The 72,089-nt window shown below is 41.7% G+C and overlaps 2 protein-coding genes across 2 annotated transcripts; one reads left to right on the forward strand and one right to left on the reverse strand.

Annotated features, from left to right (window-relative positions):
* Window positions 1–11,283: 11,283 nt before the first annotated feature.
* LOC122668646 lies at window positions 11,284–11,790 on the reverse strand. Its single transcript, XM_043865185.1, has one exon. The coding sequence runs from the start codon at window positions 11,788–11,790 to the stop codon at window positions 11,284–11,286; it is 507 nt and encodes a 168-aa protein (XP_043721120.1).
* Window positions 11,791–13,810: 2,020 nt separating this feature from the next.
* LOC122668647 (magnesium transporter MRS2-F-like) lies at window positions 13,811–54,079 on the forward strand. Its single transcript, XM_043865186.1, has 5 exons — window positions 13,811–14,461; window positions 22,074–22,202; window positions 39,468–39,619; window positions 42,283–42,415; window positions 53,685–54,079. The coding sequence occupies exons 1-5, from the start codon at window positions 13,847–13,849 to the stop codon at window positions 53,961–53,963; spliced, it is 1,308 nt and encodes a 435-aa protein (XP_043721121.1). The 5' UTR covers window positions 13,811–13,846; the 3' UTR covers window positions 53,964–54,079.
* Window positions 54,080–72,089: the final 18,010 nt, after the last annotated feature.

Here is a 72,089-nt window from a genome sequence, read left to right on the forward strand (position 1 = left end):
GTCTGGGAAAAGTAGTCACACTCCTGGATAGAGATCTTTTTTTCCAACTCTTTTTTACACTCGAATTAAATAAATTTTTAGAATAAGACAAGGGACAATTGAATGAAGGTTACAACTTAGTTCATCACCTTGGTGACAGACAAGTTATTCCCATAACTAAATATCGTAAGCGATTGAGTTCCCTGTCCAGCTCCGTACACTAGTTCCTCTCTGTCTTATCTATCTCCTCCAACTATAAGGGGTACATAAATCATTTCATAAGAGGGAGGAAAGAGACAGACATAGGGAGGTGGTAGCGTATGCTACCTAGTCTGGCAGCGTTTTTTTCCCCGTAGTGTGACTATAAATTAACAAATTTTGTAGAAAACATGGTGCAAGAATTAATCTCACAATTCAGCTACCAATCTAAAATGTTTCCATTTTTCTATTATGCAGTTGATCATCTGTAAAAAATTTATATCCAGTCAAATGTTTGGTAAATTAATCCTTTTAAGTGATAAGGAGGTAAAAAAATTTTTTTTAATAGATGAGAAGAACAGATTTAATCACTAATGCAAAAGGGAAAGTACATCGCCGTAGGATCCAGAAGCCGAAAAATTCAACTTTCTCACTCCTAGCCTTGATGAATCAGTTTGCAGTTTGCTGGTGACCTTATGAAAACAGTGAAACCACAAGGGAATCACTATAGATATGATCTAGTTCCACCCCTCAGAAAGCAACAGCAAATTCTCTACTTGTTTTTCTATCATATCTTGCTCTATTTTGGAGCATTTCTCCTTTAAGGCAACCCAAGTTTTGACCTCCTTGGGCCTTTTATATGGAAAAAAAACAAGCAAAGTCAATGAGCTCAGACCATTGGATGTCCGAATGTCCTCTCCACCCGAAACTACACCGCATTGCGCCATTAGGGAATTGAAAAGGATTTAAATCCCTTTTATAGAGTGCTAATTTTTTCTAAAATGAAATTCCCTAATTGAAACTAATCACCTTTTGTTACGAGATATTTCTAATGGCATATTCCTAATGGCTTCATTTGGTTGCAAGTATAAGGGCAGGCTGGGAACTGAAATTGAAAGTTATGAATTATGATTTGTGTCATATTTGGTAATAATATATTTTTGGGCAAGAGAACGCTAATGGATCATGTGGTGCCTACACCAGGGCAAGAACCAACGAGAGCACACACAAGGGAATCAATAGGATTGGAATTTTTTATTTCATGGAGGGCAGGGTGGTACTTCTGCGCACTCCTATGTTTGGGCATAGGAGTCACGAGACCAGGTAGCATTCTTTTTCCTCTTTTTTTGAGATTTAATTTTTATTTTCTCTCTTAAAAATCTTAATAATTCTTTTGAAATCAAAGGAAGTTGGGTCATTTACAAAAGATTTGAAAATAACTAGACTCTCTGAGTTTATATTGACTCGGGTAAAAGGACCGATTCTTATTTGACTCAGACAATTCATGACCGAGTTTCGTCATTTTTTACCCTAGCCAAGTGTGCATGACTTTTCACCAGATTTTCCAAAATTTTGACTTGACTCGGGTGACTCGTCCGAATCAAAACCTAATTTTCCAACTATGAGGTGAAGTTACAACTTTTAACCATTCTTTATAACTTTAGATGGCAAAGCTGTGTGTTGACACTGTTTTTTATGTCACTTAAAGTGTGAAAGTAGATGGACATGGTTTAATTGCGCAAAGTTATCCAAGACTATTGGGATGACCTAAATATCTACCATATGGTAAAGATTGATTGTTTACCAAAAAAAAAATGGTAGAGATTGATTGAGGCTTAAATTGTAGACAAGTATATATAAGGTGTCTTGCTTACATGTTGACTTTCAATTCAAATAGAATTCACCAAGTGGCAAAGTAAAATTTGAAAATCAACAAGAGGGTACATGGAATGGATAGCTGAAACATACAAGATTAATCCATGAACATACATGGGTGAAAATATTTGATTGAATTTGGGTCTGCAATGTGATTGACACATGACTAATCCACAAAGTCAGTTTGCCAAAATCAATTGTCCACATGGCTAAAAAAATGATGGACCATCTTGAAAAGATAAGCTATTAATGATCCTATTTATAAATGATATATGCATTTTAAATAGTCTAAAGGTTCATATAAGCTTAACCAACACTATGTATAAAGATCCACCCTTTGTCTTCAAGGTTCAAGCAGGTTCCACCCCCCCCACCCCAAAAAAAAAAAATTACATAGAAGGGCCTCCTTACAAATTGATCGCGCCAATACTCAGATTTGGCCAATTCAAGTAGCTGATAGAGGCTCATATATTTTTTAGAAAAATCCTCAAATTCATCAAGATTGTTCAATTTAATTTTTGTCAAATTAAACTTAATGTCCTCGATAAGTTTGTATGGAGCATGAAAACCACAAAATTCTATTTTTATGATTTTCGTAAATTCGACTAAAATTTTTTCAAAATTAGTCTGCAAAACAATCAGGTTTGTTTTGGCAATTTTGCCTTAGTTAACACTAATGAATGAATAGTTCCTCAGTTCTTATAAATTCCATTGAGGGATCTTTTGAAGGATATGCTCATCAAATGAGGTGCATTCTAAAATATGAAACATGTCAAATTTAATAGGCATGTTCCCCTTGATACATCATGCTCCAGATGTGATTGTCAGATGGAGACGATAAGCCATATATTATTTGACAGTGATTTTGCAAGGGCGGTATGGTTTGGCAGCTCTTTGTCTTAGTACGTTCCTCAAAATCCAAAGTCCCATATTTGGATTCAGGAATGGGATTCTTTGTTTTCCTCTAATAAGAGCATCAGCCAAGATTCTTTCTCCTTTGCCTCCTTCATTTATTGGAGCATTTGGAAGGCCTAGAATGATCTTATTTTCAGCAAGAACAAATGGAGTTCGGAAGAAGTGGTAAAGCATGCGGAATGGTCTTCTTATGAATTTAATAAGGCAAAGACGGAGTCCACATCTTTCTTGTCTTCTCCTACATCCTTCGATGTAGGTTGGGAGCCACCTTCGGCTGGTTTTGTTAAGTTAAATTGCGATGCCATAATGGCTACATTATCCGGGATAATTTTGGTGCAAAAATATTTGTACTTTCAGATTATGTTGTATTCAATTCGGCAGTAGTGGCTGAAACTCTTGCAATCCGTGCGGGACTTCTTCATGCTAAATCAATGAGTTTGGATAACATTGTGGTGGAATCGGATAATTTGGAGGTTATTTCCACTCTTACAAATCCTAGAAGAACCGCTACTCGTCTTAGTATTGACCCAATTATCCAGGACATTATCATTGTAACAGTCTCTTTTCAGTCAGTTTTATTCTCTTGTATTTCCAAGACACGCAATAGTATTGTGGATAGTCTGGCAAAGAAGGCCCTATCAATTTCGTGTAAGACAGATTGACCGCATTTCATTCCTTGGCTTCATAAGCTAGTTGTTCAAGAGGCCTTGTGTAATCTATGAAACTCTAATGAATGAATCTTCTTACTACCAAAAAAAAAATTAATAGCTTATTTTGGTGCTTACAATCCCTCCATACCTTTAAACCGGCCACCCCTTCACAATCTGATTCCTACAAGAAAGGTGGGATTTCCTATCTTATTAGCCCTTTTGAGTGCTCCTTCTTTTCTTGTCCATAATATTACATAGAAGGATTCTTCTACTTGTTTTTTTTTTTTTTTAGTTGAGGATTCTTCTACTTGTTGAAGTATTTTATTCTTTATTCTAGTTTTCATGAGAAGAAAAGTTAGAGAGCCACTTAGAGGGGGGTTTTCCCCCCTAACTGGATTGACTGTTGGATGAGAAACACCCTTATTGGACTAGACATGTGTAGTTTTAGTCCCACCTATATTGTCTGGTCCATCATGTTACAACTTTTATTATTGTATTTTAACAGTTGAACTTAAACTTTTTCTAATATTAACAAAATTGGATTTCAATCAATTTTGAAGTATCTCTATGTTGTCATCCCTAATTGGATTGTAAGTTTATATAACCTTGCAAGCACTTTTAACATGCATCCCTTTTCGCTAATTTAGTTAGAAGTTAGAACTGAAATGAGGTAAACAAAATTAAAATAAAACAAAAATGCAATTTCCTCATTATTACTAAGAATAATTGTGCAAGAATTCAAAAGAATGCTATATATTGCAACTAAATTTTAATGCAGCAGGTTCCTCATGTTGCCATTATGGGAGAAATCTACACTCCACACCAATGGTGTCTTGGAAAAGGTATCATCTATAGGGATCCACATATTCAAAATAGGTGAGAGAAATAATAAAAAATCATGTGAGAGATAAAACTGCACATGGGCAGCGTCAATCTTTTCCCCAAATTTCAATTCACTTCTAAGCCAAAATATCATATAAAATGTTGGGAAGCAGTTTCTGTCCGGGAGTGTAGCCTACACCAGCACTCCCATGTGTCTATCTCTCTCCTCCTTAAAACAAGGGGGCAAAGCTATCTTTTCATATAGGGAGGAGAGAGATAGACTTATGGGAGTGCTGGCATAGGCCACACTCCTGGACAGAGTTCTTTTTCCCTAAAATGTTTTTGTGGCCCAGACTTATCTATTTGTGGGTTGTGTATGTTTATATCATTTTAATTTAATTATACTTTTAACTAAACACCTATATCAAAAGTTTCTTTCATGATTTTTTTTTTTGGATCAAGTTCTCTGTCTGAGAGTATAGCATACACTAGCACTCCCTGAGTCTATCTCTCTCATACCACAATGGGGCAGATATTTCATTTCATAAGGGGAAAAGAGAGTGAGAGACAAGGAGGCACTAGCGTACTACTTTTTTTTTTTGGTGAAAAGCAAACTTATTTATTGATGTGTGCCTCGCTCAAGGCTTCTGAATTACTGAGGGCAGAAAGCCAAGGAGTAGATAGAGGCCAACTTGTCTCGGCCGCACAAGACAAGGCCATCCTGGAGAGGGAGTCAGCAGTCTTGTTAGTCTCCCTCGAAATAAAAGAGAAGTTACAGATCCTAAAGTAGGAAGTTAAGTTCCTGATATCTTGAATGATAGTTAGAACTTCAATAGGAGGGGGCTTCCTACGGTCCTAGATGATATTGATGAGTTGTTGGGAATCCACCTCAGCTTCAATGTTCTCAATCCCTTCTGATATGCCATACAACAAACCAAGCTTAAGAGCCCTGGACTCTCCTTGAATATCAGATGTGACCACCGCAGGGGCAGAAATTGTATCTAGAGGGACTCCTCTATCATTTCTAATGATAGCACCCAAACCTCCCTTAGATCCTTTTACAGCAGCATCAATATTTAGTTTGTAGAAGCCTTGCCGAGGGCATTCCCATTTTTGGCCTTGCTATTGTTTAGGAATGTCATATGAGGGGAATGATGACTCTTCATAGAGCTGACATTCTTGAATTCTTCAAATGAGGACTCCGCCTGATGAATCACATCTCCAAGTGATCGACGATTTCCTTTGAAGACAAGTTCATTCCTAGCCTTCCAGAGCACCCAACAGACAAAGAGCACAAGACCCGTCACTTCCTTAGCATTCTTCTTATCCTCCGAAAACAAGGAGTTCCAACCTCTGATAAATTGGATCAGGCTAGGGCTATTTTGTTGGGGGGGGGAGGGAGAAAGTTTGCAACCGAACCAAATTGCTCTGGCAAAGCTATAATCCAAGAGAGTGTGGTCGATTGATTCAGTGGCTTCCCCACATCTAAGGCAACATGGATCAATGAGAATGTTTCTGCGACTAAGATATTTTCCTATGGCTAAGCCTCTAGCACAAGCCTTCCACATAAAATTCCTTACCTTAGGCAAAGTAAATCCTTACCAGATTTGTTTCCACACTTCTGTCGAGGGAGACTGGGAAGTTGTTGTGGTTGAAGAGGAGGCCTCATACCTCTCTTTGATGTTAGCTTGGTTACATAGGAAATGGTACCCAGATTTTTCCTAATAGATACCATTCTTTACTCCCCCCCACACTCTATGATCAGGCTGAGGGAAGACCCTACGGTTAATCGTCAAAATAGCTTCCATGTCCTCCTTATGAAAACCCTTATCTAGCAGGTCCTTGCGCCACGATCTGGAGGCCAGTTCAATAAGATCAGCCACTAGGTGTAATCCTTGGTGGTCATGCTGTGGGTGCAAGATTTTAAAAGTAGGGCTCGAGGGGATCCAACAATCCTCCCAAATCTTAATGCTTTCTCCAGTGCCCACGATCCATATAAGGTCAGGCATCAACCAGAACCTTTCTTCCTTCAATGATACTTCTCCAGTACCATGAGGGAGAAGCTCCCAACTTTGCTTCTAGGAACTTCGAGTTGGGAAAGTAAATTTGCTTCATAAATTTGCCCCAATGAGAATCAGGTTCTTGCCATAACCACCAAGCTAGCTTGCCTAATAGAGCATGGTTTTGTTTTGTTGATTCCCTGAACCCAAGACCTCCATTTTCTTTTGATCGACATAATCTTTTCTATGAGATCCAACGAATTATCTTCCTGGTTTTGTTTTGTTGATTCCCTGAACCCAAGACCTCCATTTTCTTTTGATCGACATAATCTTTTCTATGAGATCCAACGAATTATCTTCCTATCCTCCTTATCTCCCCAAAAGTAGTGTGTGGTCATCTTCCTCAGGCACTAGCATACTACACTCCCATATAGAGAACATTATCCCTATTTTTTCTTTCATTTTATTTTGCCTATGAAAACTTTAAATTTCACTGTCAGAGCCTAAGTGAGCCATCTAGAAAACCATTCTTTAAGGCCTGTGTGATTTTTGGGAAAAAGGTTCTCTGAATTGATGGGATATGGTACGCTAGCATCTTCGTATCTATCTCTCTCCTCATGTAAAATAACTTTGCTGCCCTCCAATGTAGGATACCATTTTATTGCACCTCATTGATGGTTTCTCTAAGCTACTTGTTCAGAGGACCCTCTCCCATGATTTTTATTTCTCAATTGCTTGTATTCTTTGGAAATAGTTTCAGAAACAAATTGTATTATTTTTAGAGCAGGAATAGAAATTGTTTGATCACCATTGTATACAAATTAAAAAATGGCTTTCACATTCCTATTCAAGAATATATATATATATATATATATATTATATTTCAGGGAAATTAAAGTTGCAGACTTGCGGCAATCATTAAGGAGGGAGAGAGAAAATTGGATTTGGATCCTCTCCAGCGTCGGGGGTTGCTGGGCATCACCCAGTGAGGCCCTCTCTAGCTGACACCTGTGCTGGAGAGGATCCAAGGGCTTCTCTCTCATGTGCTCTCCCAATTTCTCTCTCTCCAATCTTCGACCATTTTGTTTTAAAATTCAAAAACTATCAATTTTATTGTCTTTTTTTTATTCTTTATTAATTATTATTTGTTAAGGAGATAGTATAAAATATGGGATTGAATTTCTGTGTATATTATTGATATAATGGGCAATATATATACAAAAGAATGTGAGGGTCAATCACCCAACAAAGATGGAAAGAACCTAATATATTCCTAAGAATATGTTACAGGATCAATTATCCTAGTCAGGGGGTAGGTATGAAAACTCATATGGTAAGACTCCCCCTCAAGTTGGAGCGTGCAGGTTACAAACGCCCAACTTGGAGCTCAGGTGATGAAATGGTTCCCGGCCTAGTGACTTGGTGAAGAGGTCGGCCAGTTGATCAGAACTAGGAACCTTAGTAGGGCGAATACGGCATTGTTGGAGTTTCTCACGAACCACATGGCAGTCTATTCAATGTGGTTGGTGCGTTCATGAAAAACAGGATTAGAGGCTATATGAATGGTCGCCTGATTGTCACAATATAGAGGTGTGGGGGATGTAGGAGGAATCCCTAAGTCAGTCAACAAGGCAGTCAACCGAGATATCTCAGAAGTTGCAACGGCCATGGCCCGATACTCGGCCTCCGCAGAGGAACGTGACACAATAGTTTGCTTCTTTGTCTTCCATGAAATGGGGCTAGAACCCAGTAGGATGCAGTAGCCAGTCATGGACCAGCGAGTCATAGGACACATGGCCCAATCAGAATCACAGTACCCATAGAGCTAGAGCGAAGTAGCCGAAGAAAAAAATATGCCTTGCCCGGGTGATGCTTTCAAAAAATGGAGCAATCGATGCGCAGCATCCAAATGTGATTGGCGGGGCTGATGCATAAATTAACTCAGAATGTTAACCGTGTGAGCAATCTCAGGGTAGGTGACAGCGAGATAAATTAAGCACCCAATGAGCCGGCGATAAAGTGATGGATCTGGTAATAAATCCCCATTGGAATCTGTGAGACGTAAATTTTGTTCCATAGGCGTGTCCGCGGGTTTGCTCCCCGTGAGGTCATAATCTGACAAGATGTCCAAAACGTATTTCCGCTGAGAAAGATATATTCCTTTGGAGGAGCGGGCAACCTCAATGCCCAAAAAATATTTTAAAGGACAAAGATCTTTGATGCGAAAATTTTGAATAGGAAATCTTTGACTGAGTTGATCAATGTAGTAGAGGTGCTAGTGATGATGATATCATCCACATAAAGCACTATATAAACACATTTGTTATTCCTCCGTAGTATGAATAAAGAATAGTCGGCCTGAGACTGAGAGAACCCAAATTAATTGTATAAGGGCGCCTGAGAACTTGGAAAACCATTGGCGCGATGCCTATTTTAAACCATATAATTAAGGACTTGGTAAGCTTGCAAACAATATTCTCCCCCTTTCGACGATAGCCGGGGGGTGGTGTCATATAGATATCCTCCTCAAAGTCCCCATGTAAGAACGCATTGTGAACATCCATTTGATGTAATGACCAGCCCTGAACAGAAGCCATAGCAATAAGAGTGCGGACAGTCACTAGCTTGGCAACAGGAGCGAAAGTATCATGATAGTCAATACCCTCCACCTGATTGTACCTCTTGGCGACGAGGCGAGCTTTGCAACGCTCTATGGAACCATCAGGGCTGCGCTTGATCTTGAATACCCATTTTGACCCAATCGGTTTTTTTCCTTGGGGTAAAGGCCCAAGAGGCCAGGTATTATTCTCAGATAGGGCTGCAATTTCAGCTTGCATTGCATCACGCCACTGTGGATATTTCATGGCCTCGGCAAAGGTTGCAGGTTCACATGTGCTAGCAAGAGAGGAAAGGAAGGCAACATGTTTTTGGGAGAAACAGTTATACTGTAAATAGTCGCTGAGAGGGTGAGAAGTACCTTGGACCAATGCCGTAGAGGGTAATTACGAAGGAGTAAATGAGACATGATAATCATCGAGATGCTTGGGTGGGACCAGATTGCTTTGGGGGCGAGTAGGGGGTAAAGGAAGGGTGGGAGAGGGTGGTAAAGAAGGGGAATCGGCCAAGGAGGGGTGGGGTGAATCAGATGGAAGTGGGGAAGGGGTACCGAGAATTTTTAAATCATCCATATCAACCTCAGTTGTCACAATGGGGCGAACCAGGAATGTAGGAGAAGAAGCGGTTTAGAAGGGGAATATGCTCTCATGAAAGGTGACGTCACGGGATACCAGAATTTTTTTGGAATCTAGGTCATAAATTCGATAACCCTTTTGGCCAAATGGGTAGCCTAAAAAAACCTCAGGCGATGCTCTTTTATCAAATTTGTGTTGGGCTGCAGTGTTGCGGGCAAAGCAAAGGCAACCAAACACCCGTAGGTGAGAGAAACTGGGTTTTATACCAAACAATAATTCATGAGGCATCTTCCCACGCAACACAGGGGTGGGTAGGCGATTGATAAGGTGTGTAGCGGTGAGCACACAGTCGCCCCAAAACTGTAATGGTAAATGGGCTTGGAAACGTAGTGCCCGGGCAACAGTGAGAAGGTGCCTATGCCTACGTTCCACCACCCCGTTCTGTTGTGGAGTGGAAACGCAACTCAATTGATGGATAACCCCTAATTGTTGAAAAAATTGGTTGATGGGATGATTTAAGAATTCGGTACCTTGGTCGGAGCGAATAATTTTTATTGTGACACCAAATTGTCTTTGAATCATGGCAAAAAAGGCCTGAACCAAAGTTGGAACTTCGATTTTTGTTTGCATAAGGTATAGCCAAGTGCTGCGAGAAAAGTCATCGACAATAGTTAAAAAATATCGTGCTCCAAATAAAGAGGGGGTACGATATGGTCCCCAAACATCCAAATGAATCATATCAAAGCATGCAGTGGTAGAAATAGAGCTATTTGGAAATGGCAGGCGATGCTGCTTAGCAAGAGGACAAATAGCACAGGGGCATTGCTTATTATTATTAAAAAAAATATCCGGATCTAAAAGTTTTAAAGAAGGGAGAACAGAGGAACCCAGGTGACCTAGGCGGCAATGCCATAAATCATTTGAGGATCCAGATGCTGCAACAATCGGGCATGGAGGGGCATCCAAGTAGTAGAGATCGCCATGTCGTTTATCCATCGCAAAAATCCTCTTCAATCGAGGGTCCTGAAAAGCACAAGAAGTGGAAGAAAAATTAACTTCACAAGAAATGGTAGAAGTAATTTTAGGAATCGAAAGTAAATTGAATCGAAAAGTAGGAACATAGAGAACATTTTCAAGAGTTAAATTGGGAGTTAAAATAACAGTACCAATATGGACAACAGGTGTTTGGGTACCATTGGGTAAGGTAATGGGTAATGGAGAAATAGGATTAGAAACACTTGAAAAAAATGATAAGTCAGAGGATATATGATCTGTTGTGCCAGAATCAATTATCCAAGGATTAGAACCAAAAGAGGATGCTAGACAAATGTTACTTGCAAGATTTGCGAGAGGATGAGGATTACCAACATGTAGGAGAGCCAATAGCTGTTCAATCTGGGCAGCAGACAAGGTCGGTGCAGAAGAGCTAGAGGCCACGGCAATCAAAGATGATGGTCGTGCAGGACCACGGGGTGCGGTGGTGGTGGTGGTCTTAGGAGTGGGGCGGCCATTGCGGTTGTCAGGGTAGCCATGCTTTTTAAAACACCGTGCCTCGAAATGACCATCCTTGCCGCAAAAATCACAGTGATAAGCAGGCCTATTGGAACGTGTAGTGGAGCCCTTAGAATAACCTGTAGCCATGGCGGCGTGTTCCACTTGAGAAGATGGGAGGGAATGGATCGACCGTTGGCGTTCTTCTTGCAATAAAAGAGAATATGCCTTGGCAATGGTAGGCAATGGATCCATAAGTAATATTTGGCTGCGAACAGCGGAGTATGATTCATGGAGTCCTTGCAAAAAATCCATTAAGGAATCAGTCTCGATATGGCTCTGGAGAGTGGCGGCAGTGCCACAAGTGCAAGTGGGCATGGCTCAGTATGAGGAAAGCTCATCACGAAGACTCTTCATGTTGGTATAATATGCAGAAATGGAGTCAAGACCCTGATTCAAAGTGGAGATGGACCTGCGGATTTCAAAAATCCGGGGTGCATTATGTTGGGAAAATCGATCATGAAGATCGAGCCAGGCATCACGAGCCGAGTCGATCCATAGTATGCTGTGAGCAATATTAGGAACAATGGAGTGAACAATCCAAGATCTCACCATGCTATTGCAGCGAGTCCATTGCGGGAGATCAGGAGAGTCAGAAGCAGGTTTAGGCAAAGAACCATCGAGGAACTGCAGTTTGTTCTTAGCCTCCAGCGCCATGACCATAGCATGATGCCAGGTCGGAAAATTGTCACCATCAAGGATGGGAGCGATGAGAGGAGTGCCGGGCTGATCCGATGAGTGTAAGAAGTATGGAGAATGAGCGGGTATGGCCGCGGTGGGTGTGGCAAGTATGGCCGTGGAGGTTGAAGATGAATCATCTCCAGGCATGATGAAAAAAAAATGAAAAAAATGAAAAACCATAATCAGTTAGGCTAATACCATGTTAAGGATAAACCCAACAAAGATGGAAAGAACCTAATCTATTCCTAAGAATATGTTACAGGATCAATTATCCTAGTCATGGGGTAGGTATGAAAACTCATATGGTAAGATTATTATTTTCAATCTTCCGTTCTTTTCTTCATCTTAAGTACAATGGAAACCACTTTCAATACCGATCCAGTAAGAGACCGACCATATCATAGCGATATGATATCATACACGATGTATCGCTATGATGATCACGCCATATCGCGGGATCGCAATATAGCACAATCCTACAATATGATGTGATCATCATAGAGATATGGCACAATTTCTTCTATTGATATTGATTTTTTTGCCAAGTATTATTTTCTTCCTCTTCATGCAATCGAATCCACTTTCAATACCGATTTGATATTGACTCATTATTGATTCAATATGAGACCGACCCAGATCATTTCGATATTGGTAAAAGCTCATGATATGGCTTGATCATCGTAGCGATATATCGCCTATGATATTGCAATGATCGGCAAAAAATTGATATCAACATTAGAATTGCGCCATATGGCTATGATGATTACGTTATACCATGGATCACACCATATCACTATTGGATCGTGCCATATCGCAGAATAGCATGATCCTACGATCCGTGATATGACATAATTGTCATAGAGATATATCGTGTATGGTATCATATCGATATCGATACAATATGGGTTGTCCGTATGTGATTGGTAATGAAAGTGGTTTAGATTGTACGAACAAGAAGAAAAGAATGAAAGTTTGAATAAAAATAAAAATAATAAGAATTAATAAAAAATAAATAGACAACAAAATTGATAGATTTTGAATAAAAAATGGTAAATGATTGGAAAGAGAGAGTAATTGGGAGAGCATATGAGAGAAGGCCTTGGATACTCTCCAGCACACGTAACTAGAGAGGACACTCTCACAGTCTCACTCCTCAGCACCCAGTGCTGGAGAGGATCCAAATCAGAGAAAATTTTGGGGGGTAGGAGACAAAATGAGAAAAAATTTTGTGTGGTGGGCTCCTCTGTAATGCGACATGGTGTGTAGCGCATATCCAACGGCCCACAGTGCTTGGGCATGCAGCCCAACACCCTGCTAGTGTGTTGGGCTACGTGCTTGAGCACTACGGGCTGTCGAATGATGCGCTACACACCATGTCAAGCTACAGAGGGCCCAAATCCAAATTTTGTTGCTGCACTTGCAGCAAGAATGTTCCTACTACAACACTGACAGCTAAAGAAATAGGATCTTAAAGGGTATTTACAAAATACAAAAACCTAGGAGGATATTTATGCACCAGGAAGTGAATTATTCCATTTCCTTGACTGCCAGCTTTGTAGCAGGAACATTCGTACAACTGTAGCAGCAAAATGAACCCTAGGGGTTAGCTCAGTTGACAAACGACAAACAACAAAATGACCCTAATTAAATAGAGTGGTCCACCCCAAGGGGTCAGCTCAGTTGGCAAAAGACCAACTCCTCAAATAAGTGGTCATAAGTTCAAACCACCTTAGGGCCTATCTCTATCCCCATCCCCCTGTTCCCCTCCCCCTCCCCCTCCCCCTCTTCCTCTTAAAGGTTTCCAATTCCTAATAGGGGGTTTCCAATTCCGAAAAAAAAATGCAGTGGTCCCCGCCACCTCATGGACCAATCTTGGTTTTCCAAGTTGCGAATTTGCTTAATAGTAACAGGAGAGTTTGGTCAAGATCACTTTCACTTCTACAGTTTTTCTGCAAAGTTTTAAACCTTTGCGCCGCTGGCATCAAACTCAACGCGAAAGAGGACTTTTCATTTCCCGCCCGCCACCCAAAAAACACAGAAAAAAAACAGAAAAAGAAAAGAAAAAGTTGATTCTAGACATCCAAGTACCAAGATTCACAGATGCCTCTCTTAATGCTTTTCACTTTCCCTTTCATATTAACTAGTGTGGAGATCAATCCGAACTATGTTTCAATCCCCCAAACCGTAAAGATTAATCCGAACAATGTCTCCTCAACACCCTATAGCTACTGCACCACCGGTGCCACCACCACCTCCGCCACCGCAGCAGAGGCGAAAAGGTCCCGGAATCAGGGCATGGCTCGTCGTCTCTGTATCTGGAAATTCACATCTTGAAGAGGTTGGGAAGCAGTTGATCATGCGCAGAACTGGGCTTCCAGCTCGTGATCTAAGGATTCTTGATCCTGGGCTTTCGTATCCCTCGACGATTCTTGGTCGAGAGAGGGCGATAGTTGTGAATCTTGAGCATATCAAGGCGATTATAACTGCAACTGAGGTTTGGGTTCCTAATTCCAAGGATCCTTGGGTTGCACCTTTTGTCCGAGATCTTGAATGCCGCGTCTCCAATCTGAATGAAGCGACGGGAAGGGCGACAGAGGAATCGGGATCGCCACAGTTTCATGCTTCTCATCAGTCTTCTCAACGGTTTCGAAGATCCACTTCTGAGAGCCCTGAGGTAGAGATGCTTGAAACGAATGGAACTAGGAGTCCCATGGCTTGTGGGGATGTGCAAATTAAAGGTTCGCCTAAGTTGTTGCCTTTCGAGTTCCGGGTTATTGAAGTTTGCTTTGAGTCTGTTTGCGGGAGCCTTGAAGCTGAGGTTTGTACGGAGCCTTTGTACTAAGTTCTATCTGATTGAGCTGATTATTTACTTAAATTGGTTCTATATTGAGCAGTTTCTTTTAATGTTTAAATATTCATAATTTTTTATTCAAAGTATTGGAATTATTTATATACGTGTGTGGAGTTCGTGTTCTTTGTTTTTTCTTCTTTTAAATATATTCTTTGGTTTTTTTATTTTTATTTTTTTATATGTAACTAAGTTTTGTTGTGTCTTTAAGTTTTATCGGTATTGGATAATTAAAAGATTATGTGTTGCAATTAAGAACAGAAGTGGGGTAGGTTTTATCTAGGCTCTAAAGAATTAGATAAGAATTTTGGGTAGTTAAAAGATTATGTGTTGCGATTAAGAACAGATGTGGGGTAGGTTTTATCTAGGCTTTAAAGAATTAGATAGGAATTTGAGGGGCATTGATGTAACTACAAGTAGGTGAGATTGTTAGTTTGTTTTCAATTTTACAGTTGAAACCCTGGATACAACCTGCCCATAGTCTTTTCAAATAATTTCCAATCGCTTATTTGGAGAGATTGTGTCACATCTTAGTCCCTTGAGTAGTAAACATATTACATTGAATGATTGCTTATTCTCTATGCTCTTGGGTTTGCCCTGGTTCTATATTGTGGTGTTGGCTAATGTAATGTAGTCCTAGATAGGTAGGAGATCTACTAGGAGCCAGGTAGATCAGACCCTCACAAAGGTGCTCGCCGATTGGGCAGAATTGAGAGTTTGAGGTCAAAACTAGGGTTAGGTTTTGGATAATGAAGTAGGGGTTTATTGGGTAAAGCTAGGCAGGTCTATAAGAGTTTAATGGGGTAGGATTTGTAGGGTTTAAGTGAAGATTTGAATTTTAGAAAATTAGGGTTTTGGGTTTTAAGAATAAGGGGGATGATGAGATCTAGGGTTTAGAGGGGGAATTAGGTCAGGGGGTGCTGGTCGAGTGTTACTGGTGTGGAGGGGATGATTCGGTTGAAGTTTGGTGAGATTTGGATGGTTGAATATGGCTGGACAGAATTTAGGGGTTGTTAGGTTTCACAGAGATGAAGGGGAATTAGGGTTTATGGATAGTAGATGGAGCTAGGGTTTAAGGGATCAATTGGGGAATGGAGGTCTAGGCTAGAGGGTGAGAAGGAGAAGGGTTATTTGCAGAATTCAGTAAATAGCTTACTTGTAATGGAAGAACTTCAATGGCAGCAACTAACAATCCAGAGAAGGTCCTCCCGATCTTCACGATGCAAGGAGTCATAGGGGATCCACCTACCCTATCCACCTTGATAATCCCACAAGGATGCAAGCACTCACAGAGGAGCAGAAACAGCAGCACAGTGGCAGCAAGCAGCAGAGCTGAAAATGAATTTTTTTTAAACATAGAATGGTGGGGGAGTCTCCCACGAATTATATTATTTATAATCAAAAGGGCCAAAGGCCATTCCTATTACAAAAACAAGTCCAGCCCTCTTAAAATCGTGGAGGGGGGACAAAACATAGTTTTAAAACAATTACTTAAAAGATGCTCTAAGAGACAATAGGAATAAAACAAAACTAGCCAATAGAAAAGAGTCACTTAAATTGGACCATTGGTTGTACCTTTCAATTTAAGAGCTCAAAAAAAAAAAAAAAAAAAAAAAACAAAGTACAGAAATTATTGAAATAAAATCTAAGGCTCCAACAATCAGTCCCTTAGGACTATTTCTTCTTCTTTCTTGTGTTTGGACCTGCATCATAATGGCTAATGGCTAATCAACCAGATATCCATTTTTGTACATATACTTACAGACCTAGGTACCCATCAAGCATGTCGGCAAGTCATCAACCAAAGTCAATGGTTCAACTAAGTGTAGACAGTACCAAGTGTTAATCAACCAACTTGGTGGATTATCTTGCATACTTTTGGGTTGAGGTAGTATTGGCCAATATTTATATTTTATTCTTTTGATATATTTTTTTCTTTAATGCATATGTATGTGGAGTAAGGAGTAAAAGGTCATATTGGATTAAAGAAAATGATTTAGAAGTGCTGTATTAGTTTTTGCCTGATTGTAATATTTTTATTGAAATATATAAAGGGCGTAACCAAGTGCACGAGGCTCCCACCACTGCGGGGTCTGGGGAGAGTCATAATGTATGCTCATATTTATTTAATGGTTATTAATATTTTTCTCCTGGGCAATACATAGTCATCAACTAGTCAACAACTCATAGGCAAAAGCTATTTGACTAGTTGTCCACAAACTTCGATTGATTCAAAATTTTGAAGATCTTGTGGGAAGATTATTGGACTTGGAGTGTGTTTTTTTGCTATTGGTATTACAAAGTTAATCCATTTTTTTCTGCCTTACTAAAATTTCATTTAGTAAGAAATAAAATTGGGGGGGGGGGGGGGAAAGAAGCATGAACTTAAAAGCTACATAACGACCATTCGTCAGATTCTATTGAACAAACAGTTCAACCTAGAAACAATGTACTGAATGAATCCAGGGGTCATCAATAGAGAGAGCAGATCAGTTAGTTAAAAGGGTCCTTTTGTCCTTGGTGGATGTAGTCCTTTCCGAAAGGTTTTTTTTTTTTAATTTTATTATTTTATTTTTTTTAGGGGGGGACGAAGGGTGTTATGTTCTTTGTATCATATTGTTAGGGACATTGCTGCTTGTATCTCCTCATTTAGAGCGTTTAATTTAAGCTTTCTATGTTCAATAAATCAAAATTTATCTCTAGAAAAAGAAAGCACATAGCAACCACGGACTACATGCTCTTAATTGACTTACTGGCTACTGCTACATACATAGCATGTACAGTACAGATATGTACATATGACCTGCATAACTAAATGGTTGTCTAGAGTTATAACAATGCATAAGAAACATCTAATTATAATGCAACTAATTTCCATATGTTTTAATGAGTTAAAATTTGCCTCGAAGGCAGTGTAGCCAAGCCTTTTAAATGAATTTGAAAAAAGTTTCTGACACAGCAAGTTTTGGAAATTGCAGTTTTATTGTCGTATAAAACGCAACTCTGGAACCCCTGGTTTTATCTGTTCTTATATCAATACCACTTTCAATGGATAAATCCATGCCCCCAGTTATCATTTGATATACACACAAAATTGATGGACCTATTTATTCAGGCTATATAATGTGCGTAGTGATAAATATTCTGTCAATTTAAAACAGAGTTGAACACATCATACAAAGTGTAATGCCTTACAAAAGAAGCGTATGATTCGATTAAGAAACACTTAAGTGTTAAACATGCCCATGGATTTGTTATGTGGTCAACTTACTTATTCAGTTTTTTCAATCCCAATAAAGTCCTTTTTTGTGTATCCATTCTATATGGACTATTCTCTATGAGTCATTAGATAATGAATTAGGTTGGCCTGGGGGTGGGGGGGGGGTGGTGGTGGTGGGAGGGTTTAAAACCCGGAATTGGGATCTGGATCTGTCCTGGCCGATTCTGATCCAATTGGGAGAACCCTTACCAATTCAGTTAGGATCTGTCTTGGATCGTAATTGGCCAATTCTGATTCGACTTTTTAAATCTGGGGGGGGGGGGGGGGAGGGGGATAACTAACAATACTTGATCATTATCTTTCTTTTTCAATATTTTTTGCTATTGGTTTGGTTTAACTCATTATATAAGATTAGCTCAAAAGTCAAGTGTTACACGAGGATGAGTGATGGACTCTCGTGTATTGTACATTTAATCCTTGTAACAGAAACAATACTCCCAAAATGATTTGTATTGTTTAAAATTTGATATCAAGAAAAATCTCTTGCTGAAACTTGAAGCGTTGGATGCAAGATCTAACCTAGTGTCCATGAAGAATTAAAATTAGATTCTCATATGATCATGTTATTTTGGACAGGGTGGGATCTATTAAATATCATGTCTTGACCTCTAATACAGTAGTAATCTATTCATAAATATACAGGAAAACACCCAAAATTCTGTAGTAACTGGAATTTCTTGGCAGCTGATTAGGGTACTTCTCTTTTACAAATTGTGTTAGAATGTTGGAGTGTTAGCATTTTTTATTTTTTCTTATTAGTTCAAGCTGGAGCTTCTTTTAGTATATGTATAATCCAGCTTGAGGGCGGAGTGTTGGAATATGTAATCCAGAATACCGTGGGGCTATTTTGGTCCTTTTGGGGTAGTTTAATTGTTATTCATTAGGTATAGACTATTGCTCTTATAGAGTCAGCTAGTTAGGGGTATTTCTGTCCCCTTTGTATTTTTCCTTCTATTATAAATAGAGGGCTTACCTATCAATGAAATGGTTCTAGCCATTCTCTAATTCTCTCATTCTCGGTTCTGCTAACATGGTATCAGAGCCTCCTAATCTGATCTAGGGTTACAGAACACCCCACTCACCATCGTTTCACTTTCTCCCTCCTTTCTCTCTCTCTCTCAGAGTCTCAGCTTCTCCTTCTTTTGGTTTTTTGGTTCTCATCTTTCTAAGAGGGCAGCACTAATGAGGTAATCCTATGATTTAGTTGCTGCCCTCCTTCCAATCTACCTTTTTTTATAACCTAAATTCTAATCAATACTGCCAGAACCATACCTGTGATATTGGAACTTTCCAGAAATTGTTGAAGATCAGATTCCTCTCACTCATGAAGGCTGATCCTCCATTGTTGGAGCTTCCTATGCAGCTATTCCCAGCACCTATCTACCTTCTTCCATCTACTCCCCTCTCCTTTCTTTTCCAGCCTTGATTCACCCAATCGATCTCAACTTTTCAGGGTTTTTCAAAACCCTGACTCCAATCTATTTTAGGGTTCCTCTTTTCAGTTGCTGCTGATTTTTGAGGGGTGATTCTCCACTACTATAAGGACCACTCGATCTCAATATTAGCCTCTTTCCAAGTGTTTGAAGACCCCTACTACAATCGATCTCTACTTTTCAGGGTTTTCCAAAACCCTGACACATATCGATTTTTGGGTTAGGGATAATTGTTGCTGTTGTTTTTTGGAGGTGTTTTTACCATCAAGAGAGTCAATATACTAAAACAATTAATGGCTTGAAGAAGTTTTTTTCCCTGCAATAGCTTCTGCCCTATTTTTTCTGCAATTCGTTGGTGTTTCTCCCTCTTGAAGATCAAGTCTCAATCACAACAAGAGATTGGTTGTTCGTATTGGAGATCCATTCAAGCAGCTGAGGATAACATCTATTATAAGACATCATCAATCTTTGACAAGTCATCATCAAGTTTGAAACCCTCTTCCCTACAATCAATCTCAACTTTCCGGGTATTTTTACAAAACCCTGACTCTAATCGATCTTAGGGTTAGGGATGTCCTATCTTGCTGATTTTTTGAAGGGAGTTTTATCAACATCAGAGGAGTATTCGACCCAAATATTAGCTTCATTCTTTGAGTATTTTTGAAAAATTCAGGTTTCATCAATCCAACTATCAACCTATATTGTTTCTGGTTCCTATGTGGCTGGCTGCATCAATTCCTATTGGATTTGCTGAGTTATTGTCTTCTACTTGTTGGTTCTATTGAGCTTTAATTCATCTCGTGCTGGTTCTGTTGATTGGCTTCTGTAAGCATGACTGGTTACATGTTAATGCTGCCTTCATAAGGACTACTGCTGCCCTGTTCTTGAGACTGTTTCTGCCTAATATTGGAGATCGAAGTTTTTTCACCTTATTGAAGAATCGAATCTACTACCTTGGACATCAGTTTCTATTTGGGATTACAACAGTTGTTCCATGGTTATTGGTTGCGACTGCGAATCTGTTCAGTTGTGTGAAGCTTTTTTACAGATATCTTCATCAGTTCTATTCAGCATATGGGAGTTTATAGATTGGAGTTTTGCACACTGGTTCTTCCTTGTTTGAAGATTGATCAAGCCTTGAAGATTGGAGCCTTTCCTTGCTTCAAATCAGATATGCAAATTGGAGTTTGGTGTTTCTCCCCTGCAGGAGTTTCCATCTAAGAAGTTTGTTTGATCGATTGAAGAAGGTTGAAAATTGATATGGTGCATTGTTTTTTTTCTCCATGACTCTTTATCCCACTGCTTCTTCAATTACCCATATCCCTTACCATACCTTTGGCATTTACCCATAACCACTTTGGAAATTTATGGTATACTATAATTTGCCATTCCTTCCTTTTCCATTCCCATAGCACCTTTGGAAAATTCTAGAACATTATACTTTTGTCATTATCTCTTACATCATCTCTGTTATGTTCACATGTACTACTACACGTGAGGGGGAGATTATGTACAATACACTTGCAGACATTACAGAAGCAGAATTTGCAGGAACTTTTGTGCAAAACATAGAAGATCAGTTTTTTTCCACCATCATTGCCATTGGGTACCATTAGTTATTGGGTTGAACTTGCTGTAAGGGGGATGTTGAAGTATTGAAGAGTATTGAAGACATTTGGTTGTTGCCTATTTGAGGACTTTCAGTTGGGTTAATACAGTTTTTTTTTTGTTGCTTGATTCAGTTTGTTTCCGTTGCTTGCTACCCTAGTTATTTAACTTCAAGATTTTATGTCACTATTACAATTTGAGATTCATCACTGGATGGCTATTGAAGATTGTTGAAAGCTGCCTTTTTTGGAAGAAATTCCAGTCTCGGTTTGCTGATCATGTTTGTCTAGGTTTTGAAGATCAATTATTTCAAGTTCTTGAAGGTTTATTTGGGAGTTTCATTCATCTGTCATGCTGGACTCTATTGCAACTCTGTTTCTTCCCATTTTGCTCAAGTTGGGCATTAGTGCCTTATATGCGCCAGCTTGAGGGGGAGTGTTAGAATGTTGGAGTGTTAGCATTTTTTATTTTTTTTTATTAGTTCAAGCCAGAGCTTTAGTATATGTACAATCCAGCTTGAGGGGGAGTGTTGGAATATGTAATCCAGAATACCGTGGGGGTATTCTGGTCCTTTTGGGGTAGTTTAATTGTTATTCATTAGGTATAGACTGCTGCTCTTATAGAGTCAGCTAGTTAGGAGTATTTCTGTCCCCTTTGTATTTTTCCCTCTATTATAAATAGAGGACTTACCTATCAATGAAATGATTCCAGCCATTCTCTAATTCTCTCATTCTCGGTTCTACTAACAAATTGGTTGGCTCTTTTCTCCCTTTTCTTTTCCTTGTTCTCTCCTCTTCTCCTCGTGTAAGTTAGATATTGGTTATTCTTGGTTTTATTCTATCAGTCTGGATTCATCTTAGGGAGGAGGATTATCAAAAAGCACTGCCTTCATTTTCTGGAAGTAAGAGAGTTCCATATAAGAGGCAGAAGTGAATGCCAGATCTTTAAAATTGAGAAATAGTTGCTACGATTTATCATGACTGAAGTGCTCATCCTTCACCTGTGTTCTGATATGATTTTGTACAGATATCCTAGTAAGTTTCATGTTTGGTTGTAAGTTTTCTTCATCAATGAATTTTCTAGGGTTATATCTCAGATTTAGCCTATTTGGGTACTAATTTTTTATATGCTTGCTTGAGGGCTCTTTATTATCTTTGGGTATTTTTATGTCTTTTTTTTTTTATAAAGGTTTTTTATCTGTATTTATCTGGTGAAAATGTCTTTTATACTAAACTGCTTGTTTCTTTATTTATTATAACAGACCTCCACATTGGAGCAGGAGGCATATCCAGCTTTAGATGAATTGACCTCTAAAACGAGCACACATAATCTCCAACGAGCTAGACATATAAAGAGTCGTCTAGTTGCATTATTTGGGCGTGTTCAGAAGGTGCAGATGATATCCTCTTCTGATCAGAAATCAATGTATCATGCATCTTAGATAATTTGGTTGTAAACTATTTGCATATTCGTTTTGAATTTCTGTGAATGGTTTCTTTACTGCACTTAAAAAATTACGTTATCATTATATGCCTTCTTTTAAGATGATATCATGAAATATGAAGCCTTATGTTCTACAGAATTTTTTTATTAAGAATGTTGGCAAATACTGCAGCTAGGGTAACATTTATTGGCTGCGCCAGGCTCATCGTATTAGAAGAGATGAGTATTTGGAAGTTAAGAAGGGATAGCTCAATAGAGAGGGAAGGGACCTAGGAGGCTTGGATGTTAAGAAAAATTCAGTTAGCAGATGTTTTTTTTTTTTTGGGTGAATAAAAAATATATTACCAAAAGAGAGAAAGAAACAAAGAGCCCTGAAGGGAGAAGGGAAGAGAAAAGAGAAACCGCCAGCCAAAGCAATGGCTAAGGGGTAGTAGCAACAAAAGTAACATTAGAGAGACCCCAGGAATCAACAATAAGCCTATTCCTTGGGGATTCTATACAAAAGGAGGGGGGAGGTAGCAATAACTTTGCTTTAATTTCAAAGGAAATGGAATCCCAAATCATACGGTAAGATCGAGAATTGGAGGTCCATTTCCTGATATTGCGCTCCGTCCAAGTATGATTAAGGGCTGCACAGAAAGCCATCTTGCCGACTAAGTCACAAATAGAAGAGCCGCCCAAAGTCATATCGATCCAAATCCACTCTCTAGAGAAGGGCAAAATTCTTCTTGGGCCAGGCCAGCATTTGTTGAGAATGCCCTTCCAAATGGCAGCAGACGTTGGGCATTCAAAGAAGAGATGATTTAGGTCTTCAATATTGTTCCAGCAGAGGCAGCAAGCAGAAGGAACAGAGATCTGGCAGCTGCGAAGAAAATCCTACGATGGGAGGCAATTGGTGAAGACTCGCCAGGCTGTGAAGCAGTGCCGAGGAATGTGATGCTTGAACCAAAGAAGCTTCCTCCAAGGAACCACAGAGCCATGTATACGAATGAGATTCCAAGCTGCTTTGGAGGAGAAGGAGCTACAGTTGGAAGAGGACCAAGTAACAAGATCTCCTCTAGACACCGGCCTTCTAGGAATGGAGGGGAGATCATTCCAAACAAGGTTTAGAGATGTGGAGGAGAGGGGAGGGGCCCAGCCATTGTGATCCATGATATCAACAACCAAGGAAAGCCTATGAAGACCAGAGGCATAAATAGCCCTGGGGTTAACCAAGTGAAGCAGAATTCCTTTCGGATGCCAGTGGTCCAACCAAAGATAGGAGGAAAGCCCATTACCAATCTGAGTTCGAATAGCCTGAAGAGCAAGCTGCCGGCTAGCAAGAATTTTGCGCCAGACCCTAGAGGCATCAGAAGTGACTGAGGCAGTCCAAATAGAATCTTGACGGAGAAGGCCTGAATATATCCAATTAACCCAGATGCTTTTCTTCTTAGAGACAATCTTCCAGATAAGCTTGATAATACCCACAGAGTTGACATCTTTGATTCTCCTGATGCCTAACCCACCTTCCATCTTGGGAAGACACACTGCAGCCCAACTAAGCGGGTGGAGAAATCTGGAGGAATCATTGCCCTTCTAAAGGAAAGAAGCTAAGAGGGATTCCAAAGATTTGATAGTTGATTGGGGCAAACCAAAAATGCCAGACCAGTAGATGTAAGAAGCCTCCAAGATTGATCTAATGAGAACCAACCTGCCTGCATAAGAGAGAAGCTTGCCTTTCTATAATTGAAGTCTTTTCCTGATGAGGTCCAGCATTGGGGTGCAATGGTGAGCAGAAAGCCTTACAGGGATCAAGGGGAGCCCCAAATACTTGACAAGAAACTGGCCCTCAAGAAAGCCAAACTTGTCAAGAAAAGCCATTTTGTCCAGCTCAGAAACCCCAGCAAAGAAAGCAAAGACTTTGAGGGGTTGATACAAAGACCTGAGAGCTCACGGAAGTGCTAGAGACAGGACATAATAGCTTCAAGCGAACTAATTGTAGCCTTGGAGAAGATCATCAAGTCGTCAGCAAAAGCCAAATGAGTAAGCTTGAGAGCTTTACACTTGGGCATAGGAGAGATGAGCTGCTGATCAGTACTAATTTGGATTTTCCTGGAGAGAACTTCCATTGCCAAAGTGAACCAGTAAGGAGAAAGAGGGTAGCCTTGCCGAATCCCCACAGTAGCTTCAAAATAACCTGCCGGGCTGCCATTGACCAAAACTGAGAACTTTGGAGAAGAGATGCAGGAGCTAATCCGGTTAACATAGGGCAAAAGAAACCCCATTTTGGTCATAACTTGAGTGATGACATCCCATCTCAGTGAATCAAAGGCCTTGTGAATGTCAATCTTTAGGAGAATGGCAAGGGCATGATTTTTCCTGTCAAAACCTCTGACAATGTCATTGCAAAGGAGAATATTATCAGAAATATTCCTACCCGGGATGAAGATCGATTAGTTGTTGCTGACAACAAGATCTACCACACTCTTAAGTCTTCGAGCCAGGATCTTTGCAATGAACTTATAAAGAAGGTTGCAGAGGGCAATGGGCCTGAAGTCATTCATAGCAGATGCTCCTTCCTTTGGGGAGGAGACAGAGGAAAGTGTGGTTAACATCTTTGATCTGACTAGGGTTGAAGAAGAACCTCTCAATGGCAGAGATAAGGTCCTTTTTTATGATGTCCCAAGAAGCTAAAAAGAAGCCCATACCGAAGCCATCTGGCCCTGGAGCACCATTCACCTTGAGGGAATGGATAGCAGCTACAATCTCATCTTCTTTTGGAATGGAGCACAGAAAGTCAAACTAATCAGGAGAAATGAACTTGTTGAGCAGAGGGCTCGGCAGACAACCAGAAACTCCTTGAGAACCACCAAAAATACCTTCAAAATACTGCACTGCCAAATCTTTAATATCCTTCACAGTGTCGGCCATGGAACTATTCGGGCAGGAGAGCTGAGTAATGGAGTTTGCATTCACTCAAGCTTTGATAGAGCGATGGAAATAGGCTGTATTTGAATCACCCAGATCCAACCATTTGATTCTAGATTTTTGCTTGAGAAAACTTTCTTCCCGAGCCAGGAGGGAGGAGAGCTCCAAAGACACATCCTTTTCTTCTTCAACAAGCTGGCAATTTAGGATATCTAACTGAAGCCGAGACTGAATGGAGACAAGCCTGTCTTTACACTCCGCAACCTGAAGGGAAATATTACTAAAAGTATTGAGATTCCAATCCTTGAGAGCGGCTTTGACATTTTTGAGCTTCCTTGAAACAACAATGAGAGGGGAGGAAAAAGCATGGACTAGCTTATCCCAAGCTTCTTTGATTAGAGGTAAAAAAGTTGGGTGGGAGGTCCACTTGTCAAAGAACTTGAAAGGTTTAGGGCCAAAAGAGGTGAAGAGTTGGATAGAAAGGGAAATGGGGGAATGATCTGAGATATCCGGGTTGTCAAAGGTGGCATGGGATGAAGGGAAGCTAGCTAACCAATCTTCATTGACCAACACTCGGTCAAGCTTACAGACAATCCTATTAGACCCAGCTCTTTTGTTGCTCCAAGTAAAGGGGAACCCCGACCATCTAAGATCATTTACACCAATGCCCTCAATACAATCATTGAAAGCAGCTACAGCTTCCAAGTCCAAATTATCGCCCCCCTGTTTTTCAGAGCAGTACCTGATGACATTAAAATCCCCTGCTAAGCCCCAAGGCTGAGAACCGACATGGCTAGCAATAGAGGAAAGGTCAGTCCATAAGGAGGATCTCTGAGAAGGACAATTTGAGGCATAAACCACAGAGAAGAAGCAAGAAAAATGGCCCAAGCAATCAGAGATAGAAAGGTGCAAGAATTGGGAGGAAACAGATAAGGAGGTGACGCAGATGATTTTTGGATCCCACAGAACGCAGATGCGGCCATTTGGGTGATGAGAGTAATTGGAGAGAAAAGCCCAGCCAGGGGCGATGGGGCTTTGGATTTTTGAGGAGTTTGGCTCTTTAATGTGAGTTTCCAAAAGGCAGCAAAAGCAGGAGCGAGAGGAGCGAATGCGAGAGCGAACTGCTGCGTGTTTCGAGGCAAAATTCAGGCCTAGAGTATTCCAGATGAGGCCTTGCATCATTAGGGGGAAGGGAGAAGAGGCAGCGAAGACTCATCAAGGCGAGCTAGGACAGATTTGGACCTGGTAACACTGTGATGACAGCGTCAATAAGAACTTCCGAGAGGGGAAGCAGCCACGGAGGAGAGACCAGGAAGAACTTTGCGAGGAACCCGATTGGAAGAAGAACGAAGAGAAACGGGTGAAGAAGACGGGTTCTCAGACGGGTTAAGAGGATGAGCCACGATCGGGTTAAGAGATTTGGAAATGCCCGACCCAGAATAAGCAACGGGTAAAGAGGGAGAAGAGGTAGGTGGGAGGGAGTGCGACCCAGAGGCAGGAATGTCTGAAAAAATTGAGTTAGGACTAAATGGCTGACCAAGCAGCGAGGGGCCCACCAAAGAAACATCAACAGGGGCAGGGCTGACCAGGGGGTTAAAAGGCGCTGTAGCAGTCGGCTCAGGCTCTAAGACGCAACCATCAGAGGGCAAAAGGGTTTCCAACACAGGAGTCGTCGTCGCCATAGAGTTGGGAGCAGTGACAAGCAATCCAGAGCCCAGAATGGAAGCATCCTCCAAGGCTTTTTTAGACATGCGCGGTCTGCTTCTAGGACAAACATCAAATTGGATTTTTTCGGGGGCAAGTGGGGATCTCAGCATCTTCAGAAGGCGACAAAATACTGAAGCGATTCTGCTCGTCGTTCCAGGTTGGCAGAGAGGACTGCGACAGGACCTGGGAGGCAGTAGTAGAGCTCTTCTCCGACCATCGTTTGTTCCGGTACCGGAATCTGGTTCTCGTTCTGCCACGAGAAGGGGATCGAGTAGCAGGCTTAGCAAGGAGAACTGGCTCAGCTTCACGGGAAGGAGCAGCAACATCACCAACAGGAAGAACTAGAGCATCGGCTGTCTTGATCAAAAGGGAACAAAGATGTGATTCATGACCAAAAACTTTACACACCAAACACTGTGGAGGTTTCCAATCATAATGAACTTCTTGTTCGAAGGAGTAAGCGTCACCTTCGTTTACTTTGATAAAGGAAGGCAAGTCTTCATGCGCAGAGACATCAACACATAGTCTCGTATAGGCTAGGCGATCCTTGCGCCTGGTTCTCACATCAGTAAACAATGGCTTTCCAAGAACAGAGCCAATGGTACTAAGCCCTTTGGTGCTCCAATAGTGAAGAGGCAGGCCAGGGAGGGAAATCCAAAGAGGTATGGAGGAGAGGTCCAATCGCCGGAGCTGGAGTTGGCGATGCCATTGGCGCAAGAAGACTGGCTTCTTCCCCACCAGCCAAGGGCCACCTTCTAGAGCTCGATTCTTATCCAAGGAGGAGGAGAATTTGAAGATGAAGAACCCATTGTCCAGCAAGAACGTGTCCAGAGAACCCTGAGGATGCCATTGCTTGGAGAGAGATTGCTTAACCAGGTAGAAGGGTGGCCGAGAACCAAGAAAAGCATAATTTACACATACCACCGCTGAGGTTTAACGAAAGTATGATTTTACCCCCCAGTTTTGGAAAATTCTGCGTACCCCCCCTGAGGTTTACAACCATTAACAAATAAACCCATTCCGTCAGTTCATGACTAACAGTGTTAAAAATATGACGTGGACTGACGAAATTGACCTTGCAAAAACCAAAAAAAAAAAACCTGCAACTCATCTTCGAAGATGAGTTGTAGGTATCCTTGCAGGGAACACCATGGAAACCAATCCTAATTCACTCCTTCCTTTCCCTCTTCCATTTGATTTAGGTTTCTCTCAATCCTCAGAGAGATGGAGTTTTAGGGTAACAGCAAGCCATCAGATTTGTAACCATCCCAGAAGCCGCATAACTGTGGAGTGAGGGTCTAAATTTGGAATCTCAATCTCAGTCGCAATCTTAGTCTTCATAATCTTCTACACCGGCCGTTGCAGACTTAGCGAATTCGCTCCACAAGCGGCGACTCTACAATCTATAGGGAGGTCACCCTCGCCCTCCGCACCAGTTTGAGAGATGCTAGAGCCGAGTTCTTGTTCCTTAGAGTCCGTGGCCTTCGCAGCATTCTCAAGTTCCTCCGATCGGTCGTCGAGTCAGATTCTATGATTCGCCTCTTCTGCCACGGCCAATCTCTCCCCGAACTCCAAGGTAGACTCTTGTCCTCTATTTTCTTACATTTTCTTACTTTACCCTTAGAAATTCCTCCTTCCGATCCGCGCTTCCCATCTAGCAGGATTAAATTTTAGGGTTTTTGAGTATCGTCTTTGCAAGGGTCAGAATGATAATCAGCTCAGGGCAGGCTTTTGGCTCCATATTGTTTAATTCGTTATCTCGTATGTGCGGTTTGATCTTTGAGACTTACAGAACATGACCAACGTTCCCAGATCTTGGAGAGACTCGTCTCTTAACCTCTTCAATCTATCAATGTCTGCTTCTGATCCATGACCTTTCTCCATGCATCACTTCTTGTAATATTAAATGATTCAAGAGACCCAACAAAAGAAAACCCAAAAAGCAAGTAGGGTTTTTTTTTCTTTGTTTTTTGTTTTTTTTCGATTGTATTCTTGGTTGTTGAGTGAGAGAGGGAGATGGGTAGCGGAGACAAACAGCTCTTGATCTTTCAGATGCAGTTCTCGCATCATCACCATGGGAAGAAGGATCAGAAGGCCATCCGAAAGGGGTACCTTGCGACTGAGATTGGAATTCCCAAACCTGCAACTCATCTTCTCTAATAACTTTCCCTCATCTCTGTTCTTTGCCGTCCCGTGCCATCAGGGCCATGAACGCTAGTCCTCTCTCGCCTCACTTTCCATCTCACCTCTCTCATTTTCTCGGTTCTCTTCACTTTCCATTCCTCGGATCCTCAGCTTCATCCATTTGACTGATATCGGTATATAAAAAAATGACAATTTACAAATTAAAGCCATGAGTTTGGTGGCTTGCTGTGTTAAGTGAACTCGCCATTCTTTAGATTATTTTACCAAAAAAAAAATTCAGGCAGAAAATTGACAAATGGTTTGGTTTCTTTAAAAAAGATACCTGCAACTCATCTTCCCCAATCGATTTGGGGAAGATGAGTTGCAGGTTTTTTTTTTTTTTGTTTTTTCTTGAAGGGGTATTTTTGTAACTTTACCCCTTGATTTTAACACTGTTAGTCATGAACTGACGGAATGGGTTTATTTGTTAACATTTGTAAACCTCAGGGGGGTACGCAGAATTTTCCAAAACTGGGGGGTAAAATCATACTTTCGTTAAACCTCAGGGGTGGTATGTGTAAATTACCCCCAAGAAAATTTCCCACTAGGCAATTTTCCCAAAGCTGGGCTTCAGATTCCAGGATGTCTGCAAGGCAAGAAGCTTCTTTAGAAGAACCAACAATGGTGGGGGGAACAAAATGAAGAGGGAGGCCATCAGACAGAGGAGCAGAGTTAGCCACAAACAGAGAGTTCTAGGGGACCGATTGGGAAGGCGAAAGGCTAATAGGGGAAGGCGCAGGGCTGACAGGGGGAGGCTAAGGAGGAGAAGATGACATTCCATCCAACAGAGAAAGAAGCAGAGAGGAGAGCAGAAGGAGGCTGCAGGTCAGACCTGCCGGAGAAGCCGACAGAGGAGGGAAGAGCTCAAAGGACAGGACTTAGGCAAAACCATGAGTTCTCTCTTCTCACTGCGACCTTCGCATTTTTGAATATGTTATTTACTCAAGTTCTTGATTGTACATGAAGGTAGCTGAGTCACTGGGGCATGTTGTTCCTGGGTGGCGCTCTGTTCCAACTGATAACACAGGACTGGGCAAATCTGCTCTGCAAACAGAACCTGTTATTCAGTTAAATATCAAAACTTGTGAAAACCTGCTTTTCCACTCCCAAAGGAGATTTTTAAAAGGATTAGTAGGGAGGTTGCTGATATAATTAGAAGAGAGCTTTTCAGAGCTTCCAGTTGGAACATTTCCCAGAAGCTTTCATGCACCAGGGAGGTTAATTGTCTCCCAACAGGTCTGTTTGTACTTCCCCTTTTGTTCATGAATGATGAACACTATCAGCAGACTTAGGACCATATTGTTAGCACAACATTGTATCAACTGAGTGTCCTTCAAGGCCCACCTTCTTGTGCTGCCAGACAGAAAGCTTTTCCATTTTCCTACTTGTGTGGTTTTTGCATTGAGGTTGCAATTTTGTGTGGGATACAACCTGTCAGTATGTGCATTTTTTTTGTTTTTTTGGTAAATTCAGTAGGTGCATGTGACCATAGTTGTCAAGGTGTTGCCAAGGCCACCACCTAGGCGTCCAGACTTTTTCTTGGGTCCAAGGCGACAACACACCTTATTGACATTTCATGAGTTTATATTGATTTATATTTATTGCTTTGTTTTTTTATTAATATATTAATATTATATCCTCATATTAGGTCGTTAATAGCATAATTATATAATATTGCATTGATATGGCTTCTATATTGCATATAAGCATAATTATATAAAAATATTATTGCTATATTACATATATTCATATATTGAAAGCCTAGGGTGCCTAGGAGACTCCTAGGCTGGCACCTTGTCACCTAGACCCCTCTCCAATGCCTTGGGTTGCCTAGTCGCTTTGACAATTATGCATATGACTGGTCGCTGCTTCTTGCAATGCTTTTCTTACCAGCTCATAGGGTCAAGTGTCACATGGCATGCCATGTCTAATGATTGCATTAATAATGAAGAGATGGGGCCTGCAGATGACTGAAGAAGCTGGAAGCAAATTGATTTGTAGCTTTGGGGGTGCGCACGATTAGCTCTGGTGGCGCACGGTAAGTTTTCTTTTCACATGGGTTTAGGTCATGGCTGTTCCTCCTTCTCGGGAGGAGCGCCCTCCCCCTGATCCACGTCTAGGGTTGAAGCTGGTCGGGTCTCGTCGGCCTCTTTCGCTGCCATGGTGTCCAGGTCTCTGGTCACTCCACCTGTTGCAGTAGAAGTGAAGAAGCCTTCATCTTTTTTTGGAGAACCAGCCGTGTTCTTCACCAAGGAAGAAGTGGTGTTGTCGGAGAAGGCTTTCTCGACTGCGTTGATTGCCAAGTGCAGCTATGGTAGGCCGTCTCTGTTCTTGATCAAGGAATACCTTCTGAAGACTTTGTTCTTGCAAGGGGATGTTGTCGTTTCATCTTTGGACCCGAGACATGTTCTCCTTCGTTTCTCTGCTCCGGTAGATTATGTGAAGGTTTGGTTGAAAGAGCAAGCTCACGTCCAGGGCTACCTTTTACGATTCATGAAATGGACCTCTGAGTTCGTCTCGGGGTGGGAATCCCCTTTTGCACCAGTTTGGGTCTCCTTGCCAGGGCTGCCTGGCAATTTCTATCAAGGAAACTTTCTGGTGTCTATCGCTGGGACGATAGGAAGATTCTTGAAAGTGGATGGTGCAACGGCCAATTGCACTCGCACTATTGAGACAAGCTTTTGCGTTGAGGTGGATCTAAGAACTGTGCTTTCGTCGAAGGTGTGGATAGGCTGTGGTTCACAAGGTTTTCATCAAAAGGTTGTCTACGAGGGACTTCCCCCCTATTGTGAGTCCTGCTCGAAGATTGGTCATTCTTTGGAGGCTTGTAAAGAACCGCAAAGGGGGAAAGGTGCTGGTGTGATTCCAGTTCCTGCTGATGTGAGTGATGCTCAAGGTAACGCCGGTCCAGGTGTTGTGGGTGAGGGTGTTGAGGCTGGAGTCAGGAACTGTGATGGAGTTTTCATCCCTAGGGGAGTGGGGTCCTTGCATGGTGGTGCTGGGGGGAACGGCGGTGCGCTTGGACAAAGACAACCTGCAACTCCACAGGTGTTGGCGAGAAGGGTTGGACGTTGGAAGCCTATTGCGCAGCAAGCTGTGGGTCCTCGTAGTGTGCGGGTTGCTGGGAAGGGCCCCTGCGATGGTGGTTCCGGGAATGCTTTGGTTACTAATGGCCGGTTTGAGGGTGTTGCTCGAGATGAGGGAACTTGTGCTGCGCTGGTCAGACCTGGTGGCGAGGTGTCTCCTCAGCCTTTGGAAGAGGCAAAATTCCTTGCGTGAGGAATGAGGGTCTAGTTGTTGAGACGGAAGTGGTCGATGAAGGCACGGTGTTAGCGCCCGGTGGTGTGGAGACGGAGACGATTGAGGAAGAAGGCTTTGAGGGTGACGTTGGCTGTGCTCTGGTGGAAGACTGTTCGCAGTCCTTCGGCGAAATTTCCATGCCTTTTTTTTAAGACAGAGATGGGCCCATGAGGGCTAAAGATGACTTCAATGTATCAAGTCGGGCTGCCACTCCTGCTTTAAGCCGCGAGGCATTGTTGGAGAGCTTTAAGTTGTTTAATGCTTCCATTGCAGGTTAGATTTGCAAATCTTTTGACAAGTCAGGTGAGGAAAATATTGTTTCGGTGCCAGCAGGCGCTCGAGCTGGGAAGCGGCTGCCCCCTCGGTATGTGTTCCTCAGTGCTGCCCAGGTGTACAAGAGAAAGAAAATTAAAAAGTCTAAGCGGGGGCGGCCAGTCAAAGAGGTTTCCCTTCGGTGTGTTATGAGATCGATGAGATCGTTGGATTCAACTCGAAATGGTTCCAAATGAGTTGCTTATTTTGGAATGCACGGGGTATTGGGAATAAGCCTACCACTAGGCGGCTGAAAACTTTATTAAGCCTGCATAAGGTTGACATTGTTGCTATTGCGGAGCCTAAAGCGCAAGTTTTGAAGGCGCGATGGTTATGCGACGGATTGGTTGGGAGTCGATGCACACGTTGGAGAGGATTTGGGTGTTTTGGAAGGCTTCGTTGCAGGGTAGAGTGGTGGAGGAACACCACTAGTTTGTTACGCTGGAGTGTGTGGATGCCAATGCAGTAACTTTTGTTATTACCTTTGTTCATAGGCTTTGCACGGTGGTGGAGCGGAGGGAGGTGTAGGAGAGGCTTGAACTCTTTTCCAAGTCAAACTCTTTCCCATGGTTAGTGGGAGGTGATTTTAACGCTGTTGTGTCCCCCTTGGAAAAAGCAGGAGGCAGGCCTGCCTGTTCAATGTCTCTAGAGGAGTTTAGGAGTTTTGTGAGTAGTGCTGGTCTAATCGATGCAGGCTATGCTGGCAATATCTTTACTTGGTCGAAAAATCAGATAGGAGCAGGAAGGATCCTGGCCAGGCTGGATCTTTTTTTTGTGAACGTTGAATGGATTGGAGCCTTTCCCAGGTGTGAGGTTACCCACCTTAACTGGACGTGCTCTGATCATGCATCCATTTGGCTCCCTTTTTCTGTTGCCTACAACCGTGGGTTTTCAGCCTTTAAATTTCAGCATATGTGGTTGTTGCATCCAGGTTTCCTCGACTTTGTAAAGGGTCAATGGGAACCGGCGGTTGGCTCGCCCCTTTTTTGTTTTGTTCTTAAAGCTCAAAGGACTTTGCGGTGCACTCCGTAAGTGGAACAAGAAGGTTTTTAGCAATGTGCATCAGAAGGTTAGGGATACTGAGGACTCAGTTAGTAGGGCAGAGGCAGACTTTGATCTGCGTGCCAGTGATGAGGCCAGGGAAACTCTTGTGGAGGCTAGGAAAGTCGTGTAGGGGGTGTTGCTTCAGGAGGAAATTTTGTGGAAGCAAAAGTCCAGAGTAACTTGGTTAAAGGAGGGGGATCGCAACATGAGGTTTTTTCATTCCATGGTTAATATCAGGAGAAGGCAGGCCTGTGTGAATAGAATAAAAGGGGGGGATGGTGCGTGGATCTCTGATCCTGAGGGGATGCAGGCTGAGGCGGTGCGGCACTTCTCCAGAATCTTTGCTTCCCAGGGCTGTTTGGTTGATGAGGAATTACTGGCACTGATCCCCAAGGTTGTGACTGAGGCTGAGAATTCTGCTCTTCTATTACTAACCTTGCTGGAGGAGGTGAAGGGGGCTGTTTTCTCCTTATCGAGTGATAGTGCACCGGGCCCAGATGGTTTTTCTGGGTATTTTTTTTTACGGCTTGCTGGGAGGTGGTGTGCCATGATGTATGGGCTACAGTAGTGGATTTCTTCGAGGGTGGGACTCTCCCTAGAAGCTTCACCTTGGCCAACCTGGTACTTATTCCCAAGAAGGACAACCCCGAGGTAATGGCTGATCTTCGCCCCATTAACCTTTGCAATATTTCTTATAAGATTATTGCCAAGATTTTTGTTTCCAGGCTGGCAGGGCTACTCCCTTCCTTAGTGGCAGAGGAGCAGGGTGCTTTTGTGCAGGGCAGGTGTATCCATGATAATATCTCCATTGTCAAGGAGGTTGCTCAAGACTTGAACAGGAAGGCTCGAGGGGGTAATGTGATCCTAAGGCTAGATATGGCGAAAGCCTACGACCGATTAGAATGGAAGTTCCTTTAGCTAGTCCTCTCCAGATTTGGTTTTAGTGAGGCCTGGATCGCCTTAATCAGAAAGACTGTGGAGAACTGTTGGTTTTCTATAGTGTTGGGAGGCAGCCAGTCGGGTTTTTGCAAGGCTACCAGGGGGGTCAAGTAGGGGGATCCCTTATCTCCTGCCCTTTTTATATTGGCTGAGGAGGTGATGAGCAGGGGCATCAAAGCCTGTTTGAGGAAGGGGCATGCGCCTTACTACAGGCTCCCGAGAGGGTGTCCTGGGATCTCACATTTCCTGTTTGCTTATGACACCATTATTTTCACCAGGGGTCTAAAGAGCTCGCTTAAACAAGTAATGGGGTTTATTAGCAGATATGAAGGCTTTTCGGGGCAGTTGGTCAGTAGGCAAAAAAGCTGCTTTGTTTTGGGAGACAAGGTCTCTATGGCTAGAGCCCATATGGTTGGGGTGGTGACTGGGTTCGCCAAGAGGTCTCTCCCAATCACCTACTTGGGGGCCCCACTCCACTCTGGAAGACTAAAAATTTGTTTCTTTGACATTCTTGTTGAAAAGATAAGAAACAAGGTGGCAGGTTGGAAGGGGAGACTTTTATCCTCCGGGGGACGTGTTACGCTCTTAAAACATGTCCTATCTTCTATCCCCATTCATGTTCTTACAACGCTGGACCCGCCTAAGGCAGTTATTTGGAGGATATATGGGATTTTTGCTGATTTTCTTTGGGGAAGCTCGGAATGGGGAAAATGCAGGCACTGGGTGTGTTCGAGGAAGGTTTGTAGGCCACTTGATGAAGGGGGCTGGGGATTAGGCTTCTGGAGAATGTTGGTATTTCTCTCAGGTTCAAGGGTCTTTGGAGTGTCCTTTCTGATCGCTCTTTGTGGAGTGCTTTCTTTAGGGCAAAGTTTTTTTAGAAACTTTCATGTTACTCTGGCTGGATCGCATGGTGTTGGTTCAAAGTCTTGGCATAATGCTCTAGCCTTTAAGGGGTTCTTGATAGATAGATCTTGGTGGCTGCTTGGCTCTGGCAGTGTTTCATTCTGGCTCGATAATTGGACGGGAGCTGGCCCTCTAATTGACTATGTTGACAATGGCCTTCAGGTAGACACGGAATTGTGTATGAAAGATGCCTTGAGGGCGGACGGCGCTTGGAGGCAGGGCATTTTAGATCACATTGATTCTACTGTAATAAGAGATAGCATTACTAATGGAGGTTTTGCTTTTTCTGATAGAAATGATGTCTTAGTGTGGTCTCCTTCGAGTGATGGTTGTTTCACAACTAAGTCGGCTTGGAATGAGGTGCGGAGTGTTACTCCTGTGATACCTTATGCGAAGTGGATATGGAATCAATTTGTTCCATTGAAAGTAGCTTTCTTCTCTTGGCATCTCCTTAATGGAAAGATCCCCACGGAAGAGGCTTTTATGTCGGTTGGCATACCCCTGGCTTCAAAATGTAACTGTTGTGGGAGTCCACGGAGGGAGACGACTGACCACTATCTGCTGTATGGTGGTACGGCTTCTAAGGTGTGGGGATATTTCAATCTTTTTTTTGACATCTCTTCTTTTCCCTCACAGGATGTCAGAAGTCGAATCTCTCTTTGGCAGAATTCGGCAAGTTGTAACAGCCTTAGTGCTTATATCACAGGAATTCTGCCTTCTTTGATTGTTTGGGAGCTTTGGAAGGAGAGAAACAATAGAAGACATGGGAAAGTAGGTGTACTGCTAGTTCAATAGTTGAGAGCATTAAAGCCTGGGTGAAAGAAATCCAGTTACCCTCCAAGGTTGGCCGATTAGGGTCCTCGAGGGACAGACTAATTCTGCAGTGTTTTGGCCTCATGCCTCCAACGTCCAAGTCGAAACGCCCTCTGCCAAATTATTGGTGCCCACCTTTTGCCTCAATAAAGCTTAATGTGGATGGTGCTTGTAGGGGTAATTCGGGCTATGGAGGAGGTGGAGGGGTCATTAGGCACCCGAATGGTGTGGTACCGGCGGCCTTCTCTAATTTTTATGGTGTTTGCACCAATTCGATTACTGAGCTTCGAGCCTTGAGGGATGGTTTGCTCCTGTGCCAGGATCTAGGGCTCTGTATGGTAACGTTCTTTTTTAGTGTATTTAGTGTTTTTCTGCTTTTTTGGAACAGAAACACGCAAAAAACTGTATGGTATGTCCGGTTTGATTTTTTGTTTGTTTTTAGACGAACCGGGCACTTGGCACACTTTTAGCACACATTTGAGAAACACCAATTTGGTGTTTCTGCATGTAAGAAACGCTTCTGGAAAAATGTCGCAGAAACATAACGTTAACTTAAGCGAGTAAAGGCATTTTTGTCTTTTGGCAATCAAACATAACAAACCGACATTCTCTATCGATTCTCTATTATCTGGAGAACGAAGGTGAGAAGGCAGAAGAGCCGTTGTCCTTTGCGTTCTATACGAAGAGAAGGAGGACGACTACTGCAAATCTGGACGGCCGCTGCAACTCTTGACGACTTCTCCTGCCCTAAAAAAACTCTCGAGTCCAGATTTTTGTGTTGGAGATTTCAAGGATTGGAAATTTCATTTTCCTTCTTCGATTGATGAAGAGGAGGTTCTGGTTCCACCTCCTAATCAATCTTTCGCAGCAGTGGTCGGTGGCTTCATCTATCACTGCTGAAAGATAAATCAAATTTGAAGGACTTGCTGGTTCTTCTGTTATTGGAAGCTTCACCTTCTTCTCCAAATCAATAATCGGGTTCTGCCTTTATCCTAAAATTATTTTCTGACCCATCTATTGGGCTCTTAAACAGGTCGGTAAGGTGGAGTCCTTTCACAGTTCCATGCCATTTTAACACCTTCTGGCGTGGTTCCTGAAGGGGAGAAGAGATAAAACTCTCCACTTCTGTTTGGATTCATTCTCAGCTGCCAACATTCTGTTGTTGTTTATGCCACTTCTAAGCCATCTCCGTTTACTTTGAAATCTCCTATCAGGAAGTGCTAATGGCGACTTTTGCCGTACGACATGTGATTGTCCCCCCTTTGTCCTAATCTTACTCTCCGACCCATCTTTTGGGCTCTTAAACAGGGTCAGTATGGTGGAGTTACTGGAGTCCTTTCTCTTTCGAGTTGAGTTTCTATTTTCTTATTTTTCCTTGCACTTATTCAATTTTCTAATCAACAATTACATCTCTTTCTTGATATTGGTGACATATAGTGTTAAGACCAGTTTGCTTCCATCTTATTCTTATCGTAACTCTCTCAATTTAGTTCAGTTTGTCCTCAGATTTCATAGCTAGCATTCTTTTATTTATATATTCTATTGATTTCTGAGATTAATTTGAAGTCTCAAACTTATACTTATTCATATCTAGTTTCTGCCCTGTTTCTCCTGCTGAAAGCATCCAATCACAACACCTATTTGACACAGAATTTTGAGATTTTCTGCCATTAAATAGAACTGGTGATTAGGGCCACTTGATCAGATTTCCAGGGCTAATGGACCAGCCAGTCTCAGAGTTATCAAAATCCTCTCCCAGAACACCCTCTAGTTTGTCATTATTAGTTTCCCTTACCTTCTCCTTACTTCTCTGTTTTCTTAGTTTATATTCAACAATAGTTGTTCTCTCAGTTTTATTAGTTTATCTTCAAACACATTCTGCTAGTTTGATTCTATTTCAGTCAACCAGTCAAGACCAAATCAGTTCTCCACTATATTATTGTTCATTTGTTCTATTGTTTTGTACAGATCTACCCTGTGGATTCTCTCCTGTTAAATTCCAAATCTAAGGATTGAGAGCACCGATGTACATGAAGATCATGTAGGATGCATTTAAACAATTTAAGTAGGTTTTAATTGTGATGTTTGGTTTTTTTTTTTTTGGGCTAAAAAATCCATAAGTATAAAAACCATGGTGTAGATGGCAATTACGTAATTTTTGGTAAACAACAGAAACGATTCTGTTAAGTGCGACCCATGCAGATTTCTGTTTCTTCTAAATTTCATAAACGTTTTTTTTTCCAGGGTTACCATACAGCATTTCAGGTCCCAGAAACGCTCAAAAAACATAGAAACACAAAAAAGTGTGTCGGACCCAAAAACACTAAAAAAAAATAAAAGCGTTACCATAAAGAGCCTAGGTCTCCTTGATTTGGTGGTTAACTTGGATTCCGCATCCACTGTCAGAATGGTTAATCAAAAGAGGTGTAACCTATGGAAAGGTTGGTACTGGTTCCGGGAGATTTTGACCTTGGTTTCTTCTACCCGGGCTTACGTCTCCTTTGCTTTTCGTGAAAGCAGCAGAGCGGCTGATTGGTTAGCCAATCTTACCTATGACTCTGGGTCTTCTACCATATTCCAGCAGGGCTGCTTGCCTACGGGCGGTTTTCAGGTTATTCTATGGGAGGACAAGGCTGGTCTGCCTGTTCTCAAGAAATAGCTTTTGTGTTTTTTCCATCTGTTCGGGTTTGGTAAATTTTTTTGAGAGGCGATGAGTGGTTTAGCTCCTTGGGTTGGGGTAAGGTGGTATGTCCCCCCCCCTCCCCGGTGTATGCTCCTATTCTTTTGTGGATTTTAATAAAATTCTAGGGGCTGGCCCGGGTCCCAGGTAATATTTGGGTTTAAAAAAAAAAAAAAAAAGATGACTGAAGAAACTAGCAGACCCATAAAGTTGGTTTACTAGAAGCAGTAACTACATTTATTATGCCCATAAACATACAGTATGTCATTGTTGTCAGTAAATGATTCTCTGTAAAAAGAGAAAATTGAATTATTCAGATTGTTGATGTTATTACAAGCTCTCATAGAGATACCAGTAACTAAGACTTGTTTCAAAACATTCCTCATACTTGAAGTTCTCTAATGCATCATCTCAGGTTTGCAGGTTAGAGATGAAATTGAAAATTTATTGGATGATGATATCGACATGGCTGAGATGTATTTGACAGATAAACTCTCCGATCTACAATTTCAACAAGATGAGTCAAAAGATGAAATAGAGAAAGATAATGATTCATACAAATTATATGATGAAAGGTTAGTCCTCATTTTAGCATTTTGTGTTTATGTTTTTTTACTTCTTATCCCAAAGAAAAAAAAGTGTTCAGTTTTACTTTAATCTGTGCTTTGGAGTTGTGCCTATTGACGACATCCATGATGTGCTGGTACTAAATGCATTTATTTTTTGGGGAAATTTCACGTAAGATTCCTAACATTAAGGACAACTACACCTGGAGTTACCTAAATTTCAAAACTTGATTTGGGGTGCCTTAACCGCCAATTAAGTAAAAAAGGGTGTACCCAGTGCACGAGGCTCCCACCACTGTAGAGTCTGGGGGGGGTCATAATGTACGTAGCCTTACCCCGGCTTTGCAGAGAGGCTGTTTCCTGACTCAAACTCATGACCTAGATCGTAATGGAGCAACCTTACTGTTGTGCTGAGGTCCGCCCTCTAGATACCATTAGTTAAGTAAGATTGAAAATTTATTTTTACCAAATTGCCCCCAGTACGCTTTTTCTACAACAACAATTTAGCCTTATCTCAACTAAATAGGGTCTGCTACATGGATCCTTTCAAAACAAAGTAGGGAAAACTAAGATCCACACAAAGGGAAAGGGAATTAAAATGAATGAAGAATAAAAATAAAGAAATGCGATAAGAAAAGTGAGAAATGGAAAAATGAAAAATAAGAGTTAAGAGGAAAGAGGATAGCCCAAGAAATCAGGAAAATCCCAGCTACATGGTATTGACAACGTGGATCCTTGCCCTCCAGTAGGCTCTTCTGAGGTCATGCTTGGCACAAGACCCAGACTATGCATATTATTCTTCACAATCTCACCTATGGTCATTTTAGGCCTGCCCCTATCTCTTATAGTTCCTTCAATCGAAATTAGATTAGTACTCCTTACTGGGGCATCTCCAGGCCTCCGTTGCACATTGCCAAACCACCTCAGTCGACATTCTCGGAGCTTGTTGTTGATCGGGGCAACTCCCACAGTAGCTCTAGTACGTTCGTTCCTTACTTCCTAGTTTTGCCGTACATCCATCTTAGCATCCTCATCTCTGCAACACGTAGCTTCCCTATATGGCACTTCTTAACTGCCCAACATTCCACCCCATACATCATAGCAGGTCGGACAACAGTCCCGTAGAACTTCCTTTAAGCTTTAAAGGGATGTGTCGGTCACACAGTACTCCGGTTTCACCTCCACTTCATCCATCCCACTTAATTCTTTGTGAAACATCATCATCTATGTCACCTTCTTTGTGTATGATAGACCCATCATCTATGTCCCCTTCTTTGTGTATGATAGACCTCAGATATCTGAAATGGTCATTTGGCGGTATCTCTTTCTCCTCAATTTTCACCATGTCATCATCCATCATAGTGTGACTGAAGTTACACATCATATACTCCGTCTTTGATCTACTAATCTTAAAGCCCCAATACGCTTTTTCTACATCTTTGAAAGATACCGATTGGAAGGAAATGGTTCAACTACCATGTTTTTGTATTTTTAATTTGGGTTGGATCATAGCTATTCAAAGCATTTAAATCTTTCTGAACACTAAGCTTCACTAATTCCTATCCTTGTCAGTTTCTACAGAATCCTTGTTAGTTCCTACAGATCTAACCATTGGATCAACCCCATTTTTGGAGCATATATTCTGCAGGATCTCTACTCTATTTGGCCTGATTTTTAGCCACATCCAAGCGTTGGTTGTCAAGTTATTTATGTCTTATATTCTATCCTGTTTGTTCTATTCTTTCTACCACCGTGATTCTGTCTTGTGGCTTGCTGTCCATTAATCTATCTACAGGTTAGTGGACTTCATCACTTAGTCTTCTAGTTTTGTACTAGAATCAACTGTCAAGACCCGTTATGGATTATGAACTGTTGTCCAAGCCAACAACAAGGCACTTTACTTCTTTTTAATGAGCTTTCCATCTAACCAAGAAGAAAGCTTTCTCTCTGGGCAGAATGATGAAATTGAAATATGATTTTGAACTTATGATTACTAGTTCATTACGGAAACATGTTTCTTTTATGTTCAGGTAGATGTTTTGTTTTAGTTTCATAAGAAAATTTGCGGTGCCTAAATGTTGCCTATGGCAAAGCTCAAGAGGCAAGCGTCCTTTTTGATGATGAAGTGCTTTAATTTCTGTTTATTTCATTGTAAACTCTATGACTTCTGCACTCTGTTATACCCATGGTTACCTCAAAAAACAGCGAAGTCTCCAACATATTTTGCTGAACCAATTGGTACTTATGTAGTCTGTTTTCCTTCCCTGTCCATTCATCATCATTTCCTTCTCAGATTCTGTTATTCCATCATTTGGCAATAAGATAACCTGTCACGTGGCTTTTTCCCATGATAGGGGGTAAAACTTAAGAAAATTCTTAGTATTACTTTTGTGGAATAGGTCCTATCATGTCATGTAAAGCATCTTAGGTGGATTACTTACTATTTACTATCACTGATTTCCAGTTGTAGTAGACTACAACTAGGGCTCAAAAGATCAGTTACACAAACCTAGAACATTTGGTGAATTTTATGAATCTGAATCTGTGGTATCAACAAGGTTCAGAAATTCATTTTACTGTTATAATGAAGGGATTTCCTGTAATGTTTCTTTAAAAACTTAAGGATTCTTATCTATTAATTTGGTGTCATACTAATTCTTGTCTACTTTCAGTGATGAAGACTCACAAGATAACAAAACTAGCAGCGAAAAAGTTACTGGTTTTAAGCCAAATGTTGAAGAGTTGGAAATGCTGCTAGAAGCTTATTTTGCACAGATAGGGCGAACCTTGAACAAGCTGTCAGCTGTAAGTCGTGCTTCAATTTTATCCTTTACCTGCTATATGGGGGCTTTCATCATTGGGGATATCTTTTAAAAAGATATACATAATGCTCCACTCATTGAATGATGGAATGATTGTTTCTCTTCTGAGACCAGGTTTCTTGCCTTGGGCATGATGTTAGAATGTATGTCAGTCTCTGTTTGCAAAAACAAGGACACTTCTGTCTTTGTTGATTGTGGAGTACAAACTCCAAAGGAGCTATCTGGGAAAATATAATAATACATTCCAAGTATAATTTAGGCATAGCAGGGAATTAGTGAAGGAAAACAATAAATGAAGCAAAAAAAAAAATTAAGGAATTTCATAAATTATGGTTTAGCTTCGTATAATTACATATAAGGAGGGAATGGACAAGATGTGAAAATAATAGATTACAGCTCTATGTTCGAAAGGACCAGTCACCTATATTTGCATAAAGTGGGAGTTGGATCAATGGTGAGGCTTTGGGGAGACATTGGGTTTTGTGTGGTGCTTCTTCATTTCTATTTGATGACAGTAAAGAATGCGTCTTTGAAGCAATATATGGAGATTAGTACTGGAACTTATGGTAGTTTTAATTGGAGCTCAATGTTCATAAGACATCTGTAGGATTTGGACATTGAGACATGGTTTGTTTGGTTCAGTCACTCAAGTGTTTTTGTGGATCTATTAGCAGAGGATTGTTGAGTTTGGAGGAATGTTATGAAGGGCACCATTTATCAATAAAAAAAGCCTGATCCCAACTAAATGGCATCAGTTGTGAAGGCCATATTTTCTGTAAAAGCATATCACAGATCCTCGTGATTATTTGGGTATCATAAACTTGGAGCTTTGCTTTAGAAGAAGTCTGAGGTTCCACTGGAGTGCAAGTGCTTGCATGGGCTATCTCACCTAATGCTATTCTCCCTATTGAGTTATTTCAAAGTAGGGTTTCAAATTGACCTGCAAATGTTATATGTGCAGCTGTAATATGGACATAATTGTTCACTTGTTATGCTTTGTGAGTTTTCTTGGTTGATATATTATGTAGGTTTTTTTGGTGTTAATTGGGTTCCCCCCGGGTAACTGAAGTTGCTTTTTTTTTTTGCTCAGTTAAATTTAGATCTTAAATCAAGAGCTTGTTTGGTGTTGAATCGAGTTCTTGCATGGATTTGTTGGGCTGTTGGTGTTGACTGGGTTCACCATTAACACATGCAAAGACTTCCATCAGCAAAAATAATTTTATGTCCCTAATAATTGAATGGATCAAGGGAGTCTTCTATAGTCACTTTACTCTAGCACAATCACTTTATTACTTGAATTCACTAATATGTGAAATTGTTCTATGTAACTGATTTTATCCTATTAACATAAGATCAAGATGTCCTTCCCCCCCCACCTTTGTCAATTGGATCCTCTTCTGCATTTCTACCCCCCGGTTCTCCGTTCTCCTCAATGGCAGGCCCAGCTGGATACTTCTCCTCCTCCGTTGGTGTCCGCCAGGGCTGCCCCCTCTCCCCCTTCCTTTTTTGTCTCTCCCTTGAGGTCCTTTCTCGCAGTATCCAATCCAAAACTGACCTCCTCCTCATCTCCCCCTCCCTAAATGCAAGCCCACCAACCTAACCCATCTTGCCTTCGTTGATGATGTTAAGTGGATCTGAATTAGAACTCTATGCTTGGATGATTAATTCATCCCAAGCACCTTCTTATTTATAAGAATAATAGAATAGTAAAATATGTACATGAGCAATGTGGGACTAAACCACATAATACAAAACTAATTAAATAACAAAGAAAAGGTCTAGAATACCCCACGGTATTCGCCATATATCTAACACTCCCCTCAAGTTGGAGCATATATATCATGCATGCCCAACTGACTAAGATAGGATGAAACAGCTTGCTACTCAGTCCCTTAGTGAACACATCACCCGGTTGATGGTAGACTTCACAAAAGGAACACAAATGAGGCCGGCCTCAAGCTTCTCCTTGATGAAATGTCGGTCAACCTCCACGTGTTTAGTACGATCATGCTGGACAGGGTTATGAGCAATGCTAATGGCTGCTTTATTGTCACAATAAAGCATAATGGGAAGATGGACAGCAACACCGATATCCTGTAATAATCCTCTAAGCCACGAGTTCACAAATTCCTTGGGCCATCGCACGAAACTTCGGCAAGACTTGGACCGGCCACAACATTCGCTTCTTGCTCGCCATGTGACAAGGTTCCCACCAACAAAGGAAAAGTAACCAGAGATAGATTTCTGTCGGAGAACCATTGCCAATCGGCATCGTATAGGCTTCAATCTTAAGGTGACCCGTGGGAGATAAGGATTCCCTTTCTGGAGCGGACTTCAAATACCTCAAAATACGACTGGATTGCATCCATATGAGAGGAATAGGGATCATGCATGAACGGCTCACCAAACTCAAAAGAATCGCAATGTCGTGTCGTGTGTGAGAAAGGTAGATTAACTTGCCCACTAACCGATAAATACCCTTGTCACAGGCTCACCCTCTTTCTCCCTAAGTTTTGTAGTAGCTTCGTAGGAGTATCCAAGGATGAGCCTAGCAGCCCCGTGTCGGTCAATAGATCAAGGACATATTTTCTTGAGAGAGAAAGATGCCCTTTGAAGAGCGAGCAACTTCTATCCCTAGAAAATATTTAGAGGACCAAGATCTTTGACCTCAAACTCACGGCCAGGAGGAGCTTCAAATCCCGATAGCATCACCATCATTACCAGTGACCACAATATCATCCACATAGACTATGAGAAGAGTTACCTTGTCACCAACTCGCCGATAAACAAAGTGTGATCAGCATTACTCGCTATAACCTGCTTGAAATCATAGCCTTGTGAAATCGCCAAACCATGCCCTAGGTGATTGTTTCAGCCCATAAAGTGCACGCTTGAGCCTACGAGACCTTGCCCTTGGTCCTATCATCGAGAATCCTGGTGGAATGTCCATATAGACCTCCTCCTCAAGCTCCCATGGAGGAAGGCATTCTTGACATCTAATCAACAAGATCCCACCCAAGATTTATAGCACAAGATAATAGCACCGGACTGTTGAAGCCGCCATCGGTGCAAAGGTCTCCCGATAGTCAACTCCATAAGTTTGAGTGAACCCTTTGCAACCAGGACGTGCCTTATATCGATCCACGGAACCATCACCTTTCGTTGACCACGAAGACCCATCTACATCCAACTGGTTTCTTTCCCGGAGGAAGAGTCACAAGCTCCCATGTATTATTTTTATGTAGTGCTCTCATTTCTTCCAACATTGCTGCCTTCCACTTTCCATCTCGTAGATGCTTCCTGCCAAGTTTTAGGAATCGAAATGTAAGAAAGAGAAGATACAAAAGCACGAAAAGATGGAGAAAGAGAGCTATAAGAAACAACACGAGATATGGGATGTAAAGTAAGTCCTAGTACTTTCATGTGAGCAATAGGTAGGTCGGAAGAAGAGGGATTACCAGGAGATGGAGGATCTCGGATCTGGGAGCCAATTGGATGGGTATTGGTGCTAAAGGGATCGCGAATCGCCCTCTGTTGGTTCTCGCCTTGTGTAGGTGAGTATGTTGGAATTGTCAATTCTTTCTTGAAATGCACCAATAGTTCTCTTCGGACTCGAGTCAGCTCCCCGAATAGAACATTAACAACACTATTTTCTATGGTCTCCCCCGTAAAGGATTCCCATTAGGTGAGGGAGGAACAGCCGGAGGAGGTTGGACATCATCCAAAGGAGGTTGGACAGCGCGGAGGAACCTCTAGTGGAGGAATCTCAAAGGGCACATCTTCACTAGAACTCTCCCTTTCAAGAGGTGGTGAAGAATAATAAGAAAGGGCCTCATGGAAAACAACATCCATACTCACCAAGGTACGACGGGAAGGGGGATGGTAACACTTATAACCTTTCGGGTGGGAGAATAACCCAAGAAAATACAACGGAGCCCACGAGGCTCAAGCTTGCACTGGAGATCTGGTATCCCTAGCATAACACACACACCCAAATACTTTGGGAGGGACAATAAAGGAGGAATGGCCCAAAAAATATCGAGGGGGTACGGGAATTAAGAACCCGAGAAGGGAGCCTATTGATGAGATAGGCGGCGTGAGAACCGCATCCCCCAATATTGAGAAGGAACATTCCTCCCAAACATCAAGCCCGGGCCATTTCCAACAAATGGCGGTTTTTCCTTCTCGCCACACCATTCTCAGGCGGGGATCAACACAACTAGTTTGGTGAATGATGCCACGATCAGCCAAATATGTTTGAAATTGTGATTCAAGAACTCGGTTCCATTATCACTTCTCAATATTTGGAGAGTAGCCGGAACCGAGTTTGAATCATCTTATGAAAATGCTTAAAACATGAGAAAACCTGATTTTTAGTGTGCAAAAGATATACCCAAGTGTTCCGAGAATGACAATCAATAAAAGAGACAAACCAACATGACCGAAAGAGGGGCTGACTAGGGCCCCAAACATCGAATGTACCAAATGAAAACAAGAAGAACTCCTTTTATTTGAAATAGGATAATTTGAACGTGTCTGTTTGGCGAACACAAGTCTCACAAAAAAGTCATCCTTAGTATGTAGGGGTGACCAAACGAGGAAATAAATGAGCTAAAATTCGAAAGGGGGTGACCTAACCGAGAGTGCCTGGTAAAGTTCGGAAGAGACCAAGGAGTTCGATGCGCGGAGAAGGCAATGGTGGTGAGAGAAGCGACCGTCATCAAGTAGGTACAAGCCACCATGCACTTTACCCAATCCAATCGTCTTCCCTGCAGGCCGATCCGAAACACACAATGAGATGGAAAAAGCGACTTTGCAGATTAAGATCACGAGTAATACTACTAATGGAAAGAAGGTTAGTAGTAAAATTAGGAATATGTAAAATGTAAGACAAGGGAAGAGAGGAAGTGCAATTGATGAGTCCTTTTCCGGATATTGAAGAAAGGGACCCATCACCACTTTGACCTTATCTTTCCCTGAATGGGAGAATATTTGTGAAACAGACTAGAGGAACCGGTCATATGATCTCAGTATCTCCGGAATCTATGATCCAAGGATGGGAAGCCACGAGGCACAATGACCTACAAATGGAATACCCGACCGGGCAAAGTGTGAACTCGAAGGAGCCGAGGAATTGGCGAGAGGCGATGTAGTAGAGGCAGAGCGAAGTCCCGAGCATACGTAGGAGGGCCTCGTAGATCATCCGGGATAGACCAAATGTCGATGAGTGGAGTTGCAGAATGATCTCACCGATGGGCCTTGGTCTTTGTCTTTATCTTTGTCTTGGCGCCCTTTTAGCTTCAAAATCAGCCGGTTTCCCATGAAGTTTCAGCACTTCTCCTTGGTGTGGTAAGGTTTGTGAGGACTCACAAACAACAGATCCGTAGTAGAATCACCAAGAGAAGCAATGCCACTAGGTGCGGGAGGGCAGTGGCAGCTGACCGGAGAGCCGATCCGTCATTAATAGGGGGTGCAACATGGCAGCCCTACGGTTTTCTTCAGAGGAGACTAGGGCATATGACTGCTCAAGTGTGGGAAAAGGCTTGTGACCCAACACTTGAACCCGAATCGATCATACTCCACATTTAATCCCGCCAAGAAATCATAAACCCCGATTTTGTCCATGTGTTGCTTATAAGAAGTAATATCTCGGTGTACTTGGGTAGAAAATCAGAAAAATGGTCCAATTGTCGCCAAAGGCTGCAGCAAGGTAGCATAGTATTTGGAGACCATCAATTCTCCCTGAGTAGTGTGAAGGACCTTCTTCCCGATTTCATATACCGGGCATCATTGCCAAGTTGTCCATAAGTCTCCTGCAAGCAGCCCAAATTTACGAGGTCGTATCAAGGAGAAGAAAATTGTGTTGTAGATCCGTAACCATAGAACCAATCGAGTAGGACATAAGAACTCCATTGTTGGCAAGCCACTTGTCTTGAGCAGCCCCAACCTCGAGTAGGCATAGGAGTGGATCCCCTAATATGACCCGAGAAGGCCACGCCAAGAATGGCAAAGGAGGCAGACCTAGACCAAAGTAGGTAATTGGTGCCATCCAACTTGATTGGATTTGGAGAGAAAGTATGATACTGGTTTGCTGTTTCCATCACCAACATAAGTAGCGATCGAATCCACAGAGTCACCCATGGAGGCAGTCAAGAATCCCAAATCGGAGAAGAGGGCTGTTGTGAAGAGAAAACCAAGAACACCTCCAAGTTAAGGGCTGAAACAAGGATGAAAGCCTTCTAATAATGCAGAATAAGTGTCTCCAAGAATCAGCAAGCAAGCAGGAGAAAACCTTGAGATCGATATTTTCGTGGTTTTGAAAAAACCCGAAATTGCTGAAATCGATAAGATGATGTGAGGCCTGAAAAATGACTGTATGAGGCTGAAATTGCAGCGAAGGACACTTGAACAGATGTGAAGCACTCCTCAAAAATCAGAATTAAGCGATAAGTGGAACCCCAAGATCGACAATTGTCGGGGTTTTGAAAAAACCCGAAAGTGTGAAGAGATATCGATCTTGAGAACTTGATGTAGCTTGATGTAGGTGCTGGAATACTGATCTGCGCAGTCCAAGCTCCAATATAGTGAACAAAATCCTTGTAATATAATGTGAATCTGTCCAATGAAGGCTGAAGTCTTCAATATTCGCAGCAAAGGAGGACAGCACCTTATCGATCAATTCTTCATATCATGAAGTGAGGTAACAAGGAGGGCAGCAGCTGGATCAATAGATCACCTCATCGTGCTGCCCTATAGGACAAAGAAGAACAATGCAAAACAGAGGAAAGAAGAGGAGAGAAGAGAACAGAGAGAGATCGAGAATTAGAGAAGGGGAGGGAATCGTGGATGGTTCTAATTCATAACCCGCTCTCGATACCATGTTAAGTGGATCTGAATTAGAACTCTATGCTTGGATGATTAATTCATCCCAAGCACCTTCTTATTTATAAGAATAATAGAATAGTAAAATATGTACATGAGCAATGTGGGACTAAACCACATAATACAAAACTAATTAAATAACAAAGAAAAGGTCCAGAATACCCCCACGGTATTCTGGCCATATATCTAACAGATGACCTCATGGTATTCTCCAAGGCCAATCCCCTTTCCCTACAGTCCATAATGTCATCCCTTCACCTTTTTCAGGGGCTTTCTAGTCTTTGCATTAACCACCATAAATCCCAAATCTTCCTTGCTGGGGTTCCTGATACCACCATTGCGACCCTCTCCGCCATCACTGGCTTTACCCTTGGCACCTTACCTGTCCGCTACCTTGGCCTGCCCCTTATTCTTGCCAGACTTTCTGCCCATCATTGTAACCCTATACTTGACCTCCTTTGCAAGAAACTTCAGCTCTGGAAAGCCAAACTTCTATCCTATGCAGGTCGCCTTGAGCTCATCAAATCGGTTCTCCAGTTTTGCTACATCTACTGGAGCGGTGTTTTTGGTCTTCCCAAGGCCACCATCAAGGCTGCCGAATCTATTATGTGTGCTTTCCTCTGGAAAGGTATGGACTCAGCCAGATTCCTCCATCCCAAGAGCTGGTCTACTATTTGCTTGCCCAAATCTGAAGGAGGCCTTGGGCTCAGAAGGATGAAAGATGTCAATTTGGCAGGCTCTATCAAGTTGTTATGGAAGCTCCTCACCAACAAATCCAGTATTTGGACCTCTTGGGTGTATGCTGGGCCCCTTCGTAGAGACTCTATTTGGACTGTCAGATCTGCCCCCGACTCTTCCTGGATTTGGCGTAGAGTGTTGCAAGTGAGGCATATAGTCAGGGGAGCTATTTCTTGTAGGATAGATGATGGGTCCCAGACTTACCTTTGGCTCGACAACTGGCATCCTTCAGGTGTCCTTGCCTCCATTGTCAGCACCCGTACCATATTTGCTTCCGGCCTGGACAGGTTTACTCTAGTGGCTTCCATTATCACCAGTGGTTCATGGTCCCCGCCCCTCGCTGATCTATGGAGCTCCCTCCCCCCTATCCCCCCTGGTCACCGAGGAAGAGGTGATACCATCTTGTGGCTCCCCTCCACCTCAGGTACTTTCAGCTCCCGCTAGGCTTAGGACTTGGTTAGACAAAGAGGGACCCGATGTCCGTGGCACAAAGTGGTTTGGTTTAAAGGGCACATTCCTCGGCAGAGCTTCACCGCTTGGCGTGCCCTAGCTAACTGCCTCCCCACCCAAGCTTTTCTCATCCATCGCCACATGCAAGTCTCCACCAGTTGCTGCCTTTGTTGGAATGGGCACGAAGATACAGACCATCTGTTCTTCTCTTGCCCCTTTGCTGCCTCCATCACGGAAGCATGTACTTCCACGCTGGTCCGCTAGGAGAACGCCCCTCCCTCTTCCCCGTGAATGGGTCTGGATTGATATGACTTTTGGGGGTAATTCGATCTGTGACAGGATTGGCAAGCTTGTCTTTTGTGGTACTATTTCCCACATTTGGATGGAACGTAACCTTAGAAGATGGACGTCCAACTCCCGCTCTTTTGACAAGATTTGGAAGGCCATCTTCTTTGATGTTTCATCTAAAGCTTATTCCCTCACCTTGGGTAGTGTCTTGGATACCCCAAGGAACAGGCTGATTGTTGTCTCCTGGGGTCTCCCTACCACCATTCTTCGCCCTAGCTAATCTTTAGCTTCGGCTTGTTGGCCCTCGGGCTTGTATTTCCCCCCCCCCCCCCTTTTTCTTTGTAATTTAAATTTTCATTCATCCAAAAAAAAAAAAGAGTACGGACTGCTTGAAACTAAAAATAGATCAAGCCCAAATGAAAAGTAATAACTCATATCCATGCATAACCGAAGACAAGAATTATAGGAATGCTGCCTTAATAGCCAAAAATAAGAAACATTAAGGCTCTCTTTGGTATGATTTCTATTTGTATTTATTTGACCTATTTCTATTTTTATAGGTGTTTGGTATAGTTTATGAACCTTATTTCTATTTATTACAAATTAAAATAAATTAAAAATCACAAATAACTAAAGAGCTATTTGTCATTTGTGGCCATAAATCATTTCTCTTGATTTGTGCTCTAGACTTTAATTAATATGTGCTATAACAATTTAAAATCAAGGGTAAATTGGTAAATTTGAAGGTTTTTTTTTTAATTTTATAAAAACCCTTTGCTTCATTTGCAATTTTGCTTGGGATTATCTTCAACATCTCGTCTCTATGGTGTCTCAACTGCTGCGGGAGATCAGAGACAATCTCAAGCTCTACATGAGATCAGAAGCTCACATATGCTTCCATGGCCGTTCTCTGGATTGACTAGACCCTAAGTGTGAAGCGACCATGGAAGGAGAGATGGGTTGTACGTGTGTGGGATATTGGATGGGTTCCCCAGTTAGACAGATACTCATGGCAGTTACTGCAATAGATGGGAACAGTATGTTGGATGTTGATGGACAGGTAAAAAAGAGATCAAACCAGAGTACATTTTGTTCTTCTTCTTTTGCTACTCCTGTTGCTCCCGTCTCTCTCTCTCTCTTGGGTAGGTGTGTGTGATGAGAATTGAATTGAAGAACCTTCTGCTAAGTACATTGTGCTTCCATCATTCAAGCATAGATTGAGGAATCCTTAACACAGTCTCCTAAACCCACCAACCCAAAAGGGGTTAAGACCGGGCAAGACCTTGAAACGGCATCACAAGGTTGCCTTGCAGAACAAAGCTCCAGAATGGTGGTAGCAGTTAGCCGCTTTGACTAAAAATGTGTTGATCATCAGAATAAATAGAGATGGAATTGTGCCTTTGGTGATCCTTTCCACCTCAAAGTGAAAATAAAAAAGTGCTCGAACATTTCCACAGAGGACCGTGTGATGGATGAGCGTCCTCTCACAGTAAGAAATGTTTGGAGAATGGTGTGGAGAAGCGTAGGATGGTACAACTGTGGTCACTGTGGGAAGATCGATAGTGTCCATAGAGTGTTTGAATGAATGTCAGAATGAAGGAATCCCATGATGTACAATAGTAGAAGTTACAGATTTAGAGAATATATTCTATAAATAGGAATGACCAAACCTATTTCTAATTATATAATATATTGCACAAATAGTAACCAAACGATTATAATTTGTAGACCAAAATTTATTGTCACAAATGATTTCTCAAAAATAGGTAATAAATTCAAATGCAAGTCATACCAAAGAGACCCTAAAAACAACCCACCCTCCAAAAATAATTGAACCTGCTCTATGACATCAACCAATGATTTTTTGTACAAACAATAGATGACCAGAAGTTGGTTCCATCTGACAGTGGCTCTTATCGGTAATGTTCCTCATTAGTCAGACTTGTTAACACTCTTGGACAACTTGTGTAATTTTATCATGTGAGAAGGGAACAACAACGAAAATGATTGTAATAATAATATATGTGTGTGTGGATGTTTTTGGCCACCCACCTTTAAGTGTATTCTTAGAAAATGGTTGCCTATTGACATTTTGAGATGTATTGGTCCTCACTTTTGTGGTTTTATCCCGTTCTGAAGTTTTATCAAGCCTGACCTGCCTAGTTCATGTGCTCCTGTTTCGAACCCTGACTGATTAGTAAACTGGCTATTATTTGATTTTGCCTGCTAGCCTACTAGATGGTTGGGCTCAGTCATGGTTGATGACCCAGTGAGCTACTATACTTCCATGAGTCCCAACATGAACTTACCCAACTGTCCAGTTGATAACTGTTTTTAGAGAAACTAAAATGGACTATTATGTATTAAAACTAAAATAACTTTAATTTATGTGGTGTATTAACCTGCCTGATAAAAAATGGGCTGTGTCGGGAAACCGCTGCGTCCGGCATGCCTACGCCTTGATCGCTTATACTAGGGCAGGATCAGGTTAGGTATGTAGCCCAAGACACCCTAGACCTGCCCTAATCCACCAGATTGCCAATCCTATTTCTTGTTTAGAGCAGTTGAGATAACTTTAGTAGAGGGAAGTGGGTCTGCCAGTGAACAGCAATCACATTGCCATATCTCATCAGATGCTTGCTCCATAAATGTACAACACCCTTCTGTTGAGCAATGATATTTGATACTTTTATTTAGTAAGCCCATGTCTGGACAATAATCCTTGACATCCCAATATTTTGTTTTTTCTGTTATGGGGCTCTTTACGCAAATATCTAATCTAAAGTCTAAACATTCTTTAATTTCCCCCCCCCCCCTCTGTTTCCCTTCTAGATTATCCTTTGGTAGAAAGCTCTATTCTTGCATTTCTAATGTTGTCTTTTGGCTCTTCAAAGTTGAGGGAGTATGTCGATGACACTGAGGATTATATCAACATCATGCTGGATGACAAACAGAATCAGTTGCTACAGATGGGAGTTTTGTTGAGTACGGCAACTTTGTTATTAAATGCAGGCATAGTAGTTGTTGGTTTATTTGGAATGAATATCCACATTTCTCTCTTTGATGGTGGGCATGCTGAATTTTGGGAGACCGCCCTTGGTACTGTTGTGGGTTCTGTAGCTTTATATTTTATAGCATTCTACCTGGGTAAGAAGAAAGGTCTGTTGGAGTGATGAAACCTCCCTTTCTATAAATCTTATGAATATGTAGTTTGGAGATCTTGCTGTTACTGTGCAATATTAATGTATAAATTCTAGCTTATGTAATTCTATTTTTTATTTAGTTTGCAGTTTTGCCCAATAACTGTCGCTTGTTTATTGGAACTGGTATGTATACTACTGTTGTAGATTAGAAGCTAAAGGGAGAATTACTCTTTGCATTGCTATCAATATTGGTAAATTGGAAACTGTGGGGTTTTTTTTTAAAACAAAAATTCTTGTTAAACTTGAAGTTCCTAACAAACAAAAGTTATTATAGGAAATAGGTTCATTTTTAGAGTGTCTTTTTCCCAATTTCCTTCATATTGCGATACTTTTTGGCTTCCCAGCTCTTCCAATCTGCTATTTCTTCTCTGCTTTTGTGCTTTGAGAAAATAACCAGGGCCTGTCAGTTCCAGAGATTCTTCTTAAATTGCAACTTTTTTTATTTATAATTTCAACTTAACGAAGACGAAGAAAAATTCAAATCAGTTACTAGCCCCTGTAACTAATATAGAGTAGGTTTGTGGGTTTTCAAGGAGAAGAGGTGGGTTGCTAGTTCTTTGATTTGAAAGGTGTATTTTATTAGCTAATCTTCAGAAATACTTAGCTGCATAGTTGCCCAGATTTCAAGAGTAATCCAAAAGAGTTCTTGTTTCCATGGCCCGCCTAAGAAGGGCTTGGTCTTCTAGTGCTAGTTGTGGTCTAAATTTCATGGGCAAGGTCCCAAGGTCCCCCACTAGTCATATATTAAATTTTAGCTTAAGTAGAGTTTGTCAATTGACAAATAATGTGATTGAATCTCGGAAGCATAAAATTTCTCGTGTTTGTGGTGCTGTTCTGATGATTCTAATGACCCAAAATTGTTACCTGGGTCAGTAATCGGAGAAAAAAATGGGCTTGTAGTGCTTACATCAAAATTGGCACAAAGAATATGCTCAAGCTCAAATACCGGATACCATCCTTAACCCTCAGTCACTCAAATGTTTAATTAGGGCCTCATTGTGAGAACAGTGAACCTTTTCCTCCACTCGTGGGTGAAGAGATATGAAATTTTCCTCTACCTCGCCTCTTTTGGAGGAGAAAGGGAATGAATAAGGAGTTGCCACCTAGATTGGGACGATTCTTGGTATTTGGGATGGTTCCGTACTGATACTGGTATCAAAGGTGCCAATCATAGTACCGTCTCATTTAGTAAATGGGACCAAATCTAGGCCCCAGTCCTGATTATTAATGGGACGGGATGGTATACCGGTTCCTAAACGGTTTTTAGGCCTGGTAAATAAAGGAGAACTTTAAGGGTTCGGAGATGGTTTGATTATTAGAAAACAATTTAGATTATGAAATCAAGATGAATTTCATGGTTTTACTTCTTCAAATTCCTTAAGATCATTGGAAATCCCATCCCAGAACCGTCCCGTCAAATTTATTATTTGGTACTAAAATCAGATCCCAATACCGGGTTTAACAGGATGGTTTTCGGTTCTTGTCCGAAATTGAAACCCTTAATTTGGGAACAGTGTTGGAGTTTCGTACTTGCAATTTACTGGAAGATAACTTTATAGGCTTCCCAAACTTTATATTATCAATGGGATCGCGAAGACAGGCATCCAAGGTGGGTGGATAGTGTGGTCATTTCACTGCATGTAAGAGGATGTAGGGGACACTACGGGGTGGTGTTCTGTTTTGTTTATATTATATTCGACTTATTATCTTGTGTCACAAGTATTTTTCAAAATACTAACCCTTTGATACTATCTTTTTTATTAAGAAATCTTGTGGTTTAAAATGAAATTTTATTTTAGTAAGGTATATCAGAAAAATAGCAAGTTTTCCATCTTTTTCTATTTAACTCGTGTGCAAAATGAGGACATCTGCTTGCATAGTTGGCTTAAGGCTAGTGCAGTAGAGCTGGCCCCCAAGATGTTTCGAGTTCCTCATCTAGTCTTAGATCCTCCCCTCCACCCCCACTCAAAAAAAACAAAAAAACACAAAAACAAAAAAACTTGTGGGCAGAAGTAAAGAACAGATCAACATAACAAGCAAGATCGCTGCTCTTTTTTCCTCTCTTTATTACTATCCTTTTTTTTTTTTTTTTTTGGGAAACAGGAGGGGTATCCAACTTTAGACCGATTAAATCCCCCCAGGCTCGTACATGACCCCCGCGCCATGCACGAGCCGGGAGCTTTTGGGCCCTAGTGAGCCTCAGGCGGGTGGCCCCAAGAAATTATGCAGCGGCGAAGGTTTGACCTCGCTTCCTGAAGCGGAGTCTCATGTCCCCTCCAAGCCAGCTGCGCTAACCCCTTGGGGTTTATTATTATCCTTTTTCTTCTGTCTCAGACATGTTAATGCAGCGGTGGTGATCTTTTTTTCTTTTTTTTTTTTAACTTCTTGATATCTATCTATCTTTATGTGTACATAACCCTTCTTTGTGTGGCTTAATAGAATGTGCAACCCGGTTACATTATACTCTTTAGTTAGGTTACTTTGTAATTTTACAGCCCTACCTTCTACTGTCCACAATCCACCTCCATTGTTTCTGGCTATCTTTGATCCCCCCCCCCCCTCCTCCTTCGGCCACAAACCGGTCCGAATACAGTTTGTGGGTCTAGACTGGCTTGAGTGAATGAAATTTGGGTACTAAGGGATGGCCCAAGAGCTGGGAAATCCCTATTGGGGGTACAATGTCTTGTATTCCATGGCTTGGTTTGTGGGTTGATTTCGATGCAGTTAAGAGGTTGTAGATCTTGAGGTGTTAATCTACTGTTCAAGCGGGACTTTGACAAACTAGCGGGTCCATTCGGGGGTTTAGAGGTGGGAACCCATGAGGATAGTTTTTTAAGGACTATATGGGTATTTCGGAAAAAAATTTTGTATAGGGCTTTGATAAATATATAACAAGGGTTCTTTCTCTGTAATGAATTCTGAGAAAGGTGGGAGGACTAGCGGTTATATATAAACCTATTTTCCATTAGTAGTGAAACAGATCTCATTTCAATGTGGATGTAGGCAATCTTGCCGAACCACGTAAATACTTGTGTTCATTATGTGATTGTTGTTTGTGATTTCCATTCTTTTTTGCGTCGTGTTAGAATCTGTTTTCTACAATCCCATCAACGTCCCACTCTAGGATCTTTTTCCTTCCATGTTTCATTCTCTCTAGCGCATCCCTTTTTTGGGTTTTATTTGAAGAGAAACTTTTCCTCATTAAGGCTGTGTTTGTCTGGAGAGAAAAGAAAAGGAAGATAAATAAATAGACCTCTTCAACCATAATTTAAAATATCAATATTGATACTGGTATTGGTTACATAGCTTACAGTGAACAAAGAGAATCAAAACTAGTAATGATCAAGCAACACTACTCCGATGAACCCAAAGTCCATAGGGATGCCTCCAAAGAAAAGATTCCGGATTTCTCAACTGTTTTGAGGAAAGAGAACAAAAGGCCCCCATTGACATTGCCATTAGTATTGGAGATGAAGCCATCTCTCTCTCTCTCTCTCTCTCTCTCTCTCTCTGTGTGATGACTATTGCATTTGCGCCCTATGACCAGTGACATTGCTTGTTGGAATATAAAAGATGGGCAAAAGGTATAAGATTAAAAATATAATATACGAACAGTAAATACAAGACTTATCTAATTAGAATGGCAAAAAGTATGGCATCGGAATATTCTTGTAGAAAGAAGTACACCAATACATGTTCTCTTATGATACTCAGACAGTAAACGATAGAGTTGAATCGCATCAAAAGATGCCCTCCTTAAGCTTTTTAGATGCCCCAATTCTGTATTCTGGGTTGACCATGCACCTATATCTCCAAGACAAAACTTCTCAAATCACATAAGTTGAGGTTTCAATTGTGATTACATAAGCAGTACAAATGCTATATTCACTAACTCATTGACACTACCAGACTATTGGGGGGAAGAAAACAATATTCAAGATTGTTTTTAAAACCATGTTAGAGAAACGGGCGAGATCTCCTCTCTTTATATAGGAGAGGAAGAGACACTACTAAGGGAAAGTCTCCAAAAGATACGCCCAAAAAAATGTCATTTCCCACAAGGCTTGTTTGTTAACCATTCAAACAAGTCTTCCAATAAGCACACCCATTGGCTATTTAGGTGTCCATTACGAAAGGACTCAAACCTCTAACACACCATTTATAAAGCAAAATAATATTGTGAATCTTTAATTTTAATATCACATAAAATACAATAATCCCCCATAAGATTCAAAATATCTATAAAACAAAACACTGAACTAGTGAGTATATTAAACATAGTAGGACACATCGTTGCAAGTGTTTTTTGGACTTGAACCTACACTAGGTTTGATGAACTTCACTACAATGTATAGGTGAAGTAAGATTTCTTGAACCTTTCCTCATTGGCGTAGTCGACAAGCTCACCATCCATATCCTACCAGTCGACCTTATATGACATACCATTTATGAAAAAATAGTACATTTTTAAAACCGACCTTATCCCCCTATCTTGGTCTCATGGATGTTTAGAAAATTCGCCTATAAAATTCTTATCGGTAGGCGGCCTCACCCCCAACATCCACTTAGGTCAACCCACAGTGTGCACCACAGTTAATACACCTCCACATTTCATAAGATTTAACTTGATTATGAGTCTATAGCTCATCCTCCTTTCATTGGGGTGGTATTCCTTTCCCATCTAACCAGAATGATCTAAAAAATAGTAGTACTAATCAAGTCATCCAACGACTTTGTTTTTACCTTTTGAACATGATTTTACCTCTTCACATAGGTTAAGAGTCCATCATATGACTTATGTCACAGGCCTTTAGGGCTCTTTCCTTTAGATATATACCATAAAAGTGGTCAAAGGCTATTTATAAATATATCAGTTAGTTTTTTCTTGATTATACTGAGTCGATAATGGTATCTTCCTTAGCCTCATTAGTTATATATCCAAGACATGTATGTATATATATTTTTACTTTAATGACTTATACTCTGTCTTTATTTAAAGGCATCGACTTAAGTTCTAACAAGTAACAATATATCACCATGAAAAAAAAGGAAAAATTTCATCAGAATTACTATATAAACTGCAATCAAGAAAAAAAAAAATAAAAGAGAGAAGAGAAAGGGATCATGAGAATCAACAAAGAGAGGAAGATAAGCGGAAGTGGAGGATAGTTGTAACGGCAGTAATCGATGGCAAATCGGAGTATTTGTAAAATTTTAAAAAAATCAAACAAATACTCTTTTTTGTTTTTTTAATTTTTCAATGGGCAAAAGATTGTTATCTAATCGTGTATTGCTTGCACCAGCAAGGCTCAATGAATGGAAGCACAAGGGAATCAACCTCTGTATAATTTTTTAATTTTACAAGGGACACAGTTGTACTTTCATGTACTCCTGTGTATCTGGGCATGGGAGCAGGTAGTGTTTTTTTTTTTTTTTTTTTTTTAAATTTTTTTGCGTACCCATCTGGTTGCTTTCTTTAGATAACGATTCTTTTTCCAATTCTTTAATTGTTGAAATAAAAACCATGAATAGAGACATTTTCAACAAATCACTAGAAACAACAAGCAACAACGCAATTCACCTTTATTTCTATAAATGACATATTACTCCACATTCACTTCCTAATAACATTTCTAGGCCTCGCGAAAGCCTTTGTGATCACAACAACTCTCCTTTCCCGCTTCTGAAAGCGAATGCCACATGCATTGCAGAGGGTCTGCAAAGTAACAAGAAACAGAAAAGTTTTACAACAAGTTAACTAGGAACTAAAATCAGTCATTAATTATCATTTAAGGTTGTGTTTGGGAAATCATGTGAAATTCCAGGCTGTGTTTGATATGCATTCTCACGATAGATCCAAGATCTAGAACACATTCTGAAACAAGAAAATAGAGAAAATTCGATGTTTCAGAATGTGTGTTAGATCCACAATTTATTCTACGAATGCATGCCAACCACAATCTAAATGTGAACAAAAGTTAATGAAACTTCATACATGTCTCAAGAATGAAAGTAATAATTTTACCTTGCGGCCATGTGGCCCGTTGCACCATAGTGGGGTATCTTTCTTCTTGCAGAAAGGAATAAATAATTTTACCCTGCGGCCATGGGGCCCATTACATTCAGCTTCCGCTCCCTTGCATCCCAAAAATTATCGTTATCAAGTTCAGAGTGAACAATAATGTTTATGATGCAAAGGGAACGGACGACGAATGTAAGGGCGCCAAGGGAACTGGATCTGATAAGTCTGGTGGGAAAATCATCATCAGATAGTGAACTTGATAGTTCACTCAAACTTGGTCTGTTCAATGGTGAAATACAAATCTCTACTGTTAGCTCAACACCAAGCAAAGAAAAAAAAAAAAAGGAAAATAAAAGAGAGAGAGAGAGAGAGAGTTTCACTGTGGTTAAAGGATGGATTAATGGAGAAGAGAGGAATATAAGAGGGAGTGGAGGGTTGTAACGGCATTAATCAATGGCTGGCGAAAATAGAAGTAGCAGAGAGATCTGACACAAGAGAAGTCCACTTGCGTGGACACGGTTTGAAGGAGAGGAGAGAAGGCCACTAAAAACGCGGGATGTAACTGAATATCACAATTCTTTAGATTCCATTAACAAAAGCTAAAACACCTATTTCAATTTGCAGAGTGTGATCCCATAACCTTCTTTGGAAACTGATTAAAAAACATCCCATTTGGGCATTTCAAGTTACAATCGGGGAGAGAGAGAGAGAGAGAGAGTTTAACTATGCTTAAATGATGGATTAATGGAAAAAGAGAGGAAGATAAGAGACAGTGGAGGAGGGTTGTAACGGCATTAATCAATGGCTGGCGAAAATAGAAGTAGCAGAGAACTCTGACACAAGAGAAGTCCATGTGCATGGACACGGTTTGAAGAAGAGGAGAGAAGGCCACTAAAAATGCGGGATGTAACTGAATATCACAATTCTTTAGATTCCATTAACAAAGGCTAGATTCCATTAACAAAGGCTAAAGCACCTATTTCAATTTGCAGAGTGTGATCTCATGACCTTCTCTGGAAATTGATAAAATAAAAAACTTATTTGGGCATTTCAGGTTAGAAACGGGGAGAGAGAGAGAGAGAGAGAATCATGAGTGTTTAACTTTGGTTAAAGGATGGATTACTGGAGAAAGAGAGGAAGATAAGAGGGAGTAGAGGAGGGTTGTAACGGCATTAATCAATGGCTGGAACAGAAGTAGCAGAGAAATCTGACACAAGAGAAGTCCACGTGCATAGACACAGTTTGAAGGAGCAGAGAAGACCACTAATAACACTAGAAGTAACTGATTACTTCTAGTGTTATTAATGGAGAAAGAGAGGAAGATAAGAGGGAGTGGAAGAGGGTTGTAAAGACATTAATCAATGGCTGGTGAAAACAGAAGTAGCAGAGAAATCTGACACAAGAGAAGTCCATGTGCATGGACACGGTGTGAAAGAGAGGAGAGAAGGCCACTAAAAACACTGGAAGTAACCGAATATCACGATTCTTTAGATCCCATTAACAAAAGCTAAAGCATCCATTTCCATTTGCCGAGTGTGATCCCATGACCTTCTCTGGAAATTGATAAAAAAAAGAAACTTATTTGGGCATTTCAGGTTAGAAACGAGAGAGAGAGAGAGAGAGAGAGAGGATCATGAGTGTTTAACTTTGGTTAAAGGATGGATTACTGGAGAAAGAGAGGAAGATAAGAGGGAGTAGAGGAGGGTTGTAACGGCATTAATCAATGGCTGGAACAGAAGTAGCAGAGAAATCTGACACAAGAGAAGTCCACGTGCATAGACACAGTTTGAAGGAGCAGAGAGAAGGCCACTAATAACACCAGAAGTAACTGATTATCACAATTCTTTAGACTCCATTAACAAAAGCTAAAGCATCCATTTTCATTTGCAGAGTGTGATCCCATGATCTTCTCGGGAAACTGGTAAAAAAACTACCCATTTGGGCATTTCAAGTTACAATCGGGGAGAGAGAGAGAGAAGGTGAGTTGATGGCGAGGAAGAAGTGAGAGAGTACTCTTATTTATAGGGAAGTTTTGGAGAGGAGATTTGTTTGGAACCCTAGATTTATGTAGATCATCTATAGGCATCGATCATTACGACGTGCAAAATTTAAACCTATGGAAAATGGATTTTTATCCTTTAAAGTGCAGTGCATTGCCCAATGCACCACACTTGAGAATCCAACCGTAAAAACATGGGCAGTGGCATCTTTTTCTCTTCTCAAGTGTTGGGTTGATGGTTGGATTCTTAAGTGTGGTGCACTGCCCAGGATAAAAATCCTTGAAAAAAGAAAGTAATAATATTTCATAAATACAGGTGTAGACGCTGATTTTTTGTCACCCCCTAATTGGCGATGATGACAACGGGACATGGACGATGGACGACGCACTCTCCCTCTTTTTAAACCCAAAGATACCAGACCCATAAGACCAAGAACCATGCTGAACACAAAATGGCCCATTTTAGGCCCAAAAAAAGGAAAAATGGCACTGCGTTCCCACGGCACCGTGGGGATGTGTATCGGATTTCCACGGTGCCATGAGGGGGTGTGACATCAGCCTGCTGACGTCACCCACGGCGCCGTGGAAAAGTCCCCCACGGCACCGTGGAGGACTTATCCGACCAGGAGAGAGAAGGGGTCCCTCCCTATAAATAGGAGGGTCCCCTCCCACATTTCCCAAGGAATTTTGGGTGGAGAGACCCTCCCCAAGTGATTCTTAGCCTCTTTTCCTCCCCTTTCACCCTCATTTCTCCTCCTTCTCTCATGAGAGTGTGAGTGCTTGAAGTCTTCTTGTGGCGGACAGATCATTCGATTGTCCCTCCGAGTATAGAGCGCTTTTGCTCCTTGGCGTTGATATCCCGTTTGTGCACGGATAACCATCAAAACTCCTCTGTTACAGACGTTATTCTATCTGTTTACTCCTCTCCAAATCACTTAAAAGAACCGTTACTCTGCCGAGAAAGAATCGGTGTCAGTCCATTCGTCTATCTTCCCTGAGCCAGGGGAATACAACCATACAGGTATAATTACTGCATTTTTTGTTGATTCAATGTAGTCCTTTCATATTTCATCGTTTTAGTCCGCATTTTTTATATATGTAATGTAGTTTATTATGCTTTAGTTCAATTCATAGCATCTAAATGTAGTTTATAATGTCCCCCATCCCCGTAATAAAAGAGAGAGAACATTCGTCCTTATGTAGCATCTAACACAGAGAGACCGGTCTCGGCCGGGCGAGGTGGGTGCCTGACACCTTCCCACACTCGTAACCTGACCCCTTACCCGAACCTTTGGTCGGACCATATGGAGTCACGTAGCCCGATTCCGCTCACAACGGGTAGGGCTACACTTAATGGGTCCTAGGCCCTAACCCTAGGTGGCGACTTCACATTATATTAGCATATTTTAATGCATGATCCCAATCCCCTATTTATCAATATTATCCATATCCATATACGCACACACACATACATCTCCCAAAATCCTATGTCGCCATATACCATAAGGGCTGAGGAAACCCTCGTCCCAAGGGACCACGGTACTTACAGTGGCGACTTCACTGGGGATTTGGTGGACAAATGTCCACCTGAGGTCAAACTCTCTAAATAGGTGCTATCAATAAATGACAAAATGTTCTCTCTAAACTTTTATAAAAATAATAATAAAAATATATATATAATAAAAAAAATGTACAAAAAAATAAAAAAAATACCATAATATGTTTGTCTGGCTAACCCTTGTGTGTACTAACCGCATCATGCATAGTGCTCGAAGTGAAATCAAACGGCTAAGGTATTCCCTGTCGTGCCTTTACCCCCGGGGAGGTGAGGCACGTCATACTAAGTACTCTGAGATCGGATGATAGCCGCTTCCTGTACCACTTTCTTGCACACATGCACTGCGTGGGAACCCCTCTTATCCCCGTAGTTAGTCGTTGGACCCCAGCCATGAGTAGTCATGGGTAATTCGTGGTGAAACTACAGCCCTTGATATTTACTATACGAGTTTAGAATCACCAGCAAGGGTATTCACTAGTGTGTTGTGGAGTGCTTTGCCACTCAAAAAAGGCACTAGCTCGATTACTCTGAGTTTGTGTGACCTATTCTCCAGGTATATCAAAAGAACCACGTGCCTACAATTCGCGACCATGAGCGATAGGTATATCGGTTCTGTCAAGGGTGGCCTTATTTTGTCCTATGGAAGCCTACCCATTACATGCATCATGTAGGAAAATAGACCACATATGATTAGGGTACGACACAAACTAACCTTTGTTAGCTGTAAGAAAGACCGAGTTTAGGGTCATTTGACGATTAACCTGGTTTTGATATGAGATGCCACCAAAGATAAGGAATTCCATAGTCCCACGATGGTCCCTCAAAGAAAAATGGAAGTCCACTTCCATATAATGGAACCTTACATGTCCCTCGGAAAAAAAAAAAGAAGGCATCTCATCTTGACTCCAGACATAATCATCAATAACCTGGTAACTAGGATCTTTCTTTTGTTTGCTTTTTTTTTTTTTTTTGATTGTGTTCGAAAATGCTTGGGCAATGACGGCATTCGAAGTCTAGTCTCAGAAGAAGTCTGCTAAAACTCTGATGACCACTCCGATTACTTGAGTCGAATAAAATAATAAAATGATATGAAACAAATGTTATAAAATACCAAAAAAAAAAAATCATAAAAAAACTCAAAAGGAAAAAAATGACAAAAAAAATAAAATAAAATTCTTCTTTAGCCTTCTTAGGGTCTAAACTAGGTATTCTTCTCCCTTTCGTAGAAGCACGGTTCCGTTCTTATCCATCTGGGTCCGACGCGATGGAAGGTTGACTCGAGCCAGCCCACCATTCTCCTCAAGATCCCTGATTCCTTCTCATTCTTCTAGTTCATCTTCTGAGATATCACTTGTGAGTAACATGAATCCCCCGGAGGATCACTTGTCTGAAAGTCACGTCAAAGATTGAGTGGATAGGCTGCAAGTAGACATGGCCAAAATGCGGTAACTCATGGCACAACTTGTTCAATCGGTCAATGAACTATCTAAGGGTGGATCCATAGCTGGACCAGCAGAGCAAGAAGTCCGAAAAACTAACCCTGCAACCATTAAGATTCCAATCATCATACCAGTAGAAGAAGGGGAAGATAGCCACCCTATGGACCCTCCTGAGACTGAAAGGGAGAAGAAAATGAGAGAAAAAGTAGCCGAGTTGGAAGTGGTTGTCAAGGGCAAAGTCAAAGAAAAAGATGAAGAAAACCTGGTGTTCTTTCCCGAAGGGAAAATCCCCGAAGATTTCAAATGGAAATTGGATAAGTTTGACGGATTGGGAGATCCTAGGGCTCATCTCAAAATTTTTGCCACCATTGCCAGATCATGGGGACTTTCTGAAAACCAAATGGGAAAGGCGTTCTTGTATTCTTTGGCCGGATCTGCTTTGAGGTGTTTAACCCAGCTTGATCACACTCAAACCCAGTCATGGGCCTCTGTGGTTAAAGCCTTCACTAAGCAATATTCATACAACACCGAGATGGATATTACTCGAAGAGAATTAGAAACCTTGAGGCAAGAACCAAGTGAAGAGTTCTCAAACTACATCATGCAGTTCAGGGAGAAGGCCGCAAAAATGTGGAACCACCCTACTGAGGAGGAGCAGGTCGAGATATTGTTAGAAAATCTGTACGGGGAGTACCGTGAGAAGATATACTACCAGCACATCAAGACATTTGATGCTCTTATGACAATTGGGAAGAAGATTGAAGATAAGATCTTTAAAGAAAGGCAGAATCAGGGTATGACCCGTGAAGCATCATGAAGCTATTCGGTAAGGAAAAGCCCAAGAGCCAAAGGAGGAAATACTGTAGGGACAAGCAGCCAGGCGGCAGAAGTCCAGGTGGTAGCTGCAGGATCCACCCCTCTTGTGATCCAAACTGAATCTGAAGCATCCAAGAGGAATTTCAACTTTGAAGGAATGACACCCTCGTTGTTATTCACCAAGCTCAAGAAGCAGGGAATGATCAATTCAGTTCCTCCTAGGCCTGTGGATTTGAACAATCCACCTACCTGGTATAAGCCCAATCTGTACTGTCATTACCACAATCAATAAGGCCATCATACGGATAGATGCCTAGCTCTTAAGCATGAGATCCAGGACTTGATTGACGAGGGAAAAATTGAACTTCAAAAGAAGCAGCCGCCAAATGTCACCACAAATCCTCTACCTAACCATGGAGTAAACATGCTTCAAGAGGATGCCGAGCAAGCAGATCCTACCACTTTGATCCATCCAGTAGGGAAGAGGAAGCTAATGAAGGCACACGTCTATATAGCAATGTTGACCAAGAAACTTAAGGAGGGAAAAGAGCCACAGATTCGACAAGAGGTGTCTCAGGAAGTGGATCGGCCTGATTCCCCTTTCTATCATCCAAAGTCAGAAGGTGCCACATGGGTAGAAAACCAGATACCTGCATGGAAAATCTCACAACCACTGGTGAAGGGGACCTATTCCCCAGAGTCATCTACAGGGTCAATAAACATGTTACAGGAAGAGACATCATTCCAAGATCCTACTACATTGATCCAGCCCATCCTGTGGTATTTAGGAAGAGATGAGCAGTCACGGCAAGCACGGGCAGAAAGAATGCAGGTTTGCATTTACTGCGCTCAAACCAACTGTGATGGGAATTTCTGAACAGGCAGGCAACCATGTGATCAAGGCAGAGGTATAGCATCCGTCAACCGGCTTCGAAAGTTGGATTTCTTGGAGTATGGATTAGAGGGTCTCGAGACAATGACACCATTGTGCAAATATGGTTTCTCATCATCCGAAATGTGTTACCTGATTCCTGAAGAAGAAGAAGGGACTGAAATCACCAGAGTCACACCTTAGCTCCTTAAAGCAGTCTCAGCACTAGCTATTGGACAAGCTCTGAACAAAGAAGTCTCTCTTGTCCATATAGGGGGGATACTGACAATAGCTCAAATGAGGAAAACGATCGAGAAATCCATGAGGGATGGATAGAGTATGTCGAGCAAAGTCCAACGATGGAGGACGAAGAGTAGAAGCGATGGATTGGGTAAATGACATCGGAAGCGATGATAATAATGGCCCTACCAGCCTTATTCAACCCATATCATCAGATGAGGATGAAAGCAGAGATGATGAGGAGATATCATCTCCAGAGGTTCCCAGAGGGGATTGGACGGTGTCCAGAGAAGATTTCGAGCGTTGGAACATGAGCGCCTTCTACCAGGTCGCAAATATACTCGATGTTTCCACCAATACTCAAGAGATCCTATACAAGGCTACTTCTCTATTTCCAGATCCGGTGTGTAGTAACTTCGTAGCACGTTGTGAGAGCTTGGTGATGCCAAATGAGAGCAATGTACTCACTCGAACCCTCCATGAGCTGAAAAACATGACTTGGTTAGTCAATGCTTTGGCCTGTGATCTATTCGGAACTCCTCCAGAAGACCTGGTCTTGTATTCAGATTCATTCTCCTATCCGGATCCACCCCGAAGAAGTAAAACATGGGACGCATGGATCAATGATATCAGCCTCGGGGAATTTTAGATTGACCCCATCGGAGGTATCTTTCCTATGGACATCGATGATGAAGGGGAAGAGCCGTTGGAAGAAGAACAATCATCTAAAGAAGATGAAAGTGAGCAAGAATCTGCATCAGAGGAATCCAATGATGAAGTGTCCGAAGGGGAAGAAGAAACGAAGGATGAGGAACCTTAGCAACCAAGGACGCGTCTGGAGAAGTACGAGAACATTTACGGACCCGCACCATGGGAATTATCATTCCAGGTGAACAAGATCCACTGGGATGTGGATAAAATCCAGGAAATGCTCATGAGAATGGTGGTCTTGGATGATAAGTACCAGGAGGAGCTTCAACAGCTAAAACCTGTTAGAGAACAGTGGGCGCTCCCTTAAGCAATTCATCATTTGGAAAACTCTGTAAAGCTAACTTTGGCCTTGGCACAAGACCTATGTGGAACCCCTCCTTCGTCCCCAAATCAGGGTAACAGAGAATACCGTGCGTGGGCAAGAGCACATGATGATTTTTATATGTGTCATGTCAATGAGGGAGGAACAATAAATGACCCAACAGAGAATATCCACCCAGTTATTTCAAGCCCGGAAGAGAGGCCCGAAAGTTCAGTTTCTCAAGGAGAAAAGAAGGATCATAACTTCTATAAGTCATTGGCAGAAGCAAGAAAGATGTACCAAGCGGCTTCAAAAGCCTTTCACGCCATTAACCAATTGGTACCAGAAGAATCTCATACAGTCCAACAGGTTGCTGAAAAGCAAGAAACCTTATCAGGAATCCTAAATCAAGCCCGGAAGTCTATTATGGCCTTATCTGGTGAAGAAGGTAAAACCGGAATTTATCCCAAGGGTTCTCTTATAATCACTGATAGTGACAAAGAAGATGGAGACTTTTTCCCAGTCCGGTTGGCTATCAAAGAAAGAGAGTCAGATGTGGCGGAGACCAGGAGTGGCCGAAACTTTAAGAATAAAGAGTTGACAGTGAAAAAATATCGGTCTAGCCAATCAACGGCGGTTGTTGAGCCAGAAAACCGAGTACTAGACCAATTGAAGAAAGCCCAAGCTAATATCTCAATCTGGGGATTGTTAATGGCATCGCCAACCCACCGAGAAGCTGCTTTGAAAGCTCTTACCAAGGTTCAAGTACTCATAGAAATGGGGTTTGAGGAATTATCTCACATAGTGGGGGCCACTTATGCCATTCAATCACTCTTTTTCTCAATCTAGGGATTGTTAATGGCATCGCCAACCCACCGAGAAGCTATTTTGAAAGCTCTTACCAAGGTTCAAGTACCTATAGAAATGGGGCCTGAGGAATTATCTCACATAGTGGGGGCCACTTATGCCATTTAGTCACTCTTTTTCTCAGAAGAGGATTTACCCCCAGGAGGAAAGAATCACAACCGGGCACTTTACATTACGGTGGAATGTAACAAGAATCAGGTCCCCCAGGTTCTGATAGACAATGGGTTCGCCCTCAATGTAATGCCCCTCAAAGCATCCAAATGCATGGGTTTATCTCTAGATAAGATGAAGTTGTCCAGTCAAACCATCAGGGCATATGACAATTCCAGAAGGGAGGTAATTGGGATTCTTACCACCAGTGTCAAGATTGGACCAGCTTGCTTTACCATAGACTTCTAAGTCATCGACATTCAAGCATCCTTCAATATGTTGCTTGGAAGACCATGGCTACATTCAACGGGAGCCCTAGCATCTAGTCTTCATCAAAAGTTGAAGTTCATATATGACCAGAAAGTAATTACCATCTTTGGAGACCCAGAAATGGTACATACCTTGGCCAACATTGAAGTAGGTGGTTCATCCTCGCAGGAAGTGCAGCTGGGTGGGTTTGAAATCAGCCACATTTGTACTACCTCTGCAAGTGAAGAAGACCAGAGTCTAGGAAAATTCCTGACAATGTGGAGCGAGGCCTCTGTAAAGATTATGAGAAAGATGAAATATTTCCCTGGATTAGGATTGGGAAAAAACCAACAGGGGGTACCGGCATTCCCGGAGATACCAGCCAATGCCAACCGTTGTGGATTAGGGTTTAACCTGAAGAACCCAAGGAAGAAAGCCACAGGACAGAAGAATAGTGCGACAAATGGTGAGCCATACTTCAAGACTCTGAACGGGTACTTCGTGAAAGAGGGAGAAGACTTCCCTTACTGTGGAAATCCAGAACCATGGTTCAATCAAGAGCAGGGCGAACGTCTACTAGGACTTGAAATATTCTTTAAGAACGAAGTAGACTGGATAGCCATGGAATTGGATCAAGCCAGCAAGAAGGAAATCACAGGGGATTAAGGGATCGGCGAACTGTTCGAAGTGGCAGTGATCATTGAAGAAGAGGAAGAAGGACCGGCACCACATCTTCTCATACAACCTCTCCAAGGATCCATAACAAATTGGGCAAGAATGATGGAAGATTTCCATATTAATGAGTCTGAAGTTGTAACCAGCTCTAGCATAGTCCTGTCTAAGTCTGTATTTGAATCCTGTGGAAATGTCCAGTCCATTGGGTCTGTCTGTACTCTTTCCCTTATCATGAATGAAATTGTTGATTCTGAGTATATTTCTTCTTCTTCTTCCTATTCTTCTGATGATGATAATGTCTTAGAACATCGTAATCTGTTAGAATAATTGGAGCAAAGAAGAGCTCAACCCGTCCGAGAGGACACCCACCCCGTAAATATAGAGACCGATCAATTCCCTCGAATAATCAAAATTGGTGCTTCTCTCAATAATGACGAGACCTCCCAAATGATCTCTCTCCTGAAGGAATTTGAGGAAGTCTTCGCCTGGTCCTACAAGGATATGCATGGCATCGATCCAAAGATTGTGCAACATGAACTACCAACATATCCGGAGGCTCGCCCAATTAAGCAGAAGTTAAGAAGGATGCGGCCGGAATGGAGTGAGAAGATCAGGGAAGAAGTCATCAAACAATGGAATGCAGGATTTCTTCAACTAACCCAGTACCCTCAATAGTTGTCCAATATTGTCCCAGTCCCTATGAAAGATGGGAAGGTCAGAATGTGTGTAGATTTTCGTGACCTAAACAGGGTCAGCCCGAAGGATGATTTTTCGTTACCCCACATTGACATTTTGGTAGACAACACTGCAGGCCATGTTCTACTGTCCTTCATGGATGGTTTCTCAGGATATAACCAAAGTAGTATGTGCCCGGAGGACAGGGAGAAAACTACCTTCACCATACCCTGGGGCACATTTTGTTATAAAGTAATGCCTTTTGGGTTGAAAAATGCTGGGGCAACATATCAAAGAGCGGCCACGGCTATCCTACACAACATGATACACAAAGAAGTAGAGGTTTATGTCGATGATATGATAGTCAAATCTATTGACCGACAAGGCCATTTTGCAGCTCTCAGAAAGTTTTTTGAAAGAATCAAAGAATACAAGCTAAGGCTGAACCCTCTGAAGTGTGTGTTTGGGGCCAAAGCAGGAAAATTACTGGGATTTCTTGTCAGTGAAAGAGGGATAGAAGTGGACCCTAACAAGATAAAAGCCATCACGGAAATGACACCACCCCGGACAAAAAAAGAGGTACGAGGGTTTTTGGGCCGCATCCAGTACATCAGCAGATTCATATCTCAGTTGACATCCACTTGTGAACCTATCTTCAAACTCCTAAGGAAGAAAGAGCCGAAAGAATGGAATGAGAAATGTCAAGATGCCTTTATGAAAATCAAAGAGTATCTACTTTCTCCTCCTATACTTGTCCCTCTAGTGTTCGGTGAACCTTTGCTCCTATATTTGTCAGTAGGAGAAATAGCGGTCGGATCAATGATGGCCCAAGTTGGCAAGGTGGATGGAGAAGAGCATGCAATCTATTATGTAAGCAGGAAATTCCTCGAGTATGAAACTCAATATGCTCCGGTAGAAAAGACATGTACATCTCTGGTTTGGGTAACTAAGCGCCTGAGGCACTACATGGTGTCACATCCCGTCAGGTTGATCTCTCGAATGGATCCAATTAAGTATCTCTTTGAGAAACCAACATTGACAGGGAGAATGGCTAGGTGGTTATTGCTATTATCAAAATTTGACATTACTTATGTCAATCAAAAGTCTGTGAAAGGGTGAGCAATCTCTGACCATCTAGCAGCATTTCCCTTAGAGGATGATTCCCGAGCAACAAAGGATCTCTTCGCAGATGAAGATTTGTACTCCATAGAAGTCGAACCAACTAGAGGGTGGCAATTGTACTTTGATGGAGCCACCAATCAAAAAGGATTTGGCGGAGGGGTATTATTGATAACTCCGAAGGACTTTTACTTGCCCATGGCCTTCAGATTGGAATTTAGTAGTACCAATAACATAGCAGAATGAAGCTTGTGCTATTGGGTTAGAAATGGCTCTGTCTGTAGGAGTTGACAAAATTAAAGTTTACGGAGATTCCTCTGTGGTGATCTGTCAAACACAAGGAAAGTGGAAGACTAAGGATGAGAAGCTGAAGCCCTACCAAGTTTATCTGGAACAACTGACGC

Source organism: Telopea speciosissima, chromosome 7, assembly GCF_018873765.1.
Source record: "Telopea speciosissima isolate NSW1024214 ecotype Mountain lineage chromosome 7, Tspe_v1, whole genome shotgun sequence".
Lineage (NCBI taxonomy): Eukaryota > Viridiplantae > Streptophyta > Magnoliopsida > Proteales > Proteaceae > Telopea > Telopea speciosissima.

Bases quoted from the DNA above. Each gene is read 5' to 3' on its own strand.
- LOC122668646 (XM_043865185.1), bottom strand. From the start codon at position 11,790: ATGCCTGGAGATGATTCATCTTCAACCTCCACGGCCATACTTGCCACA.
- LOC122668647 (XM_043865186.1), top strand. From the start codon at position 13,847: ATGTCTCCTCAACACCCTATAGCTACTGCACCACCGGTGCCACCACCA. The intron at 39,620-42,282 runs GTTAGTCCTCAT...GTCTACTTTCAG, and splicing joins TACAAATTATATGATGAAAG to TGATGAAGACTCACAAGATA. The intron at 42,416-53,684 runs GTAAGTCGTGCT...GGCTCTTCAAAG, and splicing joins CCTTGAACAAGCTGTCAGCT to TTGAGGGAGTATGTCGATGA.